The sequence below is a fragment of the Rhamphochromis sp. 'chilingali' genome, assembly GCF_963969265.1.
Source record: "Rhamphochromis sp. 'chilingali' genome assembly, chromosome: 7".
Classification (NCBI taxonomy): domain Eukaryota; kingdom Metazoa; phylum Chordata; class Actinopteri; order Cichliformes; family Cichlidae; genus Rhamphochromis; species Rhamphochromis sp. 'chilingali'.
The window spans coordinates 35,507,587-35,579,675 of NC_137934.1; the positions used below are offsets into that span (position 1 = coordinate 35,507,587).

Here is a 72,089-nt window from a genome sequence, read left to right on the forward strand (position 1 = left end):
TCTCCATCCTTTCAAATCGGAAAACTATCTCAAAAAGTCAGAGAGTGACACGAGTTTTTTTTTTTTTTTCAAGGCAGGGAGGCATTTGACAAGAAACTAATGCTGAAGTTACACTGTTGTCAGCAATCACCAGAGAGTGCCTCCTCGGAAATCAATGAACACTGGACATGTAGCGAGCGAGCTGATGGAAACATGCGAGCTCATAAACTGATAAACATCGTGTATTGGATTGAATGGCAAACAAATAAAAAAAAGAAGTGATTTAGGTGATTTGTGCTTCATTGATTCAAATGAAAGCGTAATAAAATGAATTTAAATGAGGCTTTCATGCTCACTTACACTTAAAGTAACACAGTAAAAGGATTGGAAGCCTTTTAAAGTGAATTTAATCCAAAAATAAAGTTTCGGTGCTGGCCTGTATTGCACTTTTTCCCAGCTCATTTTAGTTGTTTAAATTTCACAGTGAGAAACAGTTAAAAGCAGTTGACATGCACTGGTCCGACCTCAGCACATGTGCATACGCTTCCCCAATTTATTTGTTCTAATGAAGTCTCTCCCGGACAGCTAGAGAGGATTATTGATTTAGCAGAAATTGTGGATTGTAGTAACTCTTTTGAGGCTCTTGTGAGAGCGTAAAATAAATGGGCAAACCATGGAAATGTGCTCTCGTAGCATACAAAGAAAAGCATCTGGCAAATCTAAATGAATCTGAAATAACAGAAATGTAGAGCTGGACTATTTTACAAATGACAGCTTTCAGTACTCAACCTGTTGTTGACACTGTTTGCTGACATAGTAACATAGCAACCATATCTACATGAAATGCATGCAGTATTTTTCAGTTTTACTCCTCAGCCATAAAAGGCTGATGGGGTATTGTCGTCACCCCGCCGGGCGGGCAGCAACTGGCTTCAAATTAATACCACAGGTGTATCTACTGAAAATCTCAGGCGAGTTCGAATCTCACTGAGCTTGACCTCAAGGTCAAGAACAGAGGTCAAGCTTTCTGAAATTCTTGTGAATGCAATAACTCAAGAAGGAAATCATCTATGATTTTCAAATTGATACATCGACTAAAAATCTTGGATGAGTTTGAATCTCAGTGACCTCGACCTAAAAGTCAAAGTAAGTTTTCTGAAAATCTTGTGAATGCGATAACGTGAGAACAAAGCAATGTAGGTTTTTGAAAGGGATACCGTGGGTGTGTGTACATGCAGGCTGAGGGGTAGCACTGGCGGCTGTCGGTAGTTTTTGTATTCTCTCGGCAATCTCACCATATTTAATTGGAAAGTCAAGAAAAGAGTGATAGTTATTGATTTTAATCTGCAGTCTTCATTTTGTAGCACTCTGTCTCTCTCATACACACACAATGTTCAAGATAGCTCAGATCGTTTCCACTTGAGCAGTGACGTCCGCTCTGTGGTCAGTTCTGTTACAACATATAAACAGTCTTTTCCCTGCCTAATGGCCTTATCAGAAACTGGCCTTCCTCAGGATGTCTATCTGCTAACCATAGCCCAGCAATACAAACACACACTTGTTTAGAGTGGAAAGTCCTGGTCATTATTAACGTATTCTGGTTATGATTTCGATGCTCGTTTCACTGTTTTTCCTATTTTAAAACCATCTTAGTCATGAGTATTTGCTGCTACTCTTGAACAGACAGAATTTGCCCAGGCATTGCTTCAACTTTTTAATAAGAGTTAAAAACAAGCTGCATGAAGGGGATTCAGCCTGGAACTGATTACATTATTGCAGCTACTTAATTTGCAGTGGTTGCATCCCTACCTGTCGGTACAACGCTACACTCACTCTTGGTGTTCTTGTCTGTGTCTTTTGATGTGAGATAGATGGAGAGATTCTGATTTAATGCTCAGTCGGTGGGCATAATGTCAAGAGTGGTGCTTTATTTCACTCTTGAATGATTTTTGTCAAGATTTTGACATTTTTAGCGTTAATGAATTCAGCATTTGCTGCCTCTCTACACTCCTCCTTGGAATACACAAAGTAACAGAGGCTCGCCAAAAATATACTGTTCAGAAACATTAAAGTAGAGCATTGAGTCAGTTAAACTTCTGGGATATAGATCTGGTCAGTAAAGTAGCAGAGGGGGTTGTTAATCAGTTTTAGCTAATTTGGTGTTAATGAAATTAACAACAGGTGCAACAAGGAGGCCACTAACAAGTTTTCCCTGCTTATCTTTTCTGTTTTTCACTAGTTTTGCATTTGGCTAGGGCCAATGTCACTACTTGTAGCATGATGCAATACCTGGACCCTGCAGAGGTTGCTCAGGTAGTTCAATTCCTCCAGGATGGAACATCAATATGTGCCGTTGCCAGAAGGTTTGCTGTGTCTCTCAGCACAGTCTCAAGAGCATGGAGGAGATTTGGGGAAACAGGCAGTTACTTGGAGAGCTGGACAGGGCCGTAGTAACTCATCAGCAGGACCAGTATCTGCTCCTTTGTGCAAGGAGGAACGGGATGAGCTATAAAAAATGACCACAGCGGGCCACTAGTGTTAATATGTTAACGTTTATGACCAAACAATCAGAAACAAACTTCATGAGTGTGGACTCAGGGACTAATGTCATCTAGTGGACCCTTTGCCCGATACCATGGAGCCTGAATGGCATTTGCCATTATGCTGCCTGTAACATCATTGAGCGTGACTTGTTTGGTGTTGTGTTCGGGGAGACATATCCATACAGGAACACACAGACGTCTACAGGATAGGCATCTGCAGCCTGACTGCCATTAAATATCGGAAGGAAATCCTTGGACCCATTGTCAGACACTACGCTGGTGAAGTGGATGCTGGATTCCTCCTGGAACTAGCCTCTTGTGACGAGAGTATGCAGGCAGTTCCTGCAGGATGAAGGAATTGATACCATTGATTGCTCCCCGGCTCGCCTGACTGAAATCCAATAGAACCTATATATTTATTTATTTTGAAACATGATGTTTCAATCCATTCAGTGCCACCCGGTTACACGTAGGACTGTCCGGTAGCTCATTGATGCCCTGGTCCAGATCTGGGAGGAGATCCCCCAGGACATCATCAGTAATCTCAATAGGAGCATGACCCAACATTGTGGCCATGCATACAAGCACATGGGGACCAAACAAACTACTGAGTTGCGGCAATTAAATTTCCACAAAATGGACTAGTCTGATACATAATTTTGTTCATTTGGATTTTCAGGGTGAATTCAGCCATCTGTTGGTTAAAAATGTTCATTTCTATCAAGAGTTGTGTCATCCTCTAATTCCTAAAAAATCATGGAGCATGATTTATTTATTTTTTTCAAATAAGAGGTTTTCAGCATAAGAGGTCTGATTTTTAGTGTTTTATCTGTTCCTTTAGTTTATTTGAGGAGTGTATGACAAGTAAGGGGCTAAAAAGCGGGCTAGTAGAATCTCCCACCAGCACTTCTCAAAGTGTTTATCTTGGGTGTTATTCTTGTCTGTGTCTACATGTGTGATTTCCATGAAAGAATGAGAAAACAAGAACAATGAAAACAAAGCACACATTCTTTTTGGTGGGGGTCACGGCCTTTAATATCATCAGCTGGTGCTGCAAGGTTAGTCTAGACTATATATGGACCGGACCTTCAGACTGTGTGCACACTGAAGCAGTGATGTATGGCTTCAATTATGCATACACACGACATGCATTTCAAACACTGGAAAAGCGATGCGACTATAAATTAAAATCAGTTTGAAAGTTCTGGTGAGCCAACATATTTGCTAAATACTGTAAATCGTTCTTGCTTGAATAATGTGGAATAATGCAAGTCTACCCATGACTCACAGATGCAAAATAATATTTATTATATATTAGGAAAGCAAGGCCTTGTGAAAAGGAAGATTAACTGGATGAAAACTCCCCCAACAAAACAAATGAGTCTGAAATTTGTTTTTAATAAATCGTACTTTGCTGCCAAGTTACATTTCATAATTGTGAAATTTGACTATGAACTATTTTCCTACATGTCATCTTCCCAGTTTAATGTATAAAACTGACTTATATTTCCAGACCCTGGTGCGAAAGCACAGTATACGAATAAAAACTGAAAACTTTGTGAGTAAATGACGTTTTAGTTTATTTTGAGAAGAAAACTTTTATTTCCAGAAGGCTCAAAGCTGCTGGAAGTGGTTTGAGAACTGTGATCTTTGCCAGTAAAAACAGTTTTTGGTTTTTCACACTTGAACCCACTCAGACACACGCATACACATACTGCAGACGACACTTGCGTGGATAATTGTGTGTTGCAAGACTTGGCATAAAGCCCAGGCTGCCAGTTTGCTAAAACTGTAACAATATTATACAAAATTATTTTGCGAGACATAGCAGACATTTAAACTGATTAGCAGGAATGCTCCTAACAGTATAATCTAAATATTTTAATTGCTGTTCCCAGAACTGCGATGATGAAAAAAAATGTATGCCAAGTCAAAATATTTGACTTTGTGATCCAATCAGAGGTGAGCTGAAGGCTTGCATGAGTCTTAGGTAATAGTGAGTTATGAATTCAGTGCCTGGTGGTGACCACTAAACATTAGTTGTAACTACAGGCTGCATGTAACAAATACTTTTGTTTGCAGACTTTTTATCTTTGCAACTCCCACCGTTGTGAAAACATTCAGTATATACCAGCTGTTATTCTGAACAGTGGAGTGCAGCAGTTAAAGCATTTTTATGTTCTCACACTTACACACAGCCACACGTATTTAAAAACATACATTTGCAGAAACCTGGGGTGTCAGGCTTTACACAATGCTGCCTTGTGTTGTTTTAAAATTTTAACTGCGTGTTTTTACCTCAGCTGGAACACCGAGACTGTTGATATACAAAAGACTTTGTCACAAATGCCCTACTCGTGAATGTTGGCCAGTTGAATTACTATGGTTATTATGGTTCATACAGTTCAATTCAATTCAGATCACTTCAGTAGCAAATTATAACAAAAGTTACCTTCATGTTCTAAGGTTAAGACATTAATATAATACAGAGAAAACCACAACAATCAAATGCTATGAGCAACCACTTGGTGACAATGGGGAGAAAAAACTCAATTTTAACAGGAAGCTCCGGGCTCAGGGAGGAGCAGCCATCTGCCGCGACAAGTTGCAGGTGAGAGGAAGAAGACAGAACCAAAAACACACTGTGGAAGAGAGCCAGAGATTAATATGCTCAGCTGATCATGGAAAGCCCCCCCTTAGGGAGCCCAAGTATGTACTATAAGGTTTTTAATATAAGATGGGGTCATCAAAGGAGCTTGCAAAGAAAAGCGTCTGGACTTCTTTAAGTTGCTTGAAGAAAATCAGGATGAAAGTCTCAGCCACGCTCTCCAGTGCCAAAGTCCCTCCATCCAACCTCACAATACAGGAAAAGAAGGCCGTCGCTTCCCTGAGCAAAGACCACAACATCACTGTTTTACCAGCTGATAAGGGAAGATGCACCGTGGTCCTAAACACTACAGATTACCATACAAAGATCACTACTCTCCTCAGTGAAAACAATACCTACGAAGCCCTAAAGCGAGACCCCACAAGCAGCTACAAAAAGAAAGTTATAGCTTGCCTTCAAGACTTTGAAAAGGACAAAATTATTGACCGCCTTACATATCACTGCCTTTACCCAGGGGATGCCATACCCTGCATCTATGGACTTCCTAAAATCCACAAGGAAGCTGTCCCACTCAGACCCATAGTCAGTAGCATAAACTCAGCCACTTATGACATTGCTAAACACCTTGCTACCATCCTTGCTCCTCTCGTGGGGAACACCCCACACCACATCAAGAACTCCACCGACTTCACCGACAAGGTCCAGAAACTTACCCTGGATCCAGATGAAACCATGGTGTCCTTTGATGTAGTCTCTCTCTTCACTTGCATACCCACCACGGAGGCCGTGGAGACTGTCAGAAAACGACTACAAGAAGACAGCTCCTTGAAGGACAGGACCAACTTCACACCCGATCAGATCTGCACACTGTTAGACCTCTGCCTCACCACTACATATTTCAAGTACAACGAAGGCTTTTACAGACAAAAACATGGCTGTGCCATGGGCTCCCCCGTGTGACCTATTGTAGCCAACCTTTACATGGAGGAAGTGGAAAGGAAGGCTCTTGGCTCTTTCAAAGGAAGAGTACCCAGCCACTGGTACAGATATGTGGACGACACCTGGGTCAAAATCAAGACACAAGAAGTGGAATCCTTCACTGCGCACATTAACGCTGTGGATAAAAACATCAGGTTCACCAGGGAAGACACAAAGGACAACTGTTTGCCTTTCCTGGACTGCGCTGTGCACATTGAAGAGAACGGCAACCTCAACATCGAAGTTTACCGGAAGCCCACACACACGGACCAGTACCTCCTCTTTGACTCCCATCACCCTTTGGAACACAAACTTGGAGTAATTAGGACCCTACACCACCGGGCAGAACATGTTCCCTCTAAGCCTGAAGGAAAAAAGAAGGAACACACACATGTAAAGGAAGCACTCAAAACGTGCGGCTATCCTAAATGGGCGTTCTTAAAGTCAGCAAAGAGGCACAGAAAAGAAGACCAGACACCAGCGAGGGAGGATAAGAAAGACAGACGCAACAACATTGTCATCCCCTATGTAGCCAGTGTATCAGAGAAACTCAGGAGAGTTTTCTCCAAGCATGACATCCCGGTGTATTTCAGACCCAGCAACACGCTCAGACAGAAACTGGTTCACCCGAAAGACAAAACGTCAAAACACAGACTTAACAATGTGATGTATGCTGTACAGTGCAGCGAGGAATGCTCAGACCTCTACATTGGAGAGACCAAACAGCCACTTCACAAGCGCATGGCACAACATAGAAGAGCCACCTCCACAGGACAAGACTCAGCAGTCCATCTGCATCTTAAGGATAAAGGACACTCTTTCGAGGATGCCAATGTTCACATTTTGGACAGAGAGGACAGATGGTTTGAAAGAGGAGTGAAAGAAGCCATCTATGTCCACTGTGAGCGACCATCTTTGAACAGAGGCGGGGGTTTACGACACCAACTCTCTGCCATCTATAATCCAGTTTTGAGATCCCAGACGCCTTAACGCCCACTCACATCCTGGGCCATCTGACCTCAGGAATTCGCATGATAAGGTGGGGCCAGGTTTCACAATGAACACACCCGAAACTCTGGCTGATTGGGACCCACACCCAGTTTCACACCTTGGCTCAGGCGATTAGATGATCATCAGGGGGTCCTTTTGTCCCTCTGTGGGGGGTTTCTCCCACTAGGTTTATATCTGGGACTCTCCACCATTTGACCTTAGAACTGAAGAAGCTTCTCGGATGAGAGGTGAAACGTCTTCAAGCAACTTAAAGAAGTCCAGACGCTTTTCTTTGCAAGCTCCTTTGACTACGATGACCTGGATGACTGAGAACCTTCACAGACATAAGATGGGGTCTGATTATTTAAGACCTTATACATGAAGAGAAGGGCATGAACCACGTGAAAGTCATTACTGAGGGTGCTGCACATAGCCACATCTTGATTTCCTGCTGCTCTTAAATTGTGCATGAATGCAATATTAAGTTATTTGAACCTCTCTTGAGGCAACAGCTCACTCCACAAACTTTGCCTGCACTTAAAAGTTACATTTTTCTTTTGTTTTAACACAAGAGGAACCAAGATGGACAGACAACATCACTGCAACATATAATGAAAAGACAGGGAAGGAGTGATTCCTCGAGAAGTCCTTAGGGTCTGAGGTGGGATCTGATACCGCCTGACAGGAGAGGTTCATGTGATTGGGAAGGGAGAAGTTTAACCCCCTAGGCTGCATCACACCCTCTTTCAGTCCGCTGCTTTAGATGAAAGGATGTGAGCTGATAGGGTGCAGTGTGTTAGACATATATCGAGAGGGATTTAGCCACAGAAACTGTGAATATTGTCTGAGTTCATGTTTGACAAAGGTTCCTTGTGCAAGTCAACACCCTTAATAGGTTTTAAAAAAACAGGCTTTTTTCCTTCCCACTGTCACCAAGTGCTTAATAATAAGAAAATAAGCAATAAGAAAGTAATATATGATGAATAGTTTATATAATTGATGATAAATATGATGGATGATGCTTATTTAATGAGGATACCTAGAAGAGCTTCATTTTAGCTTTGAAGTTTTATCACCAAGCTAACGGCAGAGTTGAGGTGGATCACAGAAAAATGTTTTGACCACTGTGACTCTATTTTAGAAACAGGTACAGGTAGGCTTAACGCACCGCTACAAGCCTGACTGCTCATTACTGCTTTTGTCACCTGCTGAAAATCAAGCTTTGGCTGCTCAGCTGGAAAGTAATATTGATTTCTCCACTCCTGAGAAGGTGCACACTTTAGCCTCCTCACTCCGTACTAGCTGAAGTCAGCTGATTGTTACAGAAGTGCACAGTAAAAGGTCACCTTATTTTACTGAGTTACAAAAACAATGTAATCTGATTACTTTGCACACATTATGCCCAGCACTGCTCATATGACATGCTGGATATTTTTTTCTTTCTTTGCATGCTGTGATGTCGAGCAGCTCTTGAGTAGAAGTTTGCACACGTGTAGAGAGGAATTAGCATTGTTGGACTGAGGAATCAGTGCAGGAGTGAGATAAGAGATAGGACCCATTAGCCTGGGCAGTTAGCCTATTTAAAGGCAGTTAATTATTTACCTAATTTACACTATAGAGTCAACCGGGCTGGGTTTACTCATTAGACTGCTTTCTGTTATTGAGCCAGACTGAGATAACTTGGGGTTTACTTGATAAATTTCACAGATATGATAGTCTGGAGCACCTTGAAAGTAGTGTGATCCAGTCTCATGTGGCAGCACTGTGGAGGGGGTAATTTTGAGTCCTCCAGTAAATATTACAGTGTTACACAGCGTGTGATCGTTGCAGGGTTAGACCTTTTAGCCCAGAGGCAGTACACACAGACACTACTGCACATGCACACAGCCCAGAACTAAGCATGTACACGCAACAGTAGGTGCATGAATGAACACACACTTGTACTTAAAAAGAGGTGCATAAATTAAAAACCAGACAAGACTCCTCTGTTGTTCTGTTGTTATCTGTTCAAATCATGAGCTTTATAAGCTTCCATTTCTATGCATGCTTGGAAGATGCTGTGCTGGTGGTTCATTACCATACACTTGTGTGTCTGTATGTGTTTTTGTTCGTGTGTTTTCTGTTGAGCCCATTTGTCTATTAGGGTGTTATTTTTGTTTTTTTCTGGGCCAGTTGGTTGCACCAAGGAGGCTGGTGAATCTATCAGACTGAGACAACTGATCTTCTCTTCTCTTCTCTTCTCTTCTCTTCTCTTCTCTTCTCTTCTCTACCTCTGGCACCATATGCCAACACATCCCCTCTTTCCCACCCATCCTCCCCTCCTCTTTTTCAGTTTTTTTCTCGTTTTTTCTCTGCTGATATTAAGAGAGACAGGGTCAGTAGCATTCACAGAAACAGGAAGGACAGGAGGTAAGAAGAGCTACATGGCAGGTGAGAGAAAAAATTCCCCCTGTGAATTAACTCTGTTTTTCTTGCCACTCTTCATTTTTTCCCCTCAGCTTTCATGTCTCATGAACAATTTGCCATCATTCACCGTTGTTTGCTCTGCTTTTTTCTGTTCGCCTTACCTTCCTCCTCCTCCCCGCTCTATTTTTACAGTCTAGAACATAGGTCACATGTGCAGGAGCCTCGGATGTGTGAGAAAGAAAGTGTGGAAAAGGGAAAGGGGTGTATGTACAGGATGTGCACGAGTGTAATGGAGAGAGGGTAGTATTGTTCTGGTCGGACAATGTTCGCACTCCCCCACACAGCTTTGGCAGCGATATATTTGCTGGGGATGTAAGAGGCAGTGCACAATAATGCATTAAAACAAACACAGTAAAATAAGAGATGACATACTCAACTTATGTGTGTTTTTTTTCCGTACATGCAAAGGGAAGCAAAGCTGGAAGTTTTGCCTCATGCTATGCTAAGAGCGATAGAGTGTGAATTTATAAGTGTTGATTTCTTTGCACAGACCTCCTGCTTGTTCTGCAGAATGTGCTGCTGTACCAAGCTGAATTGCTTTCCTGCACTTATATTCTGCTGGCTTCAAGCCGTCCTCTCTGGCAGAATTATGTGCTTGCATGCACGTTTCCATGTGCTTCTGTGCACAGATCACTTACTTCATGATTGCTTTACTTTGTTAGAGTTTCCTGTTTTTATGCAAATCTGTATGTGTGTTTACTTGTGTGTGTTTGTGCGTGCGCATGCCTTCTGTGTTTCTGTGTAAGTAGAAAGCCATAATTAATGAGCAAGGGGACCCTGTTTTTTTTAAACTCATGTTAACACTCACAGAAACACATCTCAGACCGCTTACGCTGTCACTTCCGTAGTTTATGCATGTTACGCATACATTCTGTATGTGTGCGTGTTTGAGAAAGACTTGCTTTTACCTGTCAAAGAGGACGTAACTTCACGGATGTGTAACTGAGTCTCTGCTGTTTGTCATGTTTCCCTCCTTTTTATCTTTGACCATCTAAGCCTTTCAAATCCAGACTGCATAACCTTAGACATTCCTAATCCCATCTGTCTTTCTGACAGATGTCACAGATTTATTCTGTTTTCTGCATGTTTCTCTAGTTTCTACCCTTTTTTGTCAGCATCGTTTCACCGACTGTTGACACATCAATAGTCAGATGACCCAAATGCTAATTAGCTTCACCACTGTTATTACACCCATGAGGGGAAGTAACCATAATGCTAACATATCTCAAACTAGAATGAATAATAGATGGTACAGCACCTCCTTTATCGCTAATGAAAGCATGCAGCTGTTCCTCATTTTTGGAATGCCACTACAGAACATGAGGAAAAGACAAGCTCCTTTCACTATGTCTATGGAGGCATACAGAGCTCATGCAATAAGAGACAGAAGAGATGCAGAGATAGAAGAGATAAAAGGCAGTTGCAGCGAAGGCGTGGCGTAAGCGTTATCTGTCCTTTGACAGACACCGCAGAATCAGGACAGGGGTGGTTGCACGAGGTCGTGTCCACGCTATTACTGATAAAACACTGCACTTACTCTGTCAGCCCCTCACCCATTCTGTATTTGAAAACAGCTAATTATGTTGTAGACTGGTGTCATAAGACTGAGTAAAAATGGAAAATTTGTTTGAGGGCCTTAATAACATTTATTACCAACTATTAAAGGGCAGATGTAATTACTTAAGCAGGACATATTGCCTCAGTGGACAGATGGACTACAGTATCTGGAAAACATTCATTACATTTAGAAAGGGTTACATATGAGTGGAGCTGTGTCCATGGCAGTTCTACTGAATGTCCTTTGTCCTTTCTTTAAATGTGCAGGCTTTTGTTATTTTCTCTGTTGAAACTCATTTTAAAATACGTGATGTAATAGGCACATGTGAAATGTAAAAATTAGGCCGGAGGTCAAATCTGGCATGGAAACGTTGATATTTACAATCCCGATATACTAATCTCATGTCCTAAATGCTTCTAACAAAGGCAGTAGATTTTAAGCATAGTTTTAAAGATAACAGATATTTCAGAAAGGTTTGACTTTATTTGACCTTGAAGAAGAATCTCCATATATTATTCCTTATATGCCCATTTGTAGTCAGTACAAACACTGGAAGTAAGAAACATAGTTTTAAACAGGTCTGTATAGCAATATTATCACTTTGACCTTCAGATCTATTTACTGACTTTGAAGGAGAGGTCAGAGGTCAAATGTTACACAATATTCTAAATCTTTATATGGTACTTTCTATATGTTGACACCACATACACACCACACTTATCAGAATCATAGTTTCTAAGTCATAAGGCTTTTTGTCCATTTTTGATCAATAAATCATTAAACTGAGCTTGAAGACCTTGGTGGATGAAAGGCAAATTCTAATGGATTTTTATTTAACATGACCCCACGCTACCCCTCTACAAAGTTTTTTTTATCAGAATTCATACAAAACACCACATATGAGCGGGCGGAGAGCGGTATGGGGTCTTCACACCTCTGTTCACCCCTGGGCTGGGAGAGTGAGTTGGCTGTCTGGTCGGGGTCTGGGATGCAGGGAGGCCCAGAATCCCAGGAAATATGTCCTGAGTCTGGGGGCGGTGCCTGGCACCCATGGTTCAGTCGGGCCCCTTCCGGAGGTTGGAGGGCCCTCAGTCCGCTCTAGCGTAGCAGGTTGCTGGCGGAGCCTATGGGCACGTCGCCGCAGCCCTCTGTGGCTTCTGCAACGTGGCTGCTGGGTGACCCCACCGTTTTGGGCTCTCCTCAGCTCTTTTCTAGGAGGGTGGTGCTGCTGCCCCTCCAGTGGTCCTCCATGGGCTCTCATGATCTGGGGGGCATCTATATCTGGGGCCTGGATCTGATGGATCCACTTGGGAAAATAAATCTGCTCAGCATTTTTCTTGGCCTTCAGACAATAATTCTGACTGCTCCAGTGCTGAATGGGACAGGCAAAAAAGAATTCATACAAAACTTTTTGAGCTATTGTGTTTACAGACACAATGACATGCAGGTATGCACACTCGCAAAAACATAACACCCTTGGTGGAGGTAAAGACAACATTTATTGTGTTGCATTGTAGAGTAGACGCATTTATTGCTGAATGGTGAACTAAATCTTAAAGCTTTGTCTTGTTGACGTGCAGTGTGTATTTATTTCATTGTTATAAATTGTTTAAACCACTGCACAGTTACCCACTGAAATCTCAGTGTGAAAATGACAACCACGGCTTTTGCTAAGTGAATATCCACGCAGTGCCACTTCCCCACAGTTTCTATTTTTTTCTGAAATAACTTTATTAGAGTGTAAGTTAAGCAATTTGTGTGGTTTTCAGGAAACCTCATGATCAGATATATTAAGACTAAGACTCCTTGGAATTTATTTTTACTTTACTTGCATGTTAGAAAACAGCAAGGCAGAAATATTTGGCAAGTCAGAAAGCTTGGAGTTCTCCTGAATGGTCTTTGTGAATCATCAGTACAATACTTGGGGTCTGCAGTATTCCTTTTTAAACAAAGTTCTTTGTGTGGCGTCCTAAAACTGGCAAGTGCATAAAAAAAAAACATTGCTTTGTGCCTTTTGGTCTTTTTATATAAGGACCAATTTTTATTGTTGGCCTTGAGCTTAGAAAGATGTTTTTTCCCCCTTCATTCTGTGAATAACTGATAAGAGAGACGTTGTAAGGACTTTGCTGATAACCAGCCAACAACTGGAGGTAACTAGTGAACTCACTATTGTACAGACATCTGATTATTACAGCTACATTAAACTTCATGCTCTTTTCAAAGACGGATTCTTATTAAACCGTCCAATAAAGGCCATATCCTGAATTTGCAGTTCTTCCACAGAAAAAAACGTCACTTTTAACTGACCTATAATAGCTTGCTCACTGCAACCCTGTGGGAAAATTTTGCCACTGTTTAATGAAGCCCATAGACAGAAGTTCCCTCTCTCATTTTCTCTCTGGAGTTGAAAGCCAGATGTTGTTTAGCACGAGGGGAACAATCTGGCCCCTGATGAATGCAGACGCTGTTAGACTAAACTTGACTGGATCATACAGGATTAGGACTGAAGATGAACTAGAATAGACCTAAAGGTCTGGGGTGAAGTAAATTAATGATAAATTGGACCAGAAGATGTAATACAGCAGGACCTTTTTCTTGTAATGCACTATACATAGACAGAGATAATCTTAGACTGGGGTGGGATGGCCCAGACTCTACTCAAATAGCTCTTGTAGAGCAGAGAGAGATTGATCTGTTTCTGCAGAACACAGACAGACTAAGCTCTGCAATATCAGATAAATGTCCCCCCAATTCACTCCTTGTATTCTGGATGCTAACAGCATTCTTTGTGCTGCGTGAGCCTAAACTTTCCAGTTCCCAGTTGACTTGCACAGTAGCAACAAAGTCATTATGCAAAAACTGTTATCTGCACCTGCAATTCACGAGATTGAACTAATTGCACCGTCAGCTGCGTCCTTCACTCACATTTGTATCAAAGGGGATGCATCTGTAATGTGACACAGATGAGCACATCAGATTGACACCCCCCCCCAAAAAAATGTCTTGATGCATGCTCAATCATCCATATGTAAATCCCCAAAAGTTGATTCTGGTCTTTGATCAATGATCAGTGGTTGTTGATTAATGGTCATGATAATTTGCATATTAATGATCAAGGAACTGACCTCTCAGCCCATTGTTCATTCAGTGGTGCTTGCTTCAGTTAATGTGCAAATGTACTGTTTATAAGATTGGGGAAACCTGCAGTCAGCTGAGACTGAAGAAGTCACTTGGATGAGTGACAAAATGTTTCTCCCATTGAAAACGCTACGTCCAAATGAACAGAATCAACCTTTTGGGACCAACTGAAAAAGTCACAAACCTGATGACAGCTCTCATAGCAGCGAGGTGAACACTGGCTGACTGCAGAGGCTAAAACATCCAGCAGAGAGGAGTCTCAGTGAGACAACGATGCCAGTTATCAAGCTAAAGTGAAGTGAGCTGTGATTATACCAGAGTAATTAAAGTGGCATCCAAATATGGCTGCAAATTCAGCTCTGGCTGTCCCCACCATGGGTTTCTACCTCTGACTTTATATTTGTTGAAACTGCACTCTGGCAGTCTTGTGCTGTCATAAGCTTTTACCAGCTGTAGTTTGCATATTCACATCTTTATGCGTATCCCTGTGTTTCTCTGCACATGTGCTCCTCCTCAAATGTGTTTTTATCTCGGGCTGAGAGTTGGCACATTAAGCTGGACGCTCCTGCTTGGATTCTCAGGGCAGTACAAGGGTAAACAGAGATAGCTGTTTCCATGCATGTCGGTCCTGTGATAAGACCTTGGGACCTGTGTTACTGTTGCTCAGCCTGCCTGTTATTCTTTAATCTGCTGCTGCGTGCAGTTTCTTTAATGTCACTTTCACACAGCTGATGAACACTTGTGTTTGAAGCGCCAGCTGCAGTCAGTGCACAATGCTTCAGAGTATATGAGAGATTGTAGTGAATTCATGGGTAATTTCTTTTTTATGAGATAAAGTTTGAAACAGAAAATGAGAGAAGGGATGCTGGGACAGCCGGGAGAGCGGGAAAAATGAGAGCGAAACCGCTCTGCTTGCACGAGATACGAGTACATCTGCCACTCCCGTCTCTGCCTCTTTTTCACTTTCCCGCCCACTTTTCTCCCTCTCCCATCCGCCCACCTCTAGCCTCCCTCTCGCTCTCTCCAATCTCATTTCCTGCTGTTCTGTCTTCTATCCAGTCCTGCTGTGTGTCAGTGTATCCGACTAATTCAATCTCCAGTACACAGGCACTCCAGTGTAATGACCCATGACATTCAATTAATGCTTCTTGGTAGGTTAAGTCACCAGTAATTGTATGTGTGTTTGCCTGATGTGCATGTGTGAATCCCTGAGTCGGTGCTGTGTGTATAATCTGGCAAGGGTGACAGCCAGGGTACACGCATTTGATGCCTTTGCATAAAGTAAAAAAACACATTTTAAAAAAACTCAATGAATAAATAAATGTTGGTGTTGATCTCGTGGTCTGTGCAAAAGAAAAAAAAAGAACAGTTATCTTAGTGTGGTTGTGGTTTCTATACTGATGACATATGAAAACCCACAGCTGTCACTACGGGCTTATTTACTGTACTGTCATTACTCTTCGCATTATCACCATCGCTGCCTCTCGACCAGCTGTCACACTTATAGGATTGGTGTCAAGAGACTGTGGCACGTCCTTTAAGGGGGTTACGTGCGTCTGAGAGACACGGAGTAACAAACACAGTCACTCAACCTGACACACACGTGAACCTACATGGTGAAGGCAGAGCTAGCAAACACACACACACACACACACACACACACACACACACACACACACACACACACACACACACACACACACACACACACACACACACACAAATAAACACTGACAAAGAGAGTGGCTAAATTGGTGCTGATACACACAAACAGTTTTGAACACTCACACCCGTGGCCTCCTTTTAGCTTCGCGTGGCCTCTAGCAGATACTTTCAATTTGGATTAGCATAGCCTTTTGGAGCTTTCAGCTCATACTCATTATGACTGTAATCCAGTGTGTATTGTGCATCATCAGTGTCACCGTGGGCTTTCAGTATTTAATTACTAGTCTAACCTGGGTAATCTTCTAGTTATGCTGAAATAACAGTGCATGCAATTTAGAAACATATGCATTTAACACTATAGACTGATTGTTATGTCTCATCATTTATGCTAATCATCCACAGTACACTGCTTAATGTAACACGATCCTTCTGTTGCTCTGAGACCTTCATTAAACACACACACACACATTAGGAATGACTTTAATTAAAAGAGGAAACTTTAAACAAAAGTCCTGTAACTTCCACATTAGGGAAGGTCAGGAAGAATGTCTCATTTGGGAAAACCATAGCAGTTCTCTCCCCCCCCCCCCCCCACATTTACCCTGCTCATCCCATCTTGTCAAACCTATCTGTCATTTCGAAGCTTTTGTTTTTCTTCTCTCTCTTGTCCCTGCTCCATTTTCCCCCATTCTACCTCTGTCTTCGGTAATGATCTAATTAAGGCGGGTCTTGTTGCCTGCCCACTGTGTGTAATTGCCACTGGGGTGTGCCTGTACTTCGCTCTGCAATTACCAGCATCATTCTTTTGCTCCCGAATCAGCTAATTAAGCCTTATGGACAGCGAGGTGATTGTAGCCGCATTGAGTGTCACGAGGAGTCAGGAATGCCCGTTCTCTTGTCTCACTCCTGGGACACACAGAAATAGTGGATTTGCAGTGGTTGCCATGGTAGCCATCGCCCTGTCAGATCGTGTGCAGCGACTGTCAGTCAGATGATCGGTGTTTCTCTTTGTGTGTCTGTGTTTATCTGTTCATCTGTAACTGAGACAACAACTTTGCTCTAGGTCACCTCTTCTTTTCATTATTAAGGCTCAGTCTGCACAGGAGGGGACAGGAGGCCAAACAGAGCTTGTCACAGCTCCTGTTTAGGTCCCTGGGTGGACTGGCTGTCATTTTGATTGATTATATTGCCATCTCATGTAATGCTTGCCTTGCAGTATGTCCTCACTCGGCACTGCCTGACACATTTTTCCCACAAACTAGACCACGAACTTACTTCAAAATAATCTCAGCACTTTGTGGTACAAACATTTGATTTAATTTGGTGCATGGTTGCTTGAAAATGTGATCAAAAATGACAAGTGGTTAGTCAGTAGTGAGATTCTTCATCCGGGTGACTTTTTTTTTTTAATGTTCTCATCCACACGTCAAAGAAGTCATCACAAATGGGGAAACTACCTCTTAGAAGACAGCGTTTCTATGTTCCCACTAGACTTTTATCTTCTTTGAATCTAAATACAGCATCAAAACAAGAAAAATGGCTTTCACTGTTGCACCGTTGCATCCATCGAATCAGCTGTCTGCAGTGACTTGAAACTGAGTGCTAGAGGTATTATAGAATACAGAGCATCAGTGAGGAGTGTAAAACACTCATCTGTAGTATTCATATACTACATATATGGTTGTGGAACTCCTAAAAATAATGAAAATGCTAATTTAAGCCTCTTAGCTACCTTAGGTGTCGACGTTTGAACTCCAGTGCTTATTAAAGCACAGCCTCGGGCACTTATGTGCTATATGTCTCATACATAGCAGGTATCCTCTACAGTGCCATAAATTTGCATGGAAATTGCGTGAATAATGTGTGCCTATTTTCTAAATAGCCTTAGAGCTGATATTTGGCTCCTCATGCAGCTGCTCGTGTTCATTTAATATGGATTTGAACTGTGCAACTCACTCAAAGTTGGGCAAATTGCCGTTATTTTTACTGTGAGTATTGGATATTTTATTAGAAGCTTTTAGTCCTTAAAAGTTTTGACTCCACATTCTGAATTCTTTTCCCTCTCACATAGGTCTACTGTGCAATAAACTAATTGTAAAAAAAAATGTCATAGCAGCTCTGGTTTATTGGCTTCTCCATGTGGAACAAATTATGCAAACATTTGTGAGCTTGTCCTCGGTTGTGCTGACCTAAGTGGAGCCTAAAGGCTGACGAAAGGCGAGTTTAAGCTAATGGGTACAGCGGCACTGCAATTAACTGCAATGTGCTACTAATTTTTGCTTTTTCTTGGCAGACCTAAATGTTTTTCGTCTTCAGTGGGGTACCCAAGACTGTACAATACAGTGGGGCAAAAAAGTATTTAGTCAGCCACCGATTGTGCAAGTTCCCCCACTTAAAATGATGACAGAGGTCAGTAATTTGCACCAGAGGTACACTTCAACTGTGAGAGACAGAATGTGAAAAAAAATCCATGAATTCACATGGTAGGATTTGTAAAGAATTTATTCGTAAATTAGGGTGGAAAATAAGTATTTGGTCACCTCAAACAAGGAAAATCTCTGGCTCTCACAGACCTGTAACGTCTTCTGTAAGAAGCTTTTCTGTCCCCCACTCGTTACCTGTATGAATGGCACCTGTTTGAACTCATCATCTGTATAAAAGACACCTGTCCACAGCCTCAAACAGTCAGACTCCAAACTCCGCCATGGCCAAGACCAAAGAGCTTTCGAAGGACACCAGGAAAAGTATTGTAGACGTGCATCAGACTGCGAAGAGTGAATCTACAATAGGCAAGCAGCTTGGTGTGAAAAAATCAACTGTGGGAGCAATCATCAGAAAATGGAAGACATACAAGACCACTGATAATCTCCCTCGATCTGGGGCTCCACGCAAGATCTCATCCCGTGGGGTCAAAATGATCATGAGAACGGTGAGCAAAGATCCCAGAACCACACGGGGGGATCTGGTGAATGACCTGCAGAGAGCTGGGACCAAAGTAACAAAGGTCACCATCAGTAACACACTACAACGGCAGGGAATCAAATCCCGCAGTGCCAGACGTGTTCCGCTGCTGAAGCCAGTGCATGTCCAGGCCCGTCTGAAGTTTGCCAGAGAGCACATGGATGATACAGCAGAGAATTGGGAGAATGTCATGTGGTCAGATGAAACCAAAGTAGAACTTTTTGGTATAAACTCAACTCGTCGTGTTTGGAGGAAGAAGAATACTGAGTTGCATCCCAAGAACACCATACCTACTGTGAAGCATGGGGGTGGAAACATCATGCTATGGGGCTGTTTTTCTGCCAAGGGGACAGGACGACTGATCCGTGTTAAGGACAGAATGAATGGGGCCATGTATCGTGAGATTTTGAGCCAAAACCTCCTTCCATCAGTGAGAACTTTGAAGATGAAACGAGGCTGGGTCTTCCAACATGACAATGATCCAAAACACACCGCCCGGGCAACAAAGGAGTGGCTCCGTAAGAAGCATTTGAAAGTCCTGGAGTGGCCTAGCCAGTCTCCAGACCTCAACCCCATAGAAAATCTGTGGCGGGAGTTGAAAGTCCGTGTTGCTCGGCGACAGCCCCAAAACATCACTGCTCTCGAGAAGATCTGCATGGAGGAATGGGCCAAAATACCAGCTACTGTGTGTGCAAACCTGGTAAAGACCTATAGTAAACGTTTGACCTCTGTTATTGCCAACAAAGGTTATGTTACAAAGTATTGAGTTGTATTTTTGTTATTGACCAAATACTTATTTTCCACCCTGATTTACGAATAAATTCTTTACAAATCCTACCATGTGGATTCATGGATATTTTTTTTTCACATTCTGTCTCTCACAGTTGAAGTGTACCTCTGGTGCAAATTACTGACCTCTGTCATCATTTTAGGTGGGGGAACTTGCACAATCGGTGGCTGACTAAATACTTTTTTGCCCCACTGTAGACTTTAGAGGGACTTTAGACAGACTTTAGAGGGAAAACCAGCACACCGCAGACCACGGCCTCTCTGTGTGAGGATCTAAACGTATTCTACGCTAGATTCGACACAGCGAACACCATGAGACCGGACAGTGTGCACACCGCGGATGACGTCAGTGCGCACACTGTGTCTGAGGAGGATGTGCGGAGGTGCTTCAGGAAGGTGAACGCACGCAAAGCTACTGGTCCGGACGGGATTCCCGGCCGCGTCCTCAAGTCATGCGCGGCTCAGCTGGCTGGAGTGTTCACGCACATCTTCAACCTTTCCCTCTCTCTGTCTGTAGTCCCAGCCTGCTTCAAAATGGCCACCATCGTCCCTGTACCCAAATCCTCCACCATCTCCTCATTGAACGACTGGCGACCTGTAGCCCTGACCCCCATCGTAAGCAAATGCTTCGAGAAGCTGGTCAGGGACTTCATCTGCTCTGCACTACCCGACTCACTGGACCCTCTACAGTTCGCATACCGCCACAACAGGTCCACTGATGATACCATAGCCCTGACACTACACACTGCCCTGTCACACCTGGAGAAGAGAGACACGTATGTGAGGATGCTGTTTGTAGATTACAGCTCAGCATTCAATACCATCGTTCCCTCGAAGCTGGACAGGAAACTGCAGGATCTAGGACTGAGCAGCTCCCTCTGCAGCTGGATCCTTAGCTTCCTGTCTGACAGACGCCAGGTGGTCAGACTGGGCAGCATCACCTCATCCCCCGTCACACTGAACACTGGTGCTCCACAGGGGTGTGTACTGAGCCCTCTCCTGTACTCACTCTACACCTACGACTGCACGGCCACTAACAGCTCCAACATCATTGTGAAGTTTGCGGACGACACTACAGTGGTGGGTCTTATCACCAATGGTGATGAGACAGCTTACAGGGAGGAGGTCAGCACCCTGACCCACTGGTGTCAAGACAACCATCTCACCCTCAACGTCGCAAAGACAAAGGAGTTGATAGTGGACTTCCGGAGGTGCAGAGAAGTACACACCCCCATCACCATCAACGGCGCTGCTGTGGAGAGAGTGAGCAGCTTCCGGTTCCTTGGTGTACATCTGGCTGAGGATCTTACATGGTCAGTACACACAAACAAAACAGTGAAGAAGGCGCAGCAGCGCCTCTTCTTTCTCAGGAGACTGAAAAGATTCGGCATGAGCCCCCGCATCCTCAGGACCTTCTATCACTGTGCCATTGAGAGCATCCTCACTGGATGCATCACCACCTGGTATGGCAACAGCACCGCCTACAACTGCAAAGCTCTCCAGCGAGTAGTGCGGTGCTCTGAACGGATAATTGGAGGTGAGCTTCCCTCCCTCCAAGACATCTACAGGAAACGGTGCCTGAGGAAAGCGGGGAGGATCATCAAGGACTCCAGTCACCCCAGCCATAAACTGTTCAGACTACTTCCATCAGGAAGGAGGTTCTGCAGCATCCGGTCCCGTACCAGCAGACTGAGAGACAGCTTTTTCCATCAGGCCATCAGACTGCTGAACACGTCATAGACACCTCAGCTTCACTACTGGAACTTTAACATTATGCACTCCATACTGTACAGTAACGCCACTGTTTTGCACATGTCTCAACTCTGTATATTTTATTTTATATATTTTATTTATTGTTTACTCTATTTAATTTGTAAAATATGTGTACACACACACACACACACACACACACACACACACACACACACACACACACACACACACACACACACACACACGTAGAAAAATATTTAGTATACACATCCAGAAATGCATATACTATTATATATTGTACATATATTTATTAGTTTCAGATGTAGCCATTCTTGTATTTTGCTTGTTTACATTATTGTATTTTGCACAACTCTGTTGCTTGTGAAGCTCGCACACAAGAATTTCACTCACATGTGCTGTACCAATGTACCTGCACATGTGATGTGACAATAAAAGTGATTTGATTTGATTTGATTTGTATGTGACTGCATATTTATTTTTAAACATACAATGTGCATCCATTTATCATTTTCCTAATAAAAATAAACTAATGAGGCACAGTAGTTCAATTCAGTTTTATTTAGATAGCACCAAATCAGTTGCTTCAAGGTGTTTTCTATTTTAAGGTGAAGATCCTGCAATAATAGAGAGAAACCCCAAAAATCAGGGGATCCCCATGAGCAAGCACCTGGCGACTGTGGAAAGGAAAAAACCCCTTTTGACAATATGAAATCTTCAGCATAACCAGGCTCAGGGAGGCGCAGCCATCCAACCTTAGAGTGAGGGGAGGAAGACAAGATAACAGATACACTGTGGAGAGCCAGAGTTGAAATATAACAGTCGTGTGTATTAAGTCTGCCTGTTTTATATATAAAAAATATCATATCTCTAAGAAATTGTTTTGTCTTATTTTGGTGGCTTCACTAAATCAGTGAAAACATATTACAAGAATCTTGGAAAGCAATAACTTCACTGTGAAAAATTTTCTGGTCCTTTATCTGCAGGGCTCACATGCTTTTGTCTTGGTTTGTTTTGTTTGATTTAACAGAACTGCCATTTTCTTGATATTGAAAAAAGTCCAAAGGCATGATGTAAATGCCATAAATTTACTCTTGCAGAATTTGGTTCTATTTGCATAATATTAGTGGGCGATATTTCAGTTTCTCATGTTTCTCTCTCATTTCTGCTTTTTTTCTCCCAGGCTGTTAGCTCCTACTCTAGCAAACACAAGTAGATGACTGAGAACTCGGCCTCCCATGATGGACAAGAAAAGTGGTGAGTGTCGCCAAGCCTGTAGTTAAACAAGCAATCCTCTGTGCTTCTAACATGTGCAGCAACCTTTTTTAACAACTGTGAGAAGCTTAATAAGTCAGACTCTATTTTTTGCTTTTATTCCAATATATAATCTAGTTCATGACATAAAAGGTGACATTTTTATCTCGCTGTTCCTTTCATGTGGCCAAAAACAGCTATGGGCTTATTTCCTTCAGGTGATAACCACCCCGTCTCATACTGCATTCATAAGTTGACACAGCATGAGCAGCATTTTACATGCTGATTAGTTTGTTTTGGCGCAATCACTGCATGATAATTACTTCCCAGTAAGTGATCGGGTTTTACATAATGAAGCACTGTGTGTTCGGCACAGTACAGCCTGCTTGCACGAGGGGGTGAAAAGAATTAATAATGCTGATGATGTGTGATTTGGTTCATGTTCTTATTGTAAACTAATTGCACATGTTTAGTTCTTTCATATCGGATACTACAGTATTACTATGACTAGTCACTGAAGTATGAAAATAAGCACCAACTAATGACTTATTTCATTAATGAATCATTTGATGTTAATTCTTACAGCCAATGGCTTTCAGTCCAAGGCCAGTGAGGGTGGTGTTCAAAGGAAGCAGCTGCCCTACTCAGTGGAGACTCCCTATGGCTTCCACCTGGATCTTGATTTCCTCAAGTATGTTGATGATATTGAAAAAGGCAACACAATCAAAAGGGTCCACATTCAGCGCAGGGTAAAGGGCCCACCTAAATTCAGCACTCTGCCCAGAAATTTTAGTCTTCCTGGGCATGGAGTAAGGCCTCCCCCAAAGGAAAAGGACAGTACTTGGTCTGGGACGTCTACCCTGGGTCCCAAGCCTAAATCACGAGTGACAGAGGTTCAACAGATCTTTGACTTTCGAGCAAATGAAGGCGTGATTTCCAGCCAGAGCTGCAGGGGGACCACAAGTCAAGGAACTGGCTATGTTTCAACTAAACCCAAAGATGAAGTAGGCGCGGGGGCTCGCGGTGCTGAAGACAAAACTGGGGGGATTCAGATTCAGAGTCGTCCAAATCTGCTCAGAGCATCGAGCATGCCCATCACGCTACAGCAGCGTAAGAGTTCAGATTCAAGCAGTCCTGACCGTACCGTGGGAACACCAGAAAACGGCTCAACAGAGAACATGTTCCGGGCTTCACCAGACGTAACAGAAAGACGCTGTGTTCCCCAAGATCGAGCAGGTCTTCACCAGCAGATTACTGTTGCACTGAAGCGGGTCAGAGAACTCGAGGAACAGGTCAAAACCATCCCAGAACTGAAAGCTCAGATCTGCTCTTTGAGGGAGGAGCGGGAGCAGCTGCTTCTTCAGCTACAAGCACAAGCCAAGGCCCAGGCTTCCAAATTATCTGCTACAGTACCAACAGGTTACGATTCTAGGACAAATAATCAATCGCAAGGACAGAGACCTTCACAGGAGATGAAGTTAGTCCTAAAGACTCAACCCACTGGACGTTTAGAAGACACAAGTCTTGGGCCATCAAACCAAGCTGCAGGGAAGGAGAAACAAGGTGAGACAGAGAAAACTAACGTGTTACTATCTGAAGTGGAGAGCTTGGCACAAGGAAAAAGTAGCATGTCCTCAGCACAAGAAGTGGAGAGACAATCACTGCAGCTGGACATACTTGAAAAACAAAAAGAAACAGAGAGTCCACTGGGACAGACAGTGCAAAAACTGCCACGAGACATTTCAGGGGAGGAATTACTATCTATCACAGTGGCTTTAAAAGAAACAGAGACTGCAGCAAAAGAAGGAAAACCAAAGGATCCAGATGATATGCAGAAGTTGCAGGAGAAGCTAACAGTACTAGAGGCTAAACTTATTCAGGCTAGCCAGGAGCTAGAGAGCACTAATGCTCTTTTGAAACAGCAAATAGAGGAGAACAAGCTAAAAGAGGAGAGAATACTACAACTGAGTGAGGGAACGAGAGTGGAGGTTTGCACCGCACATGAACGTCCAAGAAGAGAGAGCATTGACACAGGGACAGTGACAGAAAGGATAGATTTTACCCACCAAGAAACAGAGACAGAATCGCCTGGTACTGTAGATCAGGGGACAGACACTGAAAAAATCTGCATTGAAGTGTGCATACCAAAACAAGAGACTAAAAGTACAGATCAAGGACCAGTGACGGGAAAAGCTGACACGCATGACCAGGAGACAGAGATGGAGGCGGCGATAACAGCGACAAGTCCACCGAGGCCCAGAGCCAACAGCATGGAACGAGGCACACTAACCGAGAGCATCATCACCCTGGATCAGATGACCGAGACCCCCGTGGCCGAAAGGGTAAACCAAGTCACAGAAACAGAAGGCGAGATGGTGATGGACCATCCTCACAGACCGAGGGCCAGCAGTGTTGACAGAGGGACAGAGACAGAAAGGGTGGGCACTGTGGACAGAGTGACAGAGACAGAGGTAGCCCAGAGAGCAGACCAGCAGACTGAGACAGAGATGGAGAGACGTCATGACAACAACCCAGCCAGAGGTGTAGAAGCAGAGAGTCAAGTGAGTGAGAACACAGGCAGCCAAAGAAACGAAGTCGTGGTGAGCGAAAGAACAGAAGACAGGGAAACATACGAAAGAATTCAAAGAGAGAGTGAACGTTTAGTTGCTGAGGTTTTATCAGAAAGCTCAGCGGCAGCTGTAGAAAGCATAAAAACTTTAGATGTTGTTAGGAAGAATGAAGAGTGCGCCAGTTCGGCTGCTAAAGCAGAAGAAAATAAGATTAAAATGAGTTCCGAACAAGATGACTCAGAAACAAAAGAAATTACAGAAGTGGTTGAAACAAGACCAGCTGCCCTACAGAGAAGAGACCAGCTGCCCTACAGAGAAGAGACTACAGAGAAGAAAGAAACAGGAGCCGGGGAGGTTATGTCTGCAGCAGTCAAAGAAACTGTAGCCGCTGACACTGTTGCAGTAACTGAGGGGAATTCAGCTGTGAAGACAGCAGCTCCTGTAAGACCACAAAGAGGCAGGAAACCCTCAGTGGAGCAAACTCAGCCGTCACCTCCTCAACTTCAGGTGGTGCCTGTGCGTCCTCGTAGGGGATCCAGTGAAACTCAGACCCAGCCGCAGACGAAAACCCAGCCCCAGGTGCAGGAACAGAGTGCAGCTCAGCTTGAAGCTCGGTCCCCAGAACAGCTCTCTGAAACACAGGTAAAACATCAAACACCGTCTGTGCCTCAGGTTGAGGACCACACTATAGCAAAGAAACCTCCTGGAGGGTCTGGAGAGAAGCAGTCTGAATCTCGACTTCAGTCTGAGACTCAGGCCTTGTCTCCGGGCTCTAGTGAAGTCCAAGTCAGGCCTAAATCAATACAAGCGCAATCTCAAACTTCTGTACCTCGGCGGGACTCAAAAGAGCTGAAAGCACCGCAGAGGGTGTCTGGTGCATCACACACTCCTAGACGGGGATCGGGAGAAGCCCAGACCCAACCACCTCGCCAAGCGTCAAGCGATGCTCAAACTCAACCTCAGGGTTCACGTAGAAGCTCCAGTGAGGCTCAGGCCTCTCCGAAAGATGCCAGTGAGACACAGTCACTGCGCAGAGGCTCCAGTGAAGCAGCTCAGCGCCGTGGCTCCAGTGAAGCAGCTCAGCGCCGTGGCTCAAGCGAAGCCCAGGGTTCACGTCGCGACACCGGGGAGGCCCAGCCTCCTCGAAGAGGCTCCAGCGAATCACCAACATCGCCTGCAGCTTTGGGTCAAGTTGTAACTCGGATAACGGGGCTGCTAGGAGAGCAGTGGGCACATCTCGGAAGCAGCTCTGGCACTCAGCAAACAGCCAGCCAGCAGGAGAGCGCGAGCACACAGAAAAAGACGACAGGGAAAAGAGCAGAGGCTGGAAAGGCAACGTCAGCCAAGCCAGCGGGGAAAGCAGCCCCATCAGCAGCAGCGACAGGGAAACCAGCGGGGAAACCTGGTACTTCCAAAATGAGCTCCATTCAGAGCCAACTGGTCAGCTCCCTCAGTGTCCTCTCTGCCTTCTACTCCCCAAGCCAGAAAGCGGCTGCTGCCAGCAAACAGCAAGAACAAGGTAGGCCCGTGGTTCATCTGTTTGATAGCTGCTCACCTATTTGTATTAGCTAAAGCCATTTCTCTCTTATAGTCACTGAATAAATCCTTTCAAGGAGCATAATGATGCATTATCCATGCCGCTTCATTACAACATGTCCCTTATGATCTATAATTGTCATGAAGTATTATAAATGTGTACAGCTCATTAGCCTGAAACATTGACTTCTCTCCCTAAAAAGAACTCCTGCAGAAACAGCCAAACATTTTCAGTGTGGTTAGACAAATATCCATGGTTTCACTTGTATAGGCGCAGCTTAGCCCTGCAAACTCTTACAAATGGTGCGTTCACAGCACAGATTTTTTTCATTGCAACTTGAAACCACACTGCTCCCATTCAATTACTGGGAACATTATACTCAAGTTGATATGCTGTCAAATTATCACTTCTCCTGCTTCTATGAATAGTACTGTACTACAAAAGTACTACAAAAGTTTTAGTGTGCCTTAGTCATGAAATTAGATGCTGTAATAGGATCGCGATAGAAATAAATGACATTGCTTAACTTATTTTAAGGTTAATATCTTGAAATTGATGTGCCTTTTCTTTCTGGAGAGCGCAGGCATTGTTAATATAAGACATATTACGCAGAGCACAAAATACACTGAGCACTGTTGCTACAGTAAATGTCAGTTTTACTCTGAAATGCAGAGTGGAGGAGGGATGAGGGATGGGGAGCTGGGAATAGGCATTTTTTTCTGTAATATACAAGAGTGGAAAAAAACACACATTACTAAAAACTGTCAAAATGACATGGTTCAGTGACCTTCAAGAGCTCACGTACACATTTCTTGTTCCCCACAATATATGCAAAGACAGAATCACACGGCAAAGTTCACACGTGTGGTTAAGCATCTGTTTACAGTACACAGTCGAATGGATCCTTAAGCACCGGTCCTCACACATATATCAAACAGATGACGCCTCTCTCTTCCCTCCCCTGATATGTCTCTCCTGTTTCTGGTCATGGTACTCACTCGCTCAACTATCACACACATATTTTATTTTCAAAGTTCATCTACAGTTCAGTGCCGGGAGCACAGTGTGGTACAGGAGTGTTTTTAAGTCAGGTTTGAGATGTGCGTATTTCAGACCCATTTCTGAGGTGCCTATGGCTGATGTGAAGTTTCCCAGTGTGGCCTTTTAAACGTCTTATCATCTTCTGTGTGTGTTAAAAAGAAACGCCTACTGCTGCATTGAGGAATTCACTCATTCTAGTCAATCTGTGCCTTGAGTGAAATATCTCTGACAAAGCGAAGGAGGGTTAAATCACACAACTAATTTATTTATTAGGAATTAGGAAAAGGATATTTTTATATTTCAAGTATGTTTCTAACCCTCCTCTCCATGTTGCTCTCCTGGGAGGTACTAGATCTAAAAGCATCATTCTTCTTAGATGGTGGTCCCTGGGAATTTTTTTTAAACTGGTATTTTTTGGCTCAAAGCTACGGTCTTGTGTCCTTACATAAAACATTACAGATACTCTGCACCATGTCTGCTGTCACGCACAACTGAGACAGCTATACTGGGCTCACAGCCAAAGGGAGTCAGCATAAGAGCCCACACAGAATCAATTCCTGGGCAGTTACATACATAAATGGGCCTGGCAGAGTCAAGGTTGGATGTTGTCAATAAGGTGTATAGTCTTGACCTGTATATATTTCCATGGAGAATACTTCGAGGCCTTAGTGTGTACTTGGAAAGTTAAATCTAATTAAAAACTGAAGTATGTGCTTTAGATTTCAGTTCAGCAGTCTTAATTGTTGTCTTTGTATAGAGTATAGCAAATGGGACTCTAGCTTTTCTGTTCTGTGTTAACACAAGCTTTCCACATCATTTGATTGGCTGTACTTACTCGTTGTTTTTTTCCCAATATCTTCCAGGCTCAAAATCACTGACATTCACATACAGACACAAGAGCACACAGAAACAAGCAGACAGACATACAGTGGGGCAAAAAAGTATTTAGTCAGCCACCGATTGTGCAAGTTCCCACACTTAAAATGATGACAGAGGTCAGTAATTTGCACCAGAGGTACACTTCAACTGTGAGAGACAGAATGTGAAAAAAAAATCCATGAATCCACATGGTAGGATTTGTAAAGAATTTATTCGTGAATCAGGGTGGAAAATAAGTATTTGGTCAATAACAAAAATACAACTCAATACTTTGTAACATAACCTTTGTTGGCAATAACAGAGGTCAAACGTTTACTATAGGTCTTTACCAGGTTTGCACACACAGTAGCTGGTATTTTGGCCCATTCCTCCATGCAGATCTTCTCGAGAGCAGTGATGTTTTGGGGCTGTCGCCGAGCAACACGGACTTTCAACTCCCGCCACAGATTTTCTATGGGGTTGAGGTCTGGAGACTGGCTAGGCCACTCCAGGACTTTCAAATGCTTCTTACGGAGCCACTCCTTTGTTGCCCGGGCAGTGTGTTTTGGATCATTGTCATGTTGGAAGACCCAGCCTCGTTTCATCTTCAAAGTTCTCACTGATGGAAGGAGGTTTTGGCTCAAAATCTCACGATACATGGCCCCATTCATTCTGTCCTTAACACGGATCAGTCGTCCTGTCCCCTTGGCAGAAAAACAGCCCCATAGCATGATGTTTCCACCCCCATGCTTCACAGTAGGTATGGTGTTCTTGGGATGCAACTCAGTATTCTTCTTCTTCCAAACACGACGAGTTGAGTTTATACCAAAAAGTTCTACTTTGGTTTCATCTGACCACATGACATTCTCCCAATCCTCTGCTGTATCATCCATGTGCTCTCTGGCAAACTTCAGACGGGCCTGGACATGCACTGGCTTCAGCAGCGGAACACGTCTGGCACTGCGGGATTTGATTCCCTGCCGTTGTAGTGTGTTACTGATGGTGACCTTTGTTACTTTGGCCCCAGCTCTCTGCAGGTCATTCACCAGGTCCCCCCGTGTGGTTCTGGGATCTTTGCTCACCGTTCTCATGATCATTTTGACCCCACGGGATGAGATCTTGCGTGGAGCCCCAGATCGAGGGAGATTATCAGTGGTCTTGTATGTCTTCCATTTTCTGATGATTGCTCCCACAGTTGATTTTTTCACACCAAGCTGCTTGCCTATTGTAGATTCACTCTTCCCAGTCTGGTGCAGGTCTACAATACTTTTCCTGGTGTCCTTCGAAAGCTCTTTGGTCTTGGCCATGGCGGAGTTTGGAGTCTGACTGTTTGCGGCTGTGGACAGGTGTCTTTTATACAGATGATGAGTTCAAACAGGTGCCATTCATACAGGTAACGAGTGGGGGACAGAAAAGCTTCTTACAGAAGACGTTACAGGTCTGTGAGAGCCAGAGATTTTCCTTGTTTGAGGTGACCAAATACTTATTTTCCACCCTAATTTACGAATAAATTCTTTACAAATCCTACCATGTGAATTCATGGATTTTTTTTTCACATTCTGTCTCTCACAGTTGAAGTGTACCTCTGGTGCAAATTACTGACCTCTGTCATCATTTTAAGTGGGGGAACTTGCACAATCGGTGGCTGACTAAATACTTTTTTGCCCCACTGTACTTATAACACTAGCCCAAAGAAATACAGTCGCCGTTTGCAAATTGTTGTTGTCTGTTACCTAATGAGATAAAAGTCAATAACAATGTAAATGTAAGTGTACTATGTGCAAATGTAAATATAAACAAAATACAATGATTTACAAATCTCACCAACCCATATTTTATTCATAATGGGATGTAGAAACCATATCAAATGAAACATTATTAGCTCATTTTGAATTTGATAGCAGTAACGTGTCAAAAAAGTTCAGGTAGGTGCAACAAATGGCTGGAAAAGTAAGTGGTACTAAAAAAAAGAGCTAGAGGAGCATTTTGGGACTAAAGTTTATAATAAACTTGTGTGTAACATGATTGGGTATAAAAAAAGAACATCGCAGAGAGGCAACATTTAACCAGTTTGCAAAAAAATTGCATCTATAAATTGGAGAATGATTTCAGAATAATGTTCCTCAATGCTATATTGCAAATACATCATCTACAGTGCATAATATTATCAAAAGATTCTGCAAATTTGGAGAAATCTCTGTGCGCACGGGACAAGGCTCAAAATATTGGTTGCTTGATGCTTGTGATTGAGGTGGCAGACCTTTAAAAACAGGCATGATTCTGTCATGGAAATCAGTGCATGGGCTCAGGGACACTTCTAGAAATCTTTGTGAACACAGTTCATGAAGCCATACGCAAATGTAGGTTAAAACTTAAGAAAGCTGTGAACATGAATCAGAAACGTCACCATCTTCTCTGGGCCAAAGGTCATTTAAAATGTAATGAGGAAAAGTGGAAAACTGTTCTGTAGTCAGATGATTTAAAATGTGAAATAAAGGATACCGCCTCCTCCGTACTAAAGAAGAAATGGACCTTTGGGCTCATTATCAGTACTTAGCTCAAAAACCTGCATCACTGATGTTATGGGGCTGTATTTATTCTAACCATAAGCCTGTAAAGGTGACAGATCTTAAAACACTGAGACACTGTGATGTCCTCTGACTCATATCACACTGTTTAGTTGTGAGGATGTTTCAAATAACTTGAACTTGAACACACACACAAAATATACATGCACACACCCAAATTCCACAGAAACCCTATTAATTTTTACTTTCCTCATTTTTATTTTTCATCTTCTCCTCTGCCTCTCGCTCTATCCTCTTCACTAGGTCTCAAATCCATCATGAAGAAAAATGGTGGAGCAGGCAAGCAGGGGAACAAGGGAGCCAAGAAAAACCTGAAGTTTGTGGGGGTGAATGGAGGGTAAAATCTTCTTTTTAGTCATCGTCCAATCTCTTTGTGATTTATATCTTTGTGTGGGCTGAAATGTGTTTTGTGCACTTATATTTTCATGCTTTTGTCAGTCTTCATCCTTATAGGAAAAATAATGTGTTGCCACTTCTGATTAATGTAAAAAATCCCCTTTTATCTTGATTTAGTTCATTAAAAGTATTTGTTATTAGGTTTGATGTGTTACTGTATGCAAAGGGGCTTCAAGTTTGATGGATTACCCACAAATGTATTTTTCAATGTTGTGGTTAATCCACATAACCACACATTATGTGAAAAAATTCAGAAAGAGCAAAAGATACAGGATTGTCTGAGAAATTTGATTTGATGTTATTTGATTTCTTCTTCTTTGTGTGTAGAAATCCACAGGCGACAGTTTGGATTTTCATGCACCTGTATTTCAGGCTACATGAGGTCCATTCGTAACAAACACTCTTTTCATTCAAGAAAAAAAACTGTCTGTGCAGCAGTGTTAATCTTTTGTCATTTAGCCATGTATGCGTCAGCTTTGTCACTGTTTTAAACTTGGATATTAAGCTGTACTTCAGACATCTGCTTCTTGCTGTTTGTCAGGCTCACTAAAGACACGTTGTCCTGAATCTGACCTTGCTGCTGCTTCTGCTGGTGTGCTAATATGCCTGCATTAATGTGTGTTTAGATTATGTGATATGCATGCATAGTTTCTGTTGATGGCACCTAGGTGATTGTGCTAGCGTGCTTATGTCAGCATTTGCTGATGCTGGTTGAAGTGTGTGTGTGTGTGTTTATGAATTTAAAGTATGGGGATGGCAGTGGTTCTCAATTTTTTTCTGGCATTGCTCACACAGTGCAATTTTCTGTTATTAAATCTAAGGAAGGAATTGTATTTTAGTGAAATAAAACTCAAGAGCAGTTCAGTAATTCAGTTAAGTGGTTTTTCTGTCTCAATTATATAACTTCACTATACTTAAATGTTTTTCAGGCTTTATTGACCTGAAAAATTCTTCATAAAGAATATCTTTACGGTGTCATCTTTAAGATGCTTTGCAGACTTTGTTGTGCTGCTGCTCAAGTGGTTAGCTGCTAGTGGAGTGAGAGGCTTCTTGTCTAAGCTGCTGTGCTGGTATCAGTAATATTGCAAAGGGGTATTTAATGTGTTAGCAATTTTTAGCATCGATTAGCATCCGCGTATCCTGTTCTTTAAACAACTAAACTAACTTTATCTAAACTACTGGAAAAGGGAAAAAAGTACCACTGTGTTTTCAAAGTTTTGTTATTGAGAAGATAAGTATTGGTTCTGGTGATTTACCTACTAATGAGGTAGACAATCACAAAGCAGGAAAAGCAGGAAAACTACAAGATATGAGAAAACTAAGCTTCAAAGTAAAATTTGGGCACAAAGACTTGCTATAAAGTTGCATTTGTTCTTAGGTCATGCTTACAGCATGATTTCATATCCTGTTGTGGTCGTTTACAGTATTTCTCATCACTTACGTAAAAAGTTTCTGTTTTAAATTCCTGGCTATTTTAATCTCCTGCATATGACGGAAATGGCTGCCATGCATAACATTTGTTTTATTCCCGTGTTCCTGCTCTTACATTCCTGGGCTTCACTGTTTTATGACCTGCTCACCTTTGCAGTGTTTTTGCAGACTGTTGTGGTGTAGTCCATTCCTTCCTCCCTTCAACACAATGATCTGTAAACATACCCACATTCAGAAGAACACGTAACAGATTTTTTATGGTATTGCAAGAATCTATTCCTTATAAACTTGGACTAATATGTTTAATAAATTAGATTATATAAAACTTTTTGACATCTAGTGTACATCTCTTTTGGTTTCGTTTCAACCTCTATAAATATTTGACCATTTCCATCTTCCGCCCACCCAATCCTGAAATATGCAGATGTTATTTATAATGAGGCAAACATGTCAGGCAACAATATTTTCTCTGACTATCTTTAGGCTTCTGCCCACAGCAGGAAGTGGTCTGCTGTTCATACTTCTTCTCTTTGTATAGTCTAACCTATCTCTGCTCTCCCTTGAGCTCCTCTGGAATCTCGAGAATGCTGTGGCCCCTGAACGTCTCTTGTGGTGTCTCAGTTTGTCTCTGTGTGTCTACAAGAAGTCTGAATCAGTGGTATTCAGTATAACCTTATCTGATCACTGGCCTTACAGAGGTGACTTGATGATGCGCCCCAGTAATCACACTTATATACATGCTACTCCAGCAGCCTCCGCAGCATATCGTTAGCCTTTTCTCAACGAACAAGGTTGTATGTTGTTCAAGGCTGCTTATGTTTGTGCTCAAACATGTCTGTGGCTTTTTATGTATGTTTAAATTATGTTTATGTTAGGATATGAGGGCAAGGCTGCACAAGGCAAACATCTTTTTCATCTCACTTGTGAAGTCTAGAGGGGAATAACCTGTTAGTATTTATCCTGTCTTGCCTGGTGCTGACTTAACATTGACTTAATATTAGTTTTACCTGCTTAGACATTTCCTTAGTGATGCTGCTAGTGCTGTACAAACTTAGCTTTAGCTTGTGGAATGATTTGAATGATTTCTGTGGAGCTGTTATAGAATCTGCCGTCATCTTTATTATGTTCTCTTTAAGATATGAGACGACATCCAGTGAAGAGTCCAGTGGAGATGAGAAGTCAAAGGTGGAGGTAGAAGAGGAAGATAGCTCAGAACCAGAAGTGGAGAAGGAGCCTGAGAAGGAGCCTGAGAAGGAGCCTGAGAAGCAGCCAGAGGAGGGAGCAGAAGCCCAGAGAAAAGATGCAGAGGTCCCAACTGAGGGAGGAGGTGCTGTGGCTAAAGAGAAGGAGACTGAAAGAGGTCTGCTGGATCCAGAAAGTAGCCAGGAGCTCCTGGAAGAGCAGGCTGGAGGGTGAGACCGACAGCAGAGCTTAAATTATAATCTTCGGTTACCGTGTTGCACTTTATGTGTTTCTCATAAATGTAACTGAGGATTGGGTCTGCTATGATACCAAATGGTTTCTCCATGAACTGCTTTTTGGTATTATTTTACAAATATAGAACAAAAATAACCACATTTGCAGAATTTGCTAGAAGCAGTGTTGGGTTGTTACTCAAAAAAGTTGTTGCACTTGTTACTTGTTACACTACTCATTACTTTTTTGCAATGACCAGAAACAAATTGGCACTTAATTACCAGTTATAGAAACCGCAGTCTACAGTTCCACAAACCAGCAAATATACTTATGTTAAGGACACAATACATAGGATCATTCTTTTACTATTTATGAGCACAAAACCATCAACACAAAGCAAAAATGAAAACCAGCCAAAAAGGCTTTAAAGCAATCAACAGAGTAATTCTACTGTACAAACACATACAGCGAAAAACTGAGGCTTAAAGCTGCTTTTGTTACTTGTTGAAGTTCAGGCTCTGGCTGCAGGACTGGGGTCAGCATGCATTTAGCTTATATCATATAAATATCACTTTGGGTTTTTCATTACCTTTGCTGACATATCTGTGCAGAGCCAAGCTTTTGTTATCCTTGTTATGCTCCTGTTTTTGCCCTGGAGGCAGTTTGCACTTCACCATTGTACACTTAAATGCCCATATCTCCACTCCTGAAGAGCTCTAGACTGCTCCACAAGTTTTCTCCCCCTGCACGCAAACTTAAATTAGCTGATTTTAGTGCAAGTTTTTCACTTTATTTCCCTCATTTTATGACTACAGCCAGCATAAATATATTGATGGATCAAGCTTAGATTTTTTCTGGTTTATGCTACTTAGTTATCACAGGCACTGTGAACGGTACAATATTACCTTTACACCCTGAAAGAAAAAACAAATTCACAACTTATCAATTAACAAAGCAGTTGCCAGTAAATCAAGCTATATAGAGGTTTGTTGGCCATTATAAAAAGAGCCGTGCTATATTAAATGGTATCTTTATCTTTAAATGATTAATCTTTAAATTGACAACGCTGTATTAAACATTTATTTCGACACCGACAGCAATACGTAACCTTTTAAAAAAGCTATCAACACCTTGATCAAACTACTGAAGGCTCAGATTCAAACTGTTAAACTTCTGAATTTATATCGCTGGTAAATACTTAATTTTAAACACAAGATGGTTTTTAGTGTTAAATGTTACTAAATATTTATGTGTGTAAATTCTCTAAATAGAGACTGCATTCTCTGCTCACAGGTACAAATATTGGAACAGTCATTCGTATGCAGCCTTATTTGATATAGTTGGTATAGGACAGGCGCTGAATAATGCTTCATGCATGCACTGGAGGCATTACATTGGGACTTTGACTTACATGCATGGGAATTCAGTTAATACACACTCATGCTTTTTTAAATCTTGTGCACATTCATCGCCATAAATGTGTCTGTAATATATATACACACTAAACTGACATTTCAATTCAATTCAGTTTTATTTATATAGCGCCAAATCACAACAACAGTCACATCAAGGCGCTTTATATTGCACAGTAGATCGTACAATAATAAAATGGCAACATTTGTCGCCACAAGTACACTGTAAGCTTCACACAAGCACACACATATTCCAACTTGCAACTAAACTCCTTGATTAAGGGTGCTCAATAGTCACACAGACGTACTTTGTTCTAGGACAAAGCAAATAACTAGCAGTGTTGTCTTCCCTGTCATTGACTGATCACTTATCAGTCTCAGGTATGCAGACAGGGCTGATGGCCATGGGCCCAGGCAGTGAGGAGAAAGCAGGACTTATATTAACTCATCATTCAGCACCTGTCTGATCATTCCTGTGGGTACGTGCAGGATGTGCTTCTATATGTGTATAGGTGTTATAGCTGGAAAGCTAGTACAGGTCACATTGTGACCCACTCAGGCTTGATGCTCAGTTTGCGTGATGGTTTGAGCGCTCTCTGGATATTAATGGGTAGTGAATCAGAGCAAACTGTAACTGTTGAGGTTTGCGTGTGCTATCAATGTGTCAGACTGTTGAGTGATGTGAGTAAGCCATGGAGGCGTGCAAGCCATTTTTTCTTGTATTTTCTTCTTATCATTTCTGACAGAATTTAGACATGAACCACAGAAGCTGGCTTGGCCATACTTAATCCCTGCTGTGTTGTATGGTTTTGGTTTTCAGGGGAAAAGTCGACAAGGGGTTTATAGATGCATGCCTTTATGTAAAGGACCGCATGGAGGAGGTTTCATCCCCAGATAAAGAAATGGTAAGGATTTCTTTGATTGGACTTAATAAAATCGAACCCCGCTTCACTATGGTAAGTTTTTGTTTTTCCATTGTTTTCTGTCTCTCTCCTCAGCGCCAGGTTTTAGTGGTGCTCTACCAGGAGTGGTTCAGAGTCTCCAGTCAAAAGGACTCGCAGGCAGATACTGTCAGATTATACCTGCGACAAGTGGGGATGACCACACCCACTCTCCTGCCATATGTTGTTAACTTGACAGACGGCAATGGGAATATGGCTCTTCACTACAGCGTGTCACACTCCAACTTCCCTGTGGTCAAACTGCTGCTGGATACCGGTGAGACGGAAAGGCACACAGAACGACAAATCCAACTAAAAAACTAAAAGATTATAACTGTGGAAACGTTTTGTTTCTCATCTCTTTTACTCACTCCATCACTTTCTGTGTACATTCAGGCCTGTGCGAAACAGACAATCTCAATAAGGCAGGCTATACTCCAGTGATGCTGGCTGCTCTGACGGCTGCTGAGAGCCCCGATGATCTTGAAGTGGCACAGCAACTGTTGAAAGTGGGAGATGTCAACGCACGCTCCAGACAGGTGTGTATACAGACGGCAGTTGCACTTAGACGCTGGATGAACTAAAAATAAAACGGATATCAAACAGTTTGGTGTGTTGTACAAATAAAATAAAATAGAAAAAGGAAGTAAATACATGTCCTCAACTGCAAGACATCCTTTAGTGGAAACCATACAGGAATCATGAAAAGGACTGCAGAAGCAAATCAAGGTCACCAGAATGAATATTTATGGATGTTTGTATAACAAGTTAATGTACTATTTAACTCGTCACTTTCTCTCTCTGTCTGCATGTAAGATATACATATCTTCCCATCATTCCTGCCCTCTCACTGTTTAATTCTAATCTCTGTTTTTCTCACTCTTTTTCTAGGCGGGCCAGACAGCACTCATGCTTGCGGTGAGCCATGGCCGCGTTGCCATGGTGAAGCTGCTCCTGAGCTGCGGCGCGGATGTAAATGCCCAGGACCGCGAGGGCTCGACGGCCCTGATGTGTGCCAGCGAGCACGGGCACACGCACATCGCTCGCCTGCTGCTGGAGACAGGTCGCTGTGATACCAGCCTCAAAGATAAGGTATAGCTTTAGGTTGTGCAGTTAAAATCAGGCCATTTAGTGGCTTGTTGTAAACTTGTAGATGTTTTACTTCTCGTTTATGAGACTTTCAGCAATTAATTTCAGCACGTAATTCTTCGCTGTTCGCATTCGACTAATGGTCACATGGCTTTTACCACCTGGTTCGCTCAAAAATGGAGACTGTGGGCTCTCAGTAAGGTTATAGGGATATGGGAACTGATGGCTGGCCCACACAAAGTAGATTGATTGTTCAGCCTGGTGCATTGATTTCTCCAGTTTGTAGATTCCCCAGTCAGAGAGTGATCACATCATGGCCGGTGCTTTACGCTGCCGAAGCACTTCTGTAATGAGAGCAGTCCTAGAAACACAGAGGCAAATGGACTGGCTGCGTTAAATGGAGAGCAAAGACACTTAGTGTCCTGTGGCAAAAAAAGGATGGATGCAGGTGTGGAGGTGAGTCTTTGTAAATGCCACAGGAAGAGTAGCAACAGTGTTGCAACAAACACCGTGCTGCATCTTACCCCAAAACAACATTAAAAGTAGGCACCGTATGTGATACAGAACATTTATGCTCATGTCTCAGGATGTGGCCTAATAGAATTAAAAGAAGGAGGAAAAAACACAAAGGTAATCTGCAAAAATATTCTTGCAGAATCCTGACATTGCAGATCTGTCAGCTGTATCATTTGACTGACGTCTTGGCATCAAGCGCATTTCTCAAACTGTAAGATGTGCTTGCAAGTGATTGCATTCTGAAGAGCGTTTGTAGCAGCGGGTTGGGGAGATTGTTATCCGTAAGGACGCAAGCACCGATAAGCGTTCTTATTTCTGATAATTGCTGGTAGAGCGCGACTTGAGTGCTTGCCATAAATCCTCGCACGGTACATAATTACAGCACAAGCCCGACAGCGTTTATTTATTTTACTTTGCTGCATTAAAAAAAAAACAACATTATTGTAATCTGTGCATATTAATTTTTAAAAATATGCTTAAAAGAAAATAAAGATGATCAAATAAGTAAGTAGGTGACAGTGGCAGTGATTAGATATTTGAGTGCATTTTCAAGAGATCAATCACATACTGGTCACAGTGTGTCATCCCTGTCGCTACTTTATCATATTGCCTGTGCAATAAGTAACAACACAAGATGAAAATACACAAAAAAATACTCTAAATTTTCTTACATATGTTTCATAAGCAAAATGCAAGGTTTACTTGTATTAAGCTTAACATCAATACAAAACATCCCAGGCTTAAAACCTTTATTATTTCAGAGACAATTGCTGTAGGATGTAAAAAGGGTTTATTAGTATACAGAGTCAGGGCAGGTTCAGCATGCACCATACTCCTGATATTCAGTTACTAGAGAATATGTTTAGCCCAAAACAACACTGCCACTGTGTGGTTCAAAAAAGTCACTGCAGTGTTTTGAAACGTCTGTTTTCCCCCCCACCCAGAACGGTCAGACGGCTCTGTTGGTGGCAGAAGGAGCCTCTCAACAAGACATAATTGACCTTCTGAAGGCCAACGCTGAGGTCCAAACCTCTGAGTCCACAAGCACCGCAGACCTCCTCTGAGTCAGAGTTCTCCAAACCATCCCAGCTCGCCATTCAACCGCTCAACTGCTCTGTTTCCGTTAACCGTGGCCGCCAACGTGGGGAGAAAACACTGAAATAAACACACGGTGGTACCGCACACATCATAAGACGTGGCAGGAGCTTTTCTTCCACGTCTATGCCAGTAATGCTGGTGGGTGTCGATGGATATGCTGCATCAACCGCTCAGGTCCACTGCTGAGGGTCCCGACAGCCTGATGAGAAGACGTTTCCACAGTGTCATGTGTGACTGACGGGATGTTAAGTAGGACACAGGGTGAGACTATAAAGCAGGACAACACATTGGGCGGCCTAGCAAGTGGACAGAGAGAGCCTCTGAACTGCTGCTTCCTATCATCAGCTAACTCTTAAAGCAAAATACTAAGCACATGACCTACCTTTGCAAATATAGAATATGAAATAATACATTATTTCTATTTTTTTTCCCTTTCATGACATTGAAATCAGTCTTTACGTATTTGGACATAAGCCATTATTGAGGACATACTTTATGTAGAATAGATTATAATCACAAAAACTGTATTTTCTACTGCACTTTTTTTTTAAATTGTTGATGTGTTTCGTAAATAGTCCTCTATAATATTGGTGTCCAGATGAAATTATATATCTCCGAAAAGCATTCATTAGGAATTTAAATAACAGAATATAACTTATAACAGAATATATTTGACATTCAGTGTATCGTTTTTGCCGTACTACCCATCGCTTTTCACATGTGGGACATGGGTGCTCATCAGCTGTGTGTTAATGAGAAACAAATCCTTTCTGTGGGACATTAAACAATTTTTTATAACCACAACATGACCAGGCTGAAGAAAGACAACGCTCTTCTGTTATGAAGATTGTACTGCATGCCAATACGTTTACTCCCCCTACTGGCTGTCTTATAGTACTAAACAGCAGTATGTTGTAGTACTGTCTGTTCTCATAGCGACTCTCTCTTTCTCTGCATCTCCCGCCTTCAGTTCAAATATATTGTATGCCTTGTTCGCCTACTCGTTTTAAAATCAAACCATGTATGCAACTGCTACAAAATGCACAATGAATGTCAGGCTGGCTGTGACACATTCCAGGAAATTAATGTAGCAAGTTTAAATACACTGGCATGGGCTTTACGACTAACAGACACAGACTGTCAGTGGATGTGGCAGACATTGGAATGAGTCTGGTTATATATATTACGCGTGGCGAGACACATCGTCTCGTCCTTGCTTTCGTGAGGTCTCATTTCATAAACGGTAAGACAACATGGTAAATCTGACCCGAGGTTTGGGTTGAAGGTAGGGCTGGGACTTGGGTTTGCGTTTTAAGAAGCAATAGCAATTGAATACTACCTTACTGTCAGTCATAAAGTAGGTCGAGTGAGTGACCTTGGTCGAGCCTTAATCAGAAAACACAAGACATAAGATGTTTTCCACAGTGTTGATGTTTTTGTACCGCAAACCTACGTTCGTATTCCCGAGCTAATATGAAGCAGGAGTAGCGGTCTTTAAAATAAAGTTTACAGTTTCCCACTCAGTGACCGCTGCTGATGTCAAACAGTCCCGTATGTTTACAGTTAAATGAAATGCTGAAATGATACAACAGAATGGCATAAAATGATCTGTAATATAACATTATTATTATTATTAATTTTAGATAATTCATGTAGTTCATGGACTGCAAAGGAAATAGGGGGAGTAAGCCTAAATTAGAAAAGAAAATTGATAGGCAAATCGATCAAGTTCATTGTAAGCCTCTCTTTTCACCTGATTATGATCATATTTATGACTACTCTGATCTTTGTTCTCTTTTTTAAAGAGTTGGAGGTGGGATTTAAAGGGGAATACCACTTACTACTTTAACAACTGCCATATATGTGACCTATGACCATGATCCAGTCTGAATTTACAAAAGAAAAAAAGCTACACTCCAGACAGCTAACAAAAGGAAACGCTGAACATTTTTCTAGCATACAGACAAATCAAACCTATCAGCTGTTATTATCATTTATTAATAAAACTGGATTAGCAGTTGAATATTTGTGGCCATAGTGATACATCATGTCATTGGAATACATTACCATTTTGTCTTAATTGGTATTAATTTGGGGGTTTTTTGCAGTGGGGTTTGTCATTCTAGTTAATGTTTTCGGACACAAATATAAAAATATGTAGACTGACCATGACGCAGGACTCATTTTAAATGAAGTATATTATATAGATCTATATACTTTGACTTATATAGTACATTTACACAAGAAAATACTTTTTTTCACACTGACTTAGTAATCAGATAAGTATTTGTGGGGGCTCACAAAGTAGCACAGGTTCTCTCCACAACGACGCTGCATTCACACAACATCAGTAAATCTCAATGTTAACTCTGTGCAGCGCATCTGATCATCACTGACTGTCTGTGTATGAAGGAACAAAAATAAGAGTCTGTACAGCCGTAGCTTCCTGCATTGCAGACAGCCAAAGGATGATCGGGAGGGCGCTGCGAGAATTATCTGGTGAATCTGGTCTTCCGTGCCTGCGTATAAGTCTCTATGAAAATCTATATGTTTAATCCCCTGTGACCCAGATATTATAAGGTTTCACATGAGCACCAAAGAATTGAAACCAAATCTGTTTCACACGGGACTAAATATGTATGTTATCTGTTCCTGTAAATCCAGCCAAATATATGTATATGTACATACAGTATTGTGAAAAGTATATAACAAGTATTGTCTGACAGTTTGCTCTAAGATTACAGTATTTATTCCAAATGCTATATTTTTTATCGTATAATATACCTATGTATGCATGGACAAATATTCAAGTGATACAGCTCAATGGGAATTTTGAATGACTGAAAACTGTACTGAGTATACCCTGATGATGTGATCATTTAACTTATCTTTCATCGGTTGGGTGGTTATAGTACATAGTGTGATTTGACGAGGTTGTGGACTGTCATGTGTCCTTTAATGCTACTCTTGACATTTCAGATCTGACACTGACTTAAGCTTATGAGAGCAACGTCTCCCTTGTTTGAATATCAAAGTGGAAATCCGAGCCGACGTACATGACAGAGTCAAATGTAAAAAGTTGTACCTCTCTGTAAGATTCCTTGTACAACAGGCTTGTATGTTACAAACCAGAGAATTAATTCTAAATAAATAAATGATAAACTCATGTTGTCGCATATGATTTTTTCTTTTTTAAATCAACCACAAAGCTGTGACAGACATGATTAATTACACATTCGGGCCATTCAGGCAAAAGTATACAAAAACAGTTTCTGTCGGAAGATGTGAAAAAGTAAGTACATCCCAATGAAAACAGTTTTTGTCTCATGTATTTTAACCAAACCAGTGAGAAGTGCTGAAAACTGCAGTGGCTTGAGTCTGGCTCCAAAATTAAGTATACCTTATGGATAAAATGATAAAATGCCCAACTTCAGGTGCTGGAATGGCTCAGTGGGTTGAGCAGGCTCAACTTTCTTATCTTGTTTAGTCTTTACCTCACAATATAAACCCTGAGGTCACTGTTTTTGTGAATTAGTTCCATATAAATAACATAAAATACATTTATAACTCTGGAAACATCCCACTGATAAAATGTGATATAAACATATCACATAAAATGTTACAGTCATGCAGCCCCGTGTGCACCCTGTGATACATGAGCTTGCAGAATTACTTTTAGCAGCAATAACTTGAAGCAGTTGTTTTCTGTATGGCTTTAACAGTCTCTCACATCACTGTTGAGGAACCATTCTTCTTTTGCACTCTTGCTTCAGTTCATTGAAGTTTGAGGGTATTCATTCATGCTCAGCTCTCTTTAAGTTTCCACCACAGCCTTTCAATCGAGTTGAGATTTGAACTTTGACTGAGCCATTGCAGCACTTTGATTCTTTTTATGCCGCTGTGTTTGGGTCCTGTTGCATGACCCAGTTTGTGCCAAGCTTCAGCTGTCAGACAGATGGCCTCACATTTGATTCCAGAATACTTTGGTTTACAGGAGTTTATGGTCAACTTAATGACTGCAAAGTACCCACATCCTGGTTCTGACAAACAAGCTCAAATCATCACCATTCCACCACCATGCTTGAAAGTTGATATGAGGTGTGCTGTAATTTTCACCAAACAAATCTCCACTTCGGTCCGGTCTTTCCAAAGGACATTGTTCAAGAAGTCTTGCAATATATTCAGATATTTATTTTCCATAACAAAGCTGTCTTGTTATGTTATTTTTAGAAAGAACACACTTTCTCTTGTCAACCCTTCCAAACAAGCTATATTTGTTCAGCCTTTCTCTGATTATACTCTCATGAACTCTAATGTGCCTGTAGAGTCTGAGATGTAACTCTTGGGAGTTTTGCAATTTTATCTGAGCATTCAATGGTCTGAGCTTGGAGTGAATTTGCTGGGACATCCACTCCTGGAAAGATTATGGCATTCTGTTAAGGCACACCTGAATGCTTCAAGCCAGCTAACTGATCAAAACTTATATAGCTTCAGTGCATCTGTAATAAATATGTGCAAGTTTCAGTGCTTCGTTTAAACTGTATGATACTTATACTGACCCAGGGTCAGTGTAAAATACAATCCTAGCTGTGTGAACAAAGCCTGGCTTCTTTAATCCTGCATGACAAACCTCAGGATGCAGGTTATTATTACTCTTTCCTGCTGGCACACCTGTCACACCTGAGAGTCAGCTAGAAACTTACAGTGACGTGGACATCATGCAAAGACTGCCAGACTCTGTAATACTGCAAATGATCAGTGACTCAGGTTAACACTAAACTTTAAACGGTACCTCTGTGTCTCTGTGTGCTGAACATTTAGGATTGAGTCAGGCTGCATGAGCTGAAGCTCTTATTTGTATATATCAGTATTTTTTTATTCAGGTGTGGGGAAAATACGTAACACTGCAGTGAAGCGATGTACCAGATTAATCCCTGGCCAAAGGTATCGTACTTAAATCAGACTACTGATCCAGCCACATCAGCCTTTTGTGAGGTCTGTTTAAAGTTGACTAAAAGTGAACTGCAGGTTCCTGAGAGGTGGACTGTGAGCACAGAAACACATGTTCATACATACAGCTGCAGCAAACTTACATTAATTTTAAATAGATTTGTTACTCTGATGTCTGTCTCTGTGTTAGTCCTCTGACAGACTGGTGACCTGTCCAGGTGTGCTCTACCTATGACTACTGGGACAGGCTCTAGCTCCTGTAATAGAAATTTTCTGTTATTCTCATTTAAAGTATTTAAGTGCTTATGCATATGCTTAGTTGTGACGCTGTTACTGTTCAGTGAAAGTTTCTAAAACTAGATGAACTTACTTCAGCGTCAGCAGTTTGAGAAAACAACTCCCTTTACAGGTGCTGATAAGGCCACAAAACAGCATAACCATTGATCTGTTAGGTTTCATAGCGAGCCACGTGAAGTGTGGTAGGATCAGTTTGTAACTTCCTCCCTCTTCCTTGGAATGCATAATGGAGTAGGAGCACAACTTCTGCGGGAGCGCTGACTGTGAACTGTGATGTTTGATGTGTGCTGGTGCAGTAATAAATAGCTTGATCACAGCTCTTTCTGTGTTGCAGACTTTATTTAAAAAAATTCCACAACACCTCCCACTGTAAACCTGAATTGAATATTCAGAAGACATTTGTTTAAATAGTTCTAGAAATCTGAGCTGTTGGTGTGTCCTTGGATTGTGTGGTAATAATATTAGAGCCTGCAATCTTTCTTACTGAATCTCTACTATGAGTCATGTTACCTGAGATTAATTCAATGTTTACCTGTCAGCCTGGACGAATGTGCTGTGTGAAGGAAATTAAATTAAATCAGATCTGAACTGCGTACATTTAAGGAACCTGTTCATATTTAATTGAAATATGAACCAGTGATTTTTTGATTGCTGATTCCAAGAGAGTCTTTGTGGAAATCCTGTTTGGCTTTTTGTTATTTTAATTCTCTTCTCTGTTTTCCAGAACAGTTCTCCACAGTCGCTGTCCATATGGGTCAGTGGGACCAAGAAGCACTCTGCTAATGTGTGGACTCTTGACCAGCAACATCCAGCAGGACCCAGACAGCGTTTTCTATCTCCCAGCTGGAATTTTTTGTTTGTCTGTGACTGGAGAGTCAGATTTTTGTTGAGCTTCACACTTGCAGAGGTAAGTCAGTTTGCAGAGATCCCTCCCACCCTGGTTTTTATGTGCTAGATTTCTTATCTGAAACAGTAATATTTCAGTGACTGCTGCTTGTACCACAGGTTAATACACGCTACTGATCCCTGATGGGAGAATCATCAATTTTGGCAACAAAGAAGCCTGGTGGATGTTTGTTTACAGTCTGATGATGGGACATCATGCTTTGCATCTTCAAAGTTTGCCTCCTCATTATTATTCATACCCAGTAATGTGAAGTATGCTTATATCTACTATAACTGAACAAACGCGGTGGTATTCATTTATGGAGGCTGCTGAGTCTGAATGTTGGATGTTGTGTATCTCGTGTTCTCTGGGTTTTGTTGTCCTCAGTCTTTTCGCAGGATCAGAAAACAAAACCAGGAGGCGCGTAAATGTTTCTTCTCCATGATGTTTCTTCAAATGTTTCTTCTGGATGATGATAAGACTGTGACACGGGATGCCACCTTTGGTCTTATGGTGAAGCAAAGCTCAGGAAGAAGTGGGATTAAATGGTACCCACATGTGTGCTGCTGAGAAGGATGTACAGGGGCACCTGCAGCCAAATCCAAGCCTCAGGTTAGTTGTAGTTGCAGAACGCTATAGGACTGAGACAGCTGAGGCATCAAATGTTTGATTAAACGGATGAAAAAGAGAAGTTTCTTCCCTATAATTATCACTTCTTAAAATCTGTAGCAACTTCAAGTCTGTCAGCATGCTGAGCATGCTCAGAATGTGACAATATATTTTTGTTCAATATTTAATTTCTTTTAGTTGCAATTGTTAAATGAAAAAAATATATATATCCTTATAATTTAGCAAACTAATTTATCAAAAAAATATACATATATCTGTATTAGTTTTAATAAATTAATTTGACACCTGTATTGAAAATACCATATTGTATTCATACAGAATCAGTTTGGTATCATTGGTTGTCTGTTCACTGATTGTTGAAACTAAGAGCTACTTTGATCTGTTTAGATCTAAAGTATCCTAAGTTGAGCTCTGATGTTTCTTCACCCCTGTGTGTGATATGTGATTCCTACATGCTGGCAGAGCGGCAGTTTGTGCTCACAGATGGTGACGGTGTGGAGAGACGGTGGTGTTTCCTCAGAAGAACCAGCAGAGTCACTCGCTGACTGATGCTCATCTGCACTGCACAGAGGAAATCAACTGACCGAGGTTTGTCCAGTGACGTGTTATGAATGTATATTTGTTTTATGCTTACAGATGTGTTTTTCTTGACAGAGGCTCTGCAGAGGTTAGACAAAGCAGAGAAAACATGTGCTTTACATTTTACTGTGATTTATTGAGATATTTGTTGCCTGATGTTCAGCAGGAATGGAGAAATAGAATCAAAGGGAGATGTTTTTGATGTTTTTGTAATGATGTAAGTAAATCTTCAATATTATTTATTTGCTTGGTTATATTAGGAGTGTTTCTGAGTGAGGGGGAGAGGAGTCATCATCCAGGTAAAGTGACGTAGATCAGTGGATACACTTGTCTCCCCTTTAAAGGAGACGATCCAAGTCATCCTTAAATGTTAGTGCTTTCAAATACACAAACATTTTTAAAGGACAAAAATGAACATCCAACTTTGACTGTAACACAAAATAAATCTTTGCATGTGTGTTTTCAAACTCTCAGATGGGCAGCATATCAGTCTTGGACTGTCTAACCTGCCGGAGCAGCACTGAATGACCACCACACATGAGCATGTTCCTGCAACATTCAGCATCTGATCCTTCATCTGTGTGCTTCTGCTTTTGGTAAGTAGAGTTACCCAACTCCAGTAACTCTAAACACATGCCATCCATTTCTGACGGCCTGGTTACTTCCTGTCAGTTACTTTAGAAACCATGTGGTCACCTGACCTAACACTGTTTCTTCTTCTTCCCCTTAATGTTCAAGTGTCACATGTCAAACAGCTGGAGAGGAAACTACACCAGTGTACTGGGATGTTTCAGCAACACGTGCCAGATGCTGTTCCTTCATGGTGACATCACCAGAGACAGCCCCACCCACCTCAGGACCTCGCCATTGATCATGATGATTATAATGATGACAGCGAGCGGAACTAAGACTGTAAAAATCCACGACCAGAATTTTTCTTTCTAATTATTAATGAATACTGAGAGCCTCTTTCTGTGTTTTGTATGTTTTGGGGTTGTTTTTTTTACCTCATTTGTTACTAACAAAGTTCACCAAACTCACACAGTTTACATTCTGTATGTTTCCATCTTTACCAGCCACACTCTAATTGCATTTAAGAAAATAATCCTTAGAAATTGTCGTTTTTCTCTTTTGTAATTGATGATAATTCAGTGAATATACTGCACTGCTTCCTTCTATTGCGTCACACATTGCTTTAAGTTTTTCAGTGTCCAGTTATTTTTTACTGCTGTTTGAATTCTCTGTATGTTTGACCCTGTAGACTGTTTGATGGACTGCTTGTCTGCCTGTTTGTAACCGCCGCCTGTTTTTTAATAAAGATTTGGATTTCTGACTTCAACACAGCCTCTGCGTGTCCTCCCTTTGTGTCCTCTTCCTCTGTGAACGTGTTGCATGTGTCACAGATTCATTTTATCAACAGCTTTCCCACAGTGAGTTGCATCAGCATTCATTCACAGCACATTTCAGAAGGATTCAGATTAATACAGTGATCTTATAGTCAGAATTATCCTGACAGTGCCACTGTAAACTCTTTCATCAGGTAAACTTTAAAGTTCAGTATTTCAAAGCAGGAGTTATGAAGACTTATACTGGCATTAGAACTAATAATATGTACTTACAAAGTCAAAGTTTTTTAATTATGCTAGAATATTGGAAGACAATCAACTTTGTGTTTTCCGCATATTAATTATTCTGAAATAGAGACGTGACCCTAACTGTACAGAAGCACTAAACAACTGACAATCTAAAAGACATCATTGGCCCGAGCTGTCATGCACAGTGAGTCTGATCCTTTGCTGTGAGAGTCTGACAAGCATGTTTCTGGTCAGTTTGGAACAAATAATATCACAATGTTGATCTTTTTTTCAATATTCCTTCTCTTTTACAACATAAACTGTGATCAAAGGTACTTATGTTCACAGCATGTAATAATACTGACAGTCCAGGGCATTGTGGTCTGTTGAGCTAGGGTTAGGGTTAGCAATTCAGACATATGTAATCAATATTAAACGTCTCTGACGTGGGCCACTGTCCACAGTGTTGGGAAATCCATACCAGGCTGGAATGAGTCAAGGTAGGTGAGCATCCACGAGAAGACACAGCAGATGCATCCTACTAATACTGACAGGACCAGGAGACTCCAGAAACTGAGCATCTTCTCTTCAGTGCCATCCTCGCCTGTCACCCTCTCTGCCCGCAGCTGAGTATGGAGTAGATAAGGGCGCAGAGAAACCCTTATTACTAATTTGTATTATAATTCAATTTTCATGAAATATTCATATTCAGTATTGGTCCTTTTATATTAATAACCACGTATCCACCCAGGCTCATGGTGGGGCAGGGCTCTGTCCTGGGATACAGTGGCGTGTCCAGCGGGGTGGCCTGGGGGGGCACAGGCCACCCCCCCAACCAGACTGGCCACCCCAGGTGCCACCCCAAAGGCAAAACAATAAAATTCAATCAAATATCAAATGTCCGATTATGTTTTCACGGTGAAGCTCAGATATCCGAGTGTAAGTGAATGCAGCATCGGCTTCTGCGCTATGCGCTTCACGTTAGCAAAGGTAGGAGAGCCAAGCACGAAAGACGGCACTGCAGGAAACAATTTTTCGGTGAAAGAAAATGAGGACAGAATCAGTGGCGTGTCTAGAAAATTTTTGTTGGGGGGGCCAGGTAGGGGCACAGATTTGGAGAAGGGTGGCAGATGTAATTGGCAGATAAAGTTTAAAAAAATTCTACCAACCGTTAACCATAATTCAATAATCCTGTAAACCTAATAACCGAATGCGCTTTTAACTCTTATTAGAATGAGATTTTAACCACTACGGTGCAAAGTTTTTAGATACTGCGTTGATAAAGTACCAGAGATACAATCAGTGCTTTGTCAGTGTTTACTCAGCATTCAAGGACAGCAATATTTGCATAGTATTTTTACTGACATATAGTGCACATATGTTTTGGGCAAAAACATTTTTGAATAAATACGAACATTTGTAACAAACAATTGACAAATTAGCCAATGCCAATGCAAAACTTTATCTGCCTGTTAAAAAAAGAAGATAATCTTCTCACAAACTGGTGTTTGATTTTGAAACAGGAAAAAAGTGGGGAAACAACTGAAAAGACTAACATTTGAATAAAACCTGAAAGCAAGTAAATACTTTCTATGCTGCCTTATGGTAAACTTTGGTAATATTGATGTATAAAGAGCAACACTGGCTGATGATGAAATACAGTCAGCTGGCATGGTGACACTGCCAGTATTAACCTGCAGGGCTGGACTGGGACAGAAAATCGGGCATTTTGACTACAGACCGGCCCACCAGGTATTAAAGCCATAAAGACTTTGAATGAAAACAAATGCTGTTGTTGTGACAGTCCCATATGGAAAAGAAATAGTAAAAACTTACATGATTTACTCATGAAAGTGGCCACTTTCTCATTACTTTCATATATTGTTTTAGTATCCAAAACATACAAGATTCATTATATAATCTTTCAAGGGATCTTATATCTGTTTTTACTCTTGTATGCTTTTCATACAAGTTTCACACAAGACAGATACAAACTTTATAAGATTTATTTATATCTTTTCCATATGCACACTGTCTTGTTGGTATATGTATGATTTCTATACATTTTACGTCAGATAAAAACTTTGGTTGTAAGATTTAGATAATTATTTAATAAAAGCTAGACATTTTAAATGAGAATAAGAAAGAAAAGTATTTCTTTGTGCCCACCTTTCCCTGTTAATGCCCTACCTGGCCCCCTGGCAAAACTTTCCTAGATCCGCCCCTGCACAGTTACCAGCTGTCAGCTACCTAAAAAAGGATCCTGGTGTTATTTGTCTCTCAGAAACAGTTCATAACTTCAACTTATTCATGTCACCTAAAAGGTAAACCTGTTTCTCCATCACCTGTTCAGCTCTGATGATTCAGTAAGGACATCTCCTGGTTTCATCTTCATGTTTCCCTCTCACCACATATCCAAACCGACATCATGACCAGCAGCTTTACAGCTGTTGCTCCAGCCAACATCAGCTGATACTAGAAATTAATATTAAATAAATTCTAACAACAGCTGATCAAGCTTAAACGTGCTGCTGTTGTTTAGCGCGACATCCGCTGGTTTCCTCTTTCTGGCACAAAGTGGGCGATAAACAAGAGAGAAAAGCCGATCAGCTGATCATTGATCAGTTTCATGATTGAAGTAGCAACAGGAGAGGCAGGGGGAGAGAATGAGAGAAGAGGCAGCTGTGCAGCGTAAAGACAGAATAAATCCAGCTTTGTGTCTTTTTCCATTCTAGCTAAAGGAAGCTTTAAAGCTTTAAGGAGTCGTTGGCAAGTCTACTAACTAAGATAAGATAAGATAAGATAAGATAACCTTTATTAGTCCCACACGTGGGAAATTTGTTTTGTCACAGCAGGAAGTGGACAGTGCAAAAGTTATGAGGCAAAAATTTGAATACAATAAGAATAAATACAGTACACAACTGTACAGAATAGAATAAAAGAAAATACTATATACAGTAGAATAAAATAAAATAAATATACAATAAGATAAAAATAGAATACAAATACAAATACTATATACAACTGAGTAAAAATACAACGATGACAGAAAGGATTATTGCACTTAGTATTATTGCATATGTATGGATGTGTGTGCTTGATCAGTTAAAGTCTTTATTATGGAGTCTGACAGCAGTGGGGAGGAAAGACCTGCGAAATCTCTCCGTCCCACACCGTGGGTGCCGCAGTCTCCCACTGAAGGAGCTGCTCAGTGCTGTCACAGTCTGCTGCATGGGGTGGGAGATGTTGTCCATCAGGGATGACAGCTTAGCCGCCGTTCTCCTGTCACTCACCACCTCCACTGGGTCCAGAGGGCATCCTAGAACAGAGCTGGCCCTTCGGATCACCCTGTTCAGTCTCTTCCTGTCCCCAGCAGAGATGCTGCCGCCCCAGCAGACCACGCCATAAAAGATAGCAGAAGCCACAACAGAGTCATAGAATTTCTTCAGGAGTGGGCCCTCCACTCCAAACGACCTGAGTCTCCGCAGCAGGTACAGCCTGCTCTGCCCTTTCCTGTAGAGGGCGTCTGAGTTATGAGTCCAGTCCAGTCTATTGTTCAGATGAACACCAAGGTACCTGTAGCTGTCCACAGCCTCAATGTCCATACCTTGGATGTTCAGTGGTTGCAGTGGAGAATGCTTGTGCCTGCGGAAGTCTACCACCAGTTCCTTGGTTTTACTGGCGTTGATCTGGAGGTAGTTCAGCTGGCACCAGTCCACAAAGTCTTGGGTCAGACCTCTGTACTCCTTGTCGTCCCCATCAGTGATGAGGCCGACTATTGCAGAGTCATCAGAGAACTTCTGCAGGAAGCACTGGGTGGAATTGTGGGAGAAGTCTGCAGTGTAGATGGTGAAGAGGAACGGAGCCAGAACCATTCCCTGTGGGGCCCCCATACTGCAGACGACCCTGTCCGACACACAGCCCTGAGTCCTCACATACTGTGGTCGGTCGGTGAGGTAGTCCAGGATCCAGGTAGTGAGGTGATGGTCCACTCCAGAGTTCACCAGCTTGTCCTTTAGAACCGAGGGAAGAATGGTGTTGAAGGCACTGGAGAAATCAAAGAACATGATTCTCACAGTGCTTCCAGCGGTCTCCAGGTGAGCGAGGGAACGATGTAGGAGGTGAATGACGGCATCATCCGCTCCAATGCCAGGCTGGTAGGCAAACTGAAGTGGGTCCAGTGATGAGCTTATTAGGCGCCGAAGCTGAGCCAGGACCAACCGCTCCAGGGTCTTCATCAGGTGGGATGTCAGAGCCACCGGCCTGTAGCTGTTGAGGTCCTTGGGGCGTGAAGTCTTTGGCACTGGTACAACACAGGAGGTTTTCCAGAGCTGTGGGACTCTTCCCAACCTCAGGCTCAGGTTGAAGAGGTGCTCCATCACCCCACACAGTTGGTCCGCGCAGGACCTGACGACCCTCGAGCTGATGCCATCTGGACCCGCTGCCTTCTCGCCATTAATCCTCCTCAGTTCCCTCCTAACCTGGGTGGTTGAGAGAGACAGGCTGGAGCCTTGTGTTGAGTGTGTATTGGATGCTGTTGTTGGGGGTGGGGGGGGAGTGAGCAGGGTGAATAGAGGAGGTGTGAAGTGTCTGAGGTGGAACAGCAGCAGTGGGGGTGGGTGAGTCTGCAGCCGATGTTGCAGACTGCCTCATGGCTGAGTCAAATCTGTTGAAGAAATGATTCAGTTCAATCTTATGAATAAAAAAAAGTTCACTATCAGTAACATCATAGCACCCACCCAGCTGTATAAAAACTCTGTCAAGCTGGCTAGAACGCAGTATGAGTTATTGCAACTGACAGTAAAAAGTCAGCATAACGAAAATAAACTCCACCTAAACTTGGTTTATATCCGACCCAGATAGACTGCAGGTCATAACTTCTTACCTGAAGTTCAGTTCACCTGACACTCGGCGGCTGCCTCGAGGCTCTCCTCCTGCCTCCCCTTCCCTCATCCACCTGTTGCCTCTGTGGAAGCCCCGCCATAGCGCCATAGCCACCACCAAACAACTGAGTTATTTTTACACATCGACCTGCATCTGGCCAATCCACCACCTCTCATTGTTCATGCCATTACAAAAATAAATAAATAAAAATAAGTCACTGGGCATATGCTCAGGGTATACTTACTCAGAGTTTGCACTAAACCGGCTTCCTGAAATAGGGCCCTGGGCCGGCTTCCTGAAATAGGGCCCTGGGCCCTGTTTCAGGAAGCCGGTTTAGTGCAAACTCTGAGTAAGTATACCCTGAGTTAACGAAAACTCTGGGTTTTCGGTTTCACAAAGCGAGTTTAGATTAATTCTGAGTGAGTTACTATGACGACACACTCCGTGAAGCTAACCTGCCCCCTAGCAGGTTTACTTCAACTAACCCTGACCTTCTCCGCCTCTTTGTCAGAAACCTGACTGTAGGAAGTGTCAGACATGGCGTGTTCCTTCAGGTCAGTAGAAGTGTCAGTAGATGTTGAAGCCCAAATTCTCCACAGAGCTCTCCGCCGGGAGAGAGTGATTAGAGCGCATTTGGACATTTTATCATTTCCTGATGATTTCCTGTGTGAACGTTACCGTTTTTCAGCACAATCTATAATTGATTTGAATAACATCCTCAGGCCTAATATTGCTCATGTGACACATCGCGGACATTCTCTCAGTTCTGTACATATTATTTGTATTGCACTTCGGTTTTTTGCAAACGGGAGCTTTCTGTATAATATTGGTGACGCTGAGCACGTTTCCAAGGCTACCGTCTGTCGGGCAGTCAGGAATGTTACAGTTGCACTGAAACGTCTCCTGTACTCGTTTGTGGTGTTCCCCGGTCATAGACCCACAAGATTTATCAAAGAGGGATGCCACCCTTCTCCAAATCTGTGCCCCTACCTGGCCCCCCCAACAAAAATTTTCTAGACACGCCACTGTATATATACCCGTCTAGCGGTTAATTGCATAAGTGCATGGAGGCAGGACCTCACAGCAGAAGCATACTCCATAATGTGTTGTACATTATCATATGTATATTATATGTAATGTGGTATTTTTCAATTATTGTATTTACCAACATCAAGAAGTCACAAGCAAAGAAAGACCACACAATGGTGCATGTTTAAACAAGAAGAGTTTACTGGTCAAAATTATTTATTAAACAAATAAACCACATTTTTTTAACCACCAAAAAATACACGTTCAAAGCAACACAACGGCGGCCCAATATCAGACAGAATTCCACTCTGTACAGTGGGCAATCTTAATGAAGCAGTTGGTTCTATTTTGTGGATTCAAGCGGCTCTTCATATTTTTGGCCACCAGATGTCACCAGAGAGGACTGTGTTGAAAAGCTTCGAGTAACGAACCGTTTTTCAATACAAGCTTCAGTGCTTCAGAAAGCTTCATTTGGCCATCACTAACACAAAGCAAACTGAGAATCAAACAGAAAAGACTCAACACAGAAAAAGCCCTCACAGATTGAAAACCTCCACCAATCCAGCTCACTGTCTGTGCAGTATTGTCAGGCTCCTGGGTCTGAGCGACCCAGGGACCCTGAGCAGTTATGAACTAGTATTACAATATATGTGTTTTGGAATTGCTGTCCCTCGTTCTCCCTGCTTGTAGATATATGTGTGTGGATGCAGGTGTTTCTGTAAGCACTGTTTACAGGCATGTTCAGGCCTGGTGGGTGTGGCCCTGGGAGGTGGTTTGCCACACCTAAAGACCGTGACACACCTGTAGCTGATCAAGCCTCGTCGGAGGAGCTACTTGAGAGTGTGGTGGAGCTTTCTCTGACGTGGGATTATTGTGTGGCTTCATGTTAGTCTCTCGACCAGTTCCTAGTTTAAAGTCTGCTGCATTATGGTGTGTTTGACGGCTGCCTCTCTCTTATGTTCCCAGGAGTAGCGGGGAGACGAGAGGACAGCGAGCACGGGGTGCTCATCACGGAGAAGCGGAGACAGAAACACTAGCACTGGGAAGAGGACACGTCACGGGAGTCGGGAGAGCACGGGGATTTATTGTCATGTTTTTCCATCACTGTAAATAAACGCACTGCTAAGCACACAGAACTCTGGCTGATTGGGACCCACACCCAGTTTCACACCTTGGCTCAGGCGATTAGAGGATCATCAGGGGGTCCTTTTGTCCCTCTGTGGGGGGATACTCCCACTAGGTTTATATCTGGGACTCTCCACCATTTGACCTTAGAACTGAAGAAGCTTCTCGGATGAGAGGTGAAACGTCTTCAAGTAACTTAAAGAAGTCCAGACGCTTTTCTTTGCAAGCTCCTTTGACTAAACACACAGAGCTCCGCGCCTGGGTCCTCCTTCCCTACCACTTAAACCCCCGCGGAGCCATCATTTTGCGTTTCTACCTTTAAAAGCCGGAGAGCAGTCAAATGCTGGAAGTGGAAGCTAAACTGGCTAGTCATTCATATGTATATTAGGTTGTTACCTAGGAATTTTGGAGGGAGGGGAGTGGGGGTGTGTGAGCTAAAAAGCTGTGAACTTCCCTTTTGTGTTTCATCTTGATGCATTCTCAATCATCCAGGGAAATAAATCTCCAAAAGTCACCAACTTGGAGTGTTTCAGTTTGCCATCTTAGGGAGAAATCAACACACATGGGTGTATTTCCTTTGTTGCTGAGATTTATTGATAAAAACAGTACAAAAAACCAACCATTTGTACACATATTTACAAATAATAATAAAAAGCGAGTGAGTACATTACAACATTTTCAGCAATCACTCACAATCCTGGCATCCATCACATCCACGCCACACTTTGTTTTGTTGTAAAGGGTGACAGTGTTTGGCTTCCTTTTGGTAGTGTTATCAGTCTGAATAAAGCTGTGCATGCTGCTTGACCTTCCCATTGCTCACAATTTGAATTTGTTCACACTGCAGATGAGGAGACTGCTTCTCCACCGAAAAAGAGAGCTTGTTTGGGGACTGAGACAGCGAAAGATGGCACAGTGTGGCGTGAAGAACAGGTGGGGACCTGTCTCCCTTTCACCCCAATAGAAGGTTTTCCGTCTAAGAAGTTTTTGCGCAAGTGAAAGCGATGTGAAAAAATTGTCCGTGGTAACATTTCTGCCCTTGTCTAGGAATGATTCCATCAGCCTCATTACTACATTTTCAGAAAGTCTCTCCCCAGTGGGACGATTGGGGTCCTTGCCAAGATATGGGAAGACATTGCAAATGTACTTGGATTTTAGGTCACAAGCCACCCAAAACTTGATCCCAAACTTGTCAGGTTTACTTGCAATATACTGCAGGAAACGAGTCTTTGATGGGAAAAGCTGTTCATCAACGGTGATATGTAGATCAGGGTTGTAGCACGTGATGCAGTTGGTGACAAATGATCCCCACACACTGGAAATTGCAGCGAACTTGTCAGTCTTTGCTCGATCACAGCGGGTGGATTTGTCATCAAAGCGTAGGTGTTGCATGATGTCTTGGAAGCGGTTTCGTGCCATAGTTCCAATTATCTGTGGGTTTCCCAGGTTTGCTGACCAGCAGTCATTTACAGATGGAACCCTGTAAACCACCCGCAAGATGACAATTGCAATAAATGCCATTAGTTCAGGGAGGTCCATGAACCAATGAACATGCTCCGTTTGCTGTGCATGTTGAATAGTCCATTCTTGAATGCTATGAAGCATGTCAAGAGTGATGAAACACAGGAAGCTCTGAAGGCGACTCGAGATACTTCTCCTGGCCTTAGCCGTTGGCTCTCCATCTGCAGCGTACGCTTCTATTGGGGTGAAAGGGAGACAGGTCCCCACCTATTCTTCACGCCACACTGTGCCATCTTTCGCTGTCTCAGTCCCCAAACAAGCTCTCTTTTTCGGTGGAGAAGTAGTCTCCTCATCTGCAGTGTGAACAAATTCAAATTGTGAGCAATGGGAAGGTCAAGCAGCATGCACAGCGTGGTTCAGACTGATAACACTACCAAAAGGAAGCCAAACACTGTCACCCTTTACAACAAAACAAAGTGTGGCGTGGATGTGATGGATGCCAGGATTGTGAGTGATTGCTGAAAATGTTGTAATGTACTCACTCGCTTTTTATTATTATTTGTAAATATGTGTACAAATGGTTGGTTTTTTGTACTGTTTTTATCAATAAATCTCAGCAACAAAGGACATACACCCATGTGTGTTGATTTCTCCCTAAGATGGCAAACTGAAACACTCCAAGTTGGTGACTTTTGGAGATTTATTTCCCTGGATGATTGAGAATGCATCAAGATGAAACACAGAAGGGAAGTTCACAGCTTTTAGCAGCTCCCCCACCCCCTCAATCACACACCCCCACTCCCCTCCCTCCAGAATTCCTAGGTAACAACCTAATATACATATCTTCCACTTCCAGCATTTGACTGCTCTCCGGCTTTTAAAGGTAGAACGGTAGAAGCCTGGGACTCCAGGTGCTACACCCCCACAGTTTGCCCTGCCAAACCGTGACAAGTATTTACTTTTAATATTGTATATTATATAATATTGTATTTTGTATCATCACAACACAGCTGTATGTGATATAAAGAGGGAGATGACACACAGGCTGCATTTAAATAAAATAAAATAAAGAAACCCAAATAGTATAAACAGTTGTCAGCATATCAGTATTCAGCCATGGCTGAATGCTATATATTGCGCCTGGCCTGCTCAGGTGTGCTGCAGCTACTCCCAGAAAGAGACACAGGCAATTATGAAGATAATCTATAATCATCTGGTCTAGATGACTTACCTATTTGCTCTTCCCATGGTTTGGTTTTTCAGCCCATTTAACTTTTTATGGGCTGAAAAAATATTTTCAATCAACTGAGAAAACAGCTCCAACACTTTGGTTGCTATTTAACTAAAATATGTATCTGTTCGTGATTTAAAAATAATAATTGAACAGTGCATAAAAACTTTAAAATAGGATTTTTAAGATATGCATATTTTAGTGGTACACCCATTCTTATTTTTTCCCCCTTTTTCCCGAAACACAATGTGCTCATATTCCCGTCTGTTTTTCGAATGTAGGGGCTCAGCACCAACAGCGTTGGACTGTGAAATAAAAGCAGTGGCCAGCAGATGGCGGTATAACCCCACAGTACACTCACACAGGACAAAGAAGAGCAAGCTGAGACGTTCATTTCCCAGTGTTTCATCGCTCAGCCACAAACAGTTTTTCTTATTGATCTCTTAAAGATAATTTGCATCTCATTTTTCAAAAATATGATTGGCTTTTTTAATTAATTAATTAATTTGGTGTTCGATGTCTGAATTAGTTAGCTTTCTTATGACCTTCATGATTGAAAATTACGTCATATTTCCCTTGCAGTTTTAGTGTTAGCATAGTATTATTACTACCTGCTGCCCACACCTTATGTTTGTGAGGTGCAGCCAATCAGAGGAAAATGTTGGATGGTTTTAGACAGTGGACAACATCAGGGGCTTCACAAATGATTTGAAGAAGCTAAATAATGAATATGTTTTAACTGTGTGTTACATCCTGTGAGGCTGTGGGAGTGTGTGGGCGTGGTGTTGTCTTCTCCCTCTCCTCCTCCTTCTTTCTTGCCCCTCCCCTTGTCTCTCTCTGCCCCTGCCTTCTCCTTTAGGACACACCTGCTGCTCATCTGCCCTCGTTTACCACCAATTACCCTCAGAGGTGATATAAGCTGGAGAAGAGCAGTGTGGAGGTGTGGGAGAGGCTTCTGGTGGAGTTCTTTTGTGCTGGTCAGTGTGTGATATTGGTTTAGGTATGGAAAAGGTCTGCTGTGTGTGACCAGCCCCACCGTGTGTGGCTCTTTGTGAGTAGTTCTTAGCTGAGTGGTGTTTTCCCTTAAGTGACGGCGACTAGTGATGGGCAGATGAAGCCCCATGAAGCACTGAAGCTTTTCATCCAATTGGTTCACCCCAACGCGAAGCTTCATGAAGCTTCATTTGCTCTAGCAGGACACCTACTGGACGTAAAAATAATAGCTGGCATGAATTTGAAGAGTGTGGCATTTTGCACACAGCCTGTAAATGTCAACAACAAAAGGAGTGTGTAAAACATGTATATTGTAGTGATGGCAGTATACTGTGTATATTTATAGTGGCAGTATGGGAAATGATTATTTGGAAATGCTTGAAATGGAAATGATCATTTACTGTGAGGTGAGGTGTGGTTGGGGTGTGGACAGTGGTTGTGCTTTTGTAACGTTGAGGTATGGACAGCTACACACTGCCTGTTCACATTTTATTCTGTAAAAACTAAATTTTCACTGCTTTTATGACCTTTTTAGTGGGGAGAACATAGCTAGGATTTAATGATTTAACAAATCTTTTGAATCCTTTGTCCTCCACAATGCTAAATGGCTGGGAGTCCTCAATCACCATGCTAATTAGGTCTTCATCTATTTGAGATTGTTCTCCTGAGGAAAGACAATAAAGATAAAGCACAAATATAAATAGCACACACGTAACTTATAACAGTTGTATAATATTGTTATATCATTTAGTAACATTACTGCATCCTATATTATCATTGCATTTGATGGCTCACCTGGTCTTGCTCCACAATCGGTGTCCCCCTTATTCTCATGCAAAGCTCTGTAGTGCCTAAGCATGGATAAGGTGTTGTTGTTGTTATATCCCAGCTCCCTGGCACATAGCAAACACTTCACCTTGTACAAAAGTCAAGACAGCTCAACATAAATTGTATTGCACCATCAGTATCATGAAAATACATCTTCTGTAGAAATTTACATACCTTGTTGGGAGGAATAAGATCAAAATGTTCCCACACAGGGGAGGACATCCTCCTCTTCTTAGCTGGCTCCATTCTCTCCTGACTTTCCTCACTCTCATAAACCTCCAAACGGTCTCCAAACTCTCACTAACCGCAACTCTCCATCAAACACCCACATTTTTGAATGAAGTCTGAGGGGTTTATATCGCTGTCATATCTCGCGGCAAAGTTCGAACCACTTCATGAACCAGTCACGTGGTACAGCCGGGCAGCGAGGCTTCGGACGTCATCATTTTCAGCTCCTCCCATAAATGAAGCAAGCCTCGATACGCGCTTCGCGGAAACGCCCCCTCCATTACTCGACACACGCTCCGAAGCCTCGATACAGAACGTCCCATCACTAACGGCGACCTCCATTAGTTTGTTTGGCCTGCTTGGGTATTGTTACTAGCAGTGTTGCTGTCTTTTTCTGTTGAAGCCTTGTTGTTTTCTTTTGTCGAAGTGGTCACTATCTCTTTGGGTTGACCTGTCTGATTTATCATTAAAGCAGCGGTGCTGTCTCCTTTTGTTGTTACTATTTATATGATTGTTGAGTTAATTGATTATAATAAAGATATATTTTGTGTTAACTACCTCTGCCTGGTGTTCTTTTTGTTTCACCCAGATCCAACTGTTACTGTCCCCCACCCTCTTCGCCTAGCTTTCATGTGGGGACGTAACAAAGTGGGGGCTCATCCGAGATCGGAATGAAAGGAATTGAGTTTATTACGAGTGTGAACAGGTGTTTGTGTGTTGTGTGAGGGTCATTTGACTAGCTGCTGCTCTCCCCGGCTAGCACAGGGAGTGTCTAGCTGAGCATTTGCTCTTTCAATTCAATTCAATTCAATTTTATTTATATAGCGCCAAATCACAACAAAAGTCGCCTCAAGGCGCTTCATAGATACAGAGAAAACCCCAACAATCATATGGCCCCCTATGAGCAAGCACTTTGGCGACAGTGGGAAGGAAAAACTCCCTTTTAACAGGAAGAAACCTCCGGCAGAACCAGGCTCAGGGAGGGGCGGCCATCTGCTGCGACCGGTTGGGGTGAGAGAAGGAAGACAGGATAAAAGACATGCTGTGGAAGAGAGACAGAGGTTAATAACAGATATGATTCAATGCAGAGAGGTCTATTAATACATAGTGAGTGAGAAAGGTGACTGGAAAGGAAAAACTCAATGCATCATGGGAATCCCCCGGCAGCCTACGTCTATTGCAGCATAACTAAGGGAGGATTCAGGGTCACCTGGTCCAGCCCTAACTATATGCTTTAGCAAAAAGGAAAGTTTTAAGCCTAATCTTGAAAGTAGAGATAGTGTCTGTCTCCCGAATCCAAACTGGAAGCTGGTTCCACAGAAGAGGGGCCTGAAAACTGAAGGCTCTCCCTCCCATTCTACTTTTAAATACTCTAGGAACAACAAGTAGGCCTGCAGAGCGAGAGCGAAGTGCTCTAATAGGGTGATATGGTACTACAAGGTCATTAAGATAAGATGGGGCCTGATTATTTAAGACCTTGTATGTGAGGAGCAGGATTTTGAATTCAATTCTGGATTTAACAGGAAGCCAATGAAGGGAAGCCAAAACAGGAGAAATATGCTCTCTCTTTCTAGTCCCTGTCAGGACTCTTGCTGCAGCATTTTGGATTAGTTGAAGGCTTTTCAGCGAGTTTTTTGGACATCCTGATAATAATGAGTTACAGTCGTCCAGCCTGGAAGTAATAAATGCATGAACTAGTTTTTCAGCGTCACTCTGAGACAGGATATTTCTAATTTTAGAGATGTTGCGCAAATGGAAGAACGCAGTCTTACATATTTGTTTAATATGTGCGTTGAAGGACATGTCCTGGTCAAAAATGACTCCAAGGTTCCTCACAGTGTTACTGGAGGCCAAGGTAATGCCATCCAGAGTAAGAATCTGGTTAGATACCATATTTCTAAGATTTTCAGGGCCGAGTACAATAACCTCAGTTTTATCTGAATTAAGAAGCAGAAAGTTAGCGGCCATCCAGGTCTTTATGTCTTTAAGACATTCCTGCAGTCTAACTAATTGGTGTGTGCTATCTGGCTTCATGGACAGATAGAGCTGGGTGTCATCGGCATAACAGTGAAAATGTATGCTATGTCTTCTAATGATGCTGCCTAAGGGAAGCATGTATAATGTAAACAGAATTGGTCCTAGCACTGAACCCTGTGGAACTCCATAATTAACCTCAGTGTGTGAAGAGGACTCTCCATTTACATGCACAAATTGGAGTCTATTAGATAGATATGATACAAACCACTGCAGTGCAGTACCTGTAATACCTACAGCATGTTCTAATCGCTCTAATAGGATATTATGGTCGACAGTATCGAACGCTGCACTGAGGTCTAGCAGGACAAGCACAGAGATGAGTCCACTGTCAGAGGCCATAAGAAGATCATTTGTAACCTTCACTAAAGCTGTTTCTGTGCTGTGATGAGCTCTGAAACCTGACTGAAACTCTTCAAATAAACCATTCCTCTGCAGATGATCTGTTAGCTGTTTGACAACTACTCTTTCAAGGATTTTTGATATGAAAGGAAGGTTGGAGATTGGCCTATAATTAGCTAAGACTGCTGGGTCTAGAGATGGCTTTTTGAGTAAAGGTTTAACTACAGCCAGCTTGAAGGCCTGTGGTACATAGCCGATTATTAGAGATAGGTTGATCAAATTTAAGATCGAAGAATTAATTAATGGCAGGACTTCTTTGAGCAGTTTTGTAGGAATGGGGTCTAAAAGACACGTTGAAGGTTTGGAGGAAGTAATTATTGAAGTTAACTCAGAAAGATCAATTGGAGAAAAAGAGTCTAACTTAACATCAATGGTACTAAGAGTAGCTGTAGATAATATTACATCTGTGGGATGATTACTGGTAATTTTTTCTCTAATGATAAAAATTTTATTTGTGAAGAAGTTCATGAAGTCATTACTAGTTAACGTTAAAGGGATGGTTGGCTCAAAAGAGCTCTGACTTTTTGTCAGCCTGGCTACATTGCTGAAGAGAAACCTGGGGTTGTTCTTATTTTCTTCAATCAGTGATGAATAGTAAGATGTTCTGGCTTTGCAGAGGGCTTTCTTATAAAGCAGCAAACTTTTTCTCCAGGCTAAATGATGATCCTCTAAATTTGTGACACGCCATTTCCTCTCCAGATTACGAGTCATCTGCTTTAGGGTACGTGTTTGAGAATTATACCATGGAGTCAGGTACTTCTGATTAGAGACCTTAGTTTTCACAGGAGCTACAGTATCCAGAGTCGTACGTAGTGAGGAGGTGAAATTATTAACAAGATAACCGACCTCTGTTGGGGTAGCGTTCAGATAGCTGCTCTGCTCTGTGTTGGTACAGGGCATTGAAGATGATAACAGTGGGTGGATTATATTCTTAAACTTAGTTACAGCGCTTTCAGAAAGACATCTACTTTGATAAAGTCTACTCTCCACCGCTGTGTAATCAATTATTGTAAATGTAAATGTTATCAGGAAATGATCAGACAGGAGAGGGTTTTTAGGAAACACTGTTAAATGTTCAGTTTCTATGCCATATGTTAAAACAAGATCTAGAGTGTGATTAAAGTGGTGGGTGGGTTCTTTTACATTTTGAGAGAAGCCAATTGAGTCTAATAACAGATTAAATGCCATGTTGAGGCTGTCATTTTTAGCATCTACATGGATGTTAAAATCACCCACAATAATTATTTTATCTGAGCTCAGAACTAAATCAGATAAAAAGTCTGAGAAATCAGACAGAAACTCTGTGTAAGGCCCAGGTGGACGATAGATGATAACAAGTAAGACTGGTTTCTGAGTTTCACAGCTGGGATGGAGAATGTTAAGCATCAGGCTTTCAAATGAATTAAAAGTCTGTCTTGGTCTTTCATTAATTAACAGGCTGGTGTGAAAAATTGGCCTGTGCTTCGAGGTTTCTGGTAGTTAGAATGACTCGGGGGTGTTGATTCATTTAAACTAACATAATCATCCTGCTGCAACCAGGTTTCTGTAAGGCAGAGTAAATCAATTTGTTGATCAATTATTAAGTCATGTACTAACAGAGACTTGGAGGAGAGAGACCTAATATTTAATAATCCACATTTCACTGTTTTACTCTTTGGTTCAGATGTGGATACTTTATTGTTCTTTCTTTGTAATTGTTTATGTTTAAGTTGTTTGTTGCTGGTTTTTAGTTTGTTTTTTGTCTGTTTGGGAGCTGACACAGTCTCTATGGAGATGGGTTTTTGGGGGGGGTAGCAGAAGGAGAGAAGCTGCAGAGAGGCGTGTAAGACTGCAAGTCTGCTTCCTGGTCCCAACTCTGGATAGTCATATTTTGGGGGGTTTAATAAATTTGTCCATATTTCTAGAAATGAGAGCTGCTCCATCCAAAGTGGGATGGATGCCGTCTCTCCTAACAAGACCAGGTTTCCTCCAGAAGGTTTGCCAATTATCTATGAAGCCCACATCGTTTCTGGGACACCACTCAGACACTCTGGCCCCTGGAAGACAATTGACTATGGTTGCCGGTGTCTCTAGCTTCACATGTCTGAGAACAGAATCACCAATTACCAGAGTTTGACCCCCGGCGGGTGTGTCACCGAGTGGGGAAAAATGGTTAGACACATGAACGGGTTGGTGGTGTACCTGGGGCTTCTGTTTAGGACTATGCTTCCTCCTCACCGTGACCCAGCCGCCCTCTTTCCCCAGCTGCTTGGGGTCTGCCGGGGAACAGCTAGCGGGGCCTATGCTATCTTCGGCTGCACCAGCTACAGGGGCCTGGCTAGCTACGGGTGAATGAAGGGTGCGAAGCCGAGTCTCCAATTCAGTAATCCTGGCCTCCAGAGCTGCAAATATGCTACATTTGTTACAGATATCATTACTGCTAAAGGAGGCCGAGGAGTAACTAAACATCTGACACAATGAGCATGAAAGTGCAGGAGGGACAGGTGAAGTAGCCATGGTGCTAACGAGTCGGCTACAAGCTAAGCTAAGCCAGCGAAACAGTACAGAGACTGTGAGTGAATACTTTGGCTATAAATTAGGTAGTGAGTACACAGAAAGTGTGCTTCGGATGAAGCACGTGAAAATTATACTATGAAAGAAGAATGTATTTAAAAGTTGTTAATTAAATTGCTAAGCAAATAAGCTACTCAGAAACACCACTGTGTTTGAGCAGGAACAGGAAGTGATACTCTACCGCAGAGCGCTTCCTTCGGACATTCGTTTTTTTGTTTTGCCTTTGTTATTTTCGGAGCAAACCCGGGTGGGGATTAATTCTCTGAGGGTAGGCTTTTCGGTGCCTTTGACACTTGATGATTTGCCTTTAAAGTGGCCTCGAGCCTGGTACGCTCCAGAAGCTAGGTCAGGCTAAATTCTGAGTAGGCAGGACTGGGGGGAGTGTGGGCAGAATTTTAGTTAATGGTTGACTTGACACAACACATTTTATTTTGCCTGTTTTTGGTTCTGTGGTGAAGGTGTTGTGTGGCCCTTTAGTGGTTAGCTTGTGTTTTGCAGGTTGTTTTGAGTTTTCATGGCCACTTTTGATATTTCTGGGTTTACGGCAGAGCCGTCGCTTGCCCTGCTGGATGTTTGTAGGAAGAGGGATCCACATGAGGTGGCAACATATTACGGGATCAGTGTCTCCACTGGTCTACGCAAAGCGGAGCTGAAGGCCGCTCTGGTGTCTGGGTTGTTGGAGAAGGTGGTTGTAAGGCGAGAACCCCCGAGCGCACCTGGTCCGGCTGGACAGGTGCGCTCCTTCCTGGATTTTGCGAGGGAAAAGAGTGTCCTCTTTGACCGATGGTGTATGGCCTGTAAAGCTGCAGACCTAGTTTCGGTACGGGAGTTAATTCTCATTGAGGAATTTAAAAACTGCATCTCCGAGCGATGGCAGTATATCTGAACGAACAGAAGGTCTCCACGTTGCAGCAGGCCGCGACACTGGCTGACGAGTTCGCACTCATCCATGTTAAGCATGAGCGATGCGACACACTAGTGAAGGCTAGTGGTGAGCAAGACACAAGGGGAGAGGTACCTGTGCCTCGTCCCAGGTCAGACCGGAAATGTTTCTACTGTTTTAAATCTGGCGCTTCAATAGCAGACTGCGAGGCCTACAGGCGAAGACAGCCAGCTTTAACACCACGTAAGCCAAAAGGGATAGGGCTGATTAAAATCACTTCTCCTGTTAGCAGACCCCTTAGCACTGAAACTCCTGATGAATGTTTTAAACCCTTCATTTTCAAAGGAGCGGTGTCACTCTCTGGTGAGCCTGAAGATGAGCGTACTGTGACCATTTTACGTGACACAGGTGGCTCACAGTCCCTCATACTGGCCAGTGCACTTGCCTTTGATGAAAAGACTGCCAGCGGCACTGATGTTGTTGTTAGAGGCGTTGGAATGACTTATGTGCCTGCCCCCCTCCATCGAATTTGGGTGCAGAGTGACCTAGTAAGTGGTATTTTTCCTGTAGCTGTGTGTCCTTGCTTCCCAATTGATGGTGTGGATTTCATAATGGGCAATGACATTGCAGGCGGGAAGGTTTATCCTACCCCAGAGGTCACAAAGACTCCTGACCCAAGTCCTTTGTCAGATGTTTTAAGCCGGCAGCACCCGGATGTATTTCCTGTAGGTGTTCTTACCCGGTCACACGCCCATCGGCAGGGAGAAGTGGTTGACTTGTCAGAGTCAGTGGTCGGCTCTATTTTGGAAAAGGATGTGATGCCCTCCGAGGAGGAGGTGGGTCCTGACGCCAAGGAACTGGCTCAAGAAGTAGCTGAGCCTGCTCCTGAACCCGCAGCCCCCCTCTCCTCACACGGGAGGCCCTTATTATCGCTCAGAAAGAGTACCCGTCGTTAGCCAAATGTTTTGCCGCCATAGATGAGAGTGATTGTCCGACAGGAGACAGGAAGCAGACGTTTGTTGTTTGTGATGGATTGTTAATGCGCAGGTGGACCTCAAGTCCAGGGGAGGACTGGAGTGTAGCCCAACAAATAGTGGTCCCGGCTAGTTTGCGTCAGCACGTGCTACAATTAGCCCATGACCATTCATGGTCAGGACATTTGGGGATAACTAAAACATATCACCGTATTCTGCAGCACTTCTTCTGGCCGGCAATGAAGGAAGATGTTGCGAAGTATTGTAATACTTGTCATACGTGTCAACTGGTGGGCAAACCAAACTGTGCCCCCCGCCCCACTATGTCCAATACCTGCTGTTGGTGAGCCATTTGAACACGTTTTGGTCGATTGTGTTGGTCCGTTGCCAAGAACACGGGCAGGTAATCAGTTTTTATTGACCATAATGTGCTTGTCCACGCGGTTCCCCGAAGCAATTCCTCTTCAGAGGATCACCACTGCAAACATTACTAAGGCGCTAATCAAGTTTTTTATCACCTTTGGTCTCCCAAAAACAGTGCAAACAGACCAGGGAACTAACTTCTTATCCCGAGCATTTAAACAGACTTTAATCTCTCTTGGTATTTCTCATTCTGTGTCCAGTGCTTATCACCCAGAGTCGCAGGGCCTGCTGTGTGTGACCAGCCCCACCGTGCGTGGCTCTTTGTGAGTAGTTCTTAGCTGAGTGGTGTTTTCCCTTAAGTGACGGCGGCCTCCATTAGTTTGTTTGGCCTGCCTGGGTATTGTTACTAGCAGCGTTGCTGTCTTTTTCCGTTGAAGCCTTGTTGTTTTCTTTTGTCGAAGTGGTCACTATCTCTTTGGGTTGACCTGTCTGATTTATCATTAAAGCAGCGGTGCTGTCTCCTTTTGTTGTTACTATTTATATGATTGTTGAGTTAATTGATTATAATAAAGATATATTTTGTGTTAACTACCTCTGCCTGGTGTTCTTTTTGTTTCACCCGGATCCAACTGTTACTGTCCCCCACCCTCTTCGCCTAGCTTTCATGTGGGGACGTAACAAAGTGAATGATGCAAAGCTACTTTAATAGAGTCTAGAAATAAATAAAGGAATAGCCATGACTGTTAAAACTAATATTCACATCGGAACTTCAGCTGCAGCATTATTACAGCACAGCAACAGTGCAGTAGACGCGCTGTTTATAACAGGCAACACAAATTTCTGATATTAATCCTGTGCATCCGTCAGAGTAAGATCAGCTGATGATTTTGATGGGACAAAATGTCAAATGCTTCAGGATATTCCACAGCAATCAGTCTCCTCTGAAGAGCAGAGTTCTTTTCTTCCACTTGTGGAAGCAAACATAATGAACAATTAGGAGTGCCAATCATCGGATAACCTTGATGATAAGCCATGTTAACCACTTGATTTCCTCAGGGGCAACGCCTGTGTGAAAACACCTGCTATCAATCAGCATTGTATTCTTCTTTTCTTAAAAAAAAATAAAAATTCCTTTGTTCGCGCTGTTGCCTGAGATTACTGTAGACTCGGTTTTCCCTCGTCTTTGATTCCATTAATGCTGTAAATGTTCTCCCTTATTGATTCGTTAGATTATCAAGTCACTCTAGGCAAAACATTTTTATGAAAAATACAGCTATTATAATCACTCTATATTACAAGTGAGGGCACAGTACAGAAAATGATCTAATTTGTACTAATGGAGGAAGCAGTGTGCTCTTTTAAAGTGTCGGTTTCATGGATATTAAAAGAAATGAAAATCAAACAAGTGATAAACTCATTTAAAGTGCATTTCCCTTCGATGGCTTAATGTTGACATTAAAACAAGGCAGCTACAAAGCATAATAAATTAAAGACTGACTTTCAAACCCTAAAAGCTCTTTATTTCATCTTCTTTACCGTTCACATTCTCCCAGATACAGCTGCAGCAAACAAACAATGAGACAGCAAGTGAATAAAGCTGAGCTGGACCGACTATTATATGCTAGTGTAAAAATTACATCAAATCTATTGCTATTACGGTAGTTTTCTTATCATACCAACAATTGACACATGAAAAAAAAATCACATCAATAAAAATACTTAGTTGGGTTGATTTGATTACATCAGGCTGGAGATTGGTTTTTACAGGAGACAAATGGCTGTTTTACAAACAGAGGCGGGGAGTGATGAAGCTTTTAGCTGTAGTGGATGATGTACTGTTGTGTTTGAGTTGTTCCGCTTGCAATCATTTTACACAAACATCTTTTGCCCATGTGCACAAATATACGCACAATAGTCCACGATTTTAAAGAACATTATATTAATTTAGTTTCATTTCCTGCTGACTTATTCTAACCCTAACCCTAGCATAACCATAACATCACCCTTAATCCCGTCCCCATACATCAATCCGTCCATCCATCCTCTTCCGGTTGTCTGGGACCTGGTCTTAGACTAGCAGCCTAAGCAGAGAAGTCCAGACCTTCCTTTCCCCAGGCTAACAGAGCGACGTAATCTCTCCAGCATGTCCTAGGTCTGCCCTGGAGCCTCCTCCTGGTGGGACATGCCCAGAACATCTCACCCAGGAGGTGCCTAGGAGGCATCCTACTCAGAAGCCCAAACTACCTCAAGTGGCTTCTTTTGATGTGGAGGAGCAGTGGCTCTAATCTAAGCCGCCATTGAATGACTGAACTCATCACCCTATCTCTAGGGGACATACTGCATTGTGCCATATGTCCATATTTTAACACCTGCTAAAGATTAGATCAGTGGTTCTCAAACTTTTCACGACGAGTACCACCTCATAAAATATATGGCTCTTAATGTACCACCCTTATGACCGACATTAAAGTACAGTAGTATAGGCCTGTTTAACAACATATAGTTTATATGAGGCCATTTTATTTCTTATATAAATGTTATCTATTTTAACTGTCATAAACAGGATGTGACAAGTTATAATAATAACAATTGTACTGCACTAAAACATTCACAGCAGGTGGGAAATCTGGTCTTTAAGTGGTGACGTATGAACAAACTACTCTGTGTTTATTAAGGCTGTTGTGTTTTTAACATGTTTTAATGCTTTGTATCTTGTTCTAGTTAATCTAAACAAGAAAATAAAAAAGGCATTGATCACTGTCACCCTCTCTCGGTTTTTATTACCACTTTTCATTTTAAAACTCAGTTTTTCAAACATTACGATGTAACTACAGCCCAGCCCATGCAGCAGTAAGTTAATGACTAACCTCATATTGTGGATGGATCTCAGTTGTTCTCCTGACTGAAGTTTGGTCCGTTTACAGCATCCTGCGATTGCATTTATCCCTAAGCCTTGGGAACCCTCACGTTAACGTTTACTGAGTGGAAAAGTTAGTGTTCATCCTCCAGCTTCACTGTGTTTATGTTATGCTAACATAGCTGTGTAGCTAGCCACCACATTGCACATCATTATATACCAGCTAGCCCAACTCCAGTAACCCTACAAACGTCACTGCTGTTTAGTTTTCCGTCTTAATTTATGTTGGAAGTGATAGCAGAGCTGTACATTTTAATTTTTCATAAAAAAAAAAGTTCCCTCAGTCAGAACATGGTATATTATTTAATCTGGAGACTTCCCGCGTACCACTAGAAGGAGCCCAAGTACCACCAGTGGTACGCGTACCACAGTTTGTGAACCACTGGAGTAGTAATAAAGGATAATAAAGGATAATGAATAAAAACAATCATCAGCAACTATTTAGAGGTCTGTGGATTGCAAAGATAAGGCTTAAGAGAAAAACCTTTGTTATCAGGATCTGAACCTCCTCGCCTTTCCCAGCAGGCAAAAACTAATAATTAGATTAATTTTTCACAATTATGCAAAATATAATATCTGTAGGACAAAAGGGTAAAATATTAGCTTTGTTCTTTTTATGTACCCCCATCTTACACATGCGCTTGTTCCTGCTGCTGACTGCGGGTGTGCACCACAGATCACATTTAGGAGGAGGATAAGCCCCTCACAGAGAGTGAAGAGTGAGCCCATTACAGACATCGCTGTGTAGAGTAAGGATGCCCTCAAACTCAACTCACACAGAGGCCCCTTACCAGCCAATTAAACTGATGTACAATGTTCATATTTGTGTGTGTGTGCACCCTCACACATGCAAATGCTCTCTAAGAGGCTGTTTTTTTTCCTTTCTTTTTTAAATTTCAAATGTGAATCTGTCGCATGGACAGGACAAGAGGAAGAGAGGAACAACAAGGGAGGCACATAGTGAATGCACACACATAAAGCGAACATGCAAGTGCTCCTAATCTGAATTGCAGATGTTTTTTGTGGCCTCTCTGTCTGCCAGCACCATAATGATGAGCCGTCCTCGTTAGAGACTTTTAGCTGTAATTATCTGGTAATGGCACTTAGCCCATCAACTCCTCCTCTCGCGTGTCCCACTGCAGGCACGGTAGCTCTCTCTTCTCTCTCTCACACACACACACACACACACACACACACACACACACACACACACACACACACACACACACACACACACACACACACACACACGCACACTCACATTCACACTCAGACAGAAACACACATACTTGCATGTAGTTAGACAGAGAGACACATGTACACATCCAGCTGGGAGGACATCCATGAACACAGAGATGGAAAAGACAAATACTGAGAGCTGCACAAGCGGTTAATCAGAAATCCACAAATACAATCACAAAAAACACACACACAAATGCACACACGTGCTATGCCATATCCCCGCTCCCCTGTCTGCCCGCATGGCTAATCTGTGCAACTTATTATCCGGGAGATAATAGAAACTGTCATCCATGAGGCAGAGGGAGGAGGGAGACAGTGGCAGAGGGGCGGCTGTGTGTTCACTGCATTTTTAAACAGAGACAGACTTCATCGCAACAACTTTATGAGGCCAGATGTGGCATATTAAAAGCAAGCTTCCCAAAGCAGAAACACCTTACCACTGCAACAAATGATGCCACGGCGGGAAAGTAGGA

At 42.4% G+C, this 72,089-nt stretch overlaps 1 protein-coding gene across 2 annotated transcripts; it reads left to right on the forward strand.

Annotated features, from left to right (window-relative positions):
- Window positions 1-9,501: 9,501 nt before the first annotated feature.
- kank4 (KN motif and ankyrin repeat domains 4) lies at window positions 9,502-47,900 on the forward strand. 2 transcript variants are annotated; one of them, XM_080886524.1, is made up of 14 exons: window positions 9,502-9,528; window positions 22,590-22,663; window positions 23,246-26,749; window positions 31,498-31,591; window positions 34,218-34,493; window positions 36,730-36,814; window positions 36,908-37,127; window positions 37,247-37,389; window positions 37,742-37,942; window positions 45,525-45,707; window positions 45,806-46,298; window positions 46,779-46,904; window positions 47,156-47,491; window positions 47,634-47,900. In XM_080886524.1, exons 2-11 carry the CDS (start codon window positions 22,645-22,647, stop codon window positions 45,821-45,823), a joined length of 4,743 nt encoding a protein of 1,580 aa, XP_080742650.1. In that variant the 5' UTR covers window positions 9,502-9,528; window positions 22,590-22,644; the 3' UTR covers window positions 45,824-46,298; window positions 46,779-46,904; window positions 47,156-47,491; window positions 47,634-47,900. The 2 variants fall into 2 exon arrangements, with proteins under 2 accessions (XP_080742650.1, XP_080742651.1); XM_080886525.1 differs by lacking the exons at window positions 45,525-45,707; window positions 45,806-46,298; window positions 46,779-46,904; window positions 47,156-47,491; window positions 47,634-47,900 and adding an exon at window positions 39,400-42,670.
- The last annotated feature ends 24,189 nt before the right edge of the window (window positions 47,901-72,089 follow it).

What these genes read in the sequence shown, in the direction of transcription:
- kank4 (XM_080886524.1), top strand. An exon ending in CAGCAAACAGCAAGAACAAG is followed by an intron (nt 26,750 to 31,497) that starts GTAGGCCCGTGG and finishes CCTCTTCACTAG; the next exon opens with GTCTCAAATCCATCATGAAG. An exon ending in CAAACTGCTGCTGGATACCG is followed by an intron (nt 37,128 to 37,246) that starts GTGAGACGGAAA and finishes GTGTACATTCAG; the next exon opens with GCCTGTGCGAAACAGACAAT.